General features: G+C 35.7%; 1 protein-coding gene across 3 annotated transcripts; it reads left to right on the forward strand.

The window, feature by feature from the left end:
• Positions 1-34,614: 34,614 nt before the first annotated feature.
• Positions 34,615-52,641, forward strand: LOC110462630 (nuclear receptor subfamily 2 group F member 1-A-like). Of its 3 annotated transcripts, XM_021516684.1 has the most exons (5): positions 34,615-35,405; positions 36,761-37,288; positions 38,033-38,083; positions 48,558-48,602; positions 50,566-52,641. In XM_021516684.1, the coding sequence occupies exons 1-5, from the start codon at positions 34,949-34,951 to the stop codon at positions 50,838-50,840; spliced, it is 1,356 nt and encodes a 451-aa protein (XP_021372359.1). In that variant the 5' UTR covers positions 34,615-34,948; the 3' UTR covers positions 50,841-52,641. The 3 variants fall into 3 exon arrangements, with proteins under 3 accessions (XP_021372359.1, XP_021372361.1, XP_021372360.1); XM_021516685.1 differs by lacking the exon at positions 48,558-48,602 and having other exon boundaries at positions 34,618-35,405; XM_021516686.1 differs by lacking the exons at positions 38,033-38,083; positions 48,558-48,602.
• The last annotated feature ends 19,448 nt before the right edge of the window (positions 52,642-72,089 follow it).

Here is a 72,089-nt window from a genome sequence, read left to right on the forward strand (position 1 = left end):
CAGATTGTCAGTATAACTTCGGATTGTAAGAGGCCAGATTGTCAGAGTCGGATAAGCTATCCTCCAATATGTTGTTGTTTTTATTGAATAAGTCTGATGCAGATTCTTGGTTTGAAGGATATTTCAAGAAGTGTTTCTTATTCTCAAAAACATAACAGGCTTGTTTAAGACTCGAAAAACGTTTTTGTGACATTCTTCATGTGGCTTTTTTAGGTATTTCCAAATTGTGTTCGCGTAGTGCATGTCTACAGTCGATTAGTCTGCATACCGTCTATCGATAGGAGGGTTTCGTCAATTCACCATCGTATGTATTTCATGTTACCAACAGTTTTTACAGGAGGTGTGAAATGTTTACACATGATTAAATCTACTTGATAGTAGTCTCCTACCCGATACGAACACAGAAACATACTATCGGTGGGAGCGTTTGATCTCAGTTCTACGTCGAGGTACTGTAAACAAACATTGCGTCATCAACGAAAAGTGAAGCGGCAAAGACATACATTGTCAATTACAAGATGTGTTTTCTTCCTATTTTTAGACCAAGCGACAGGTAATCGGTGATGTCATTGTTGGTATCAGGTAACCGTAGATGGAGTGTCCATCACTAATCAATTGCGCTATCATACGACCTTAAGGGCCATGTTGAAACAATCAGCTTCCATATGGCAGTGTTGCTCGGGTGCTACATGTATCATATCACCGTACTTTTTATTGTTACTCTGGGCGCCTGGTGGTTTTGTAGAAAGTCTTTTTAATTGAAAACAGATAAGGCGATGTATCGGGTTATATACGTGATGTGGCCCGAATCTGTTAGGTGTCTGTAAGAGTTCCTGTGTCACGACCTGACCCCTGACCTAAAGTGACCCCACATGGCCCCGCGGTGAGGAGATAACTAGCGAACAGACAGGTAGATATGCACTGAACCGTCACTGGAGCACGATAGGTGTTGTACCTAAGTGATAAGAGCGGACAATAGGAGAAAAAACAGATAACTTGTTGAACTTAACAGGTCTAGTTCACATGGAATCTGACAGAAACCTGACCTCAGCCTCTCTATCTACAGTCAACCAATCCGCCATGTAATAGGACGGATAAGATAGTTCACCACGCCTGGTCTCGTCTCCTCCTCCCCCCTTTGCCCCCTGCTACCCTTCCCGCCCGAGGTCACTTCTCCCCCTCCCCGAACATAAATCAGTGTTATTCCCCTCCCACTTCCACCACTTCATTATCTAAGCCCAATTATCTCAACCCCCCCGCCCCAACATACATGCGGAAAAACCAGNTATATACACACAATGATACTTACGTAACTAATTATATACTCTTACAGTATTAGTTCAATTTCACTTATCTAAAAAAACAACTAGAATGACAACATATCTGCAAATGATTTATTGAAACAAGTGGTTGTCTGGAAAATTTGTTAACTTCTTTCTCATCGTTGTTGGATAACTTTAAATGTATTTCTTTGCAGATCAAGGATTGGTGAGAAAGTAGCGACATCGCTCCTGGCGGGATATTGTATCCTGTTGTCTTTCACGTACATTGTTGGGGCCTCCGCACCACCTGACCGAGGACCCCAGGTAATTGCGTTAAAAACAATAAGCAAGTGTGCATTTTTGAAATACATCAAAATACTTCAAGCATTGCTCCCATATTAGTGCATCGTGGTAACAAATAGAATACATGTTTTATAGACCGCATTACTCGTCGTCTATATATACTGTCAAGGTCATCCTTCAATGCCATCAGTTGTAATTACTTGCTTCATAGTTGTTGTAAAATCAATATAGTTTATATTTCAAGGTCACTCTACAACGTCATTGTACAAGTTATCGGACTCGGTCATCATGCAAGGCCATTTTGCAAGGTCATAATTCATGGTCATTTTACAATGTCGTCGTATAAAAGCCTTTGTATAAGGTCAGTATGATATAATTTGTTGTATTTACAGACGATGTCAAAAAACGCTATTATTAATAACTTTTTCCAGTTTGATTGTTTTATTTCAGCTATCCTCAGATTGTTGTGAAATGGTTTTAAGATGTTTATTATATGTTGAGATTGAGAATTTGGTGAGTAATATTTGAGGAGTAATTTTATGGAGAACTTTTCTATCAATCGTTGGTCTGATAATAATGTTCTTCCTCCAAGAATCGCAGAAACGTTTTAAGCATTATATCATACTCTATGATAAGCTTTTTTGGATGTGAAAAATCAATAGGCTATTACCGTATCGGGTTAATGACTACATTTAATTCACTGAACAGACAATTGTGAAAACTAATCCAGTAACAGCTGTTTATCTCGTTTGATAGGTCCACAGCACGAGTACTGGTGTAGTGGACAAACCACCTGTACCTTCGAACACGGAAATAGATGCCTGTACTAAGCTCGTATTGTCTAAGTACACTGTCTGTCGTCGATGGGTCTGATGCTTCATTAAGGGACGAGGTTATCTGTCTAAATTTTGAATATAAACACACGAGCGAAATTTAATATATTGAACATATGTATACTTTATTATCATAATTTTCCTTCTTATCATATAGAGAAGTGCCATCAAGATTTTTTTGTTTTTGTTTTTAAGCGTGAAATATTCACGAGGGTATAGCTAACAATGACTGAACATAGCTTTAACAAATAAATTGACTGTCTACGTTTATAACAATAATCGCACAATGAAATCCGTGTATAACTCAATACAATTGAGATAGGACTACGCAGTTTCAACATTTTATCATAATGAAAATAAAAAGCATTATTCAACAGAGTTATAAATAAGGTTTTACATTCTGCTGTTCATCGAATATATTAACAAAATTATAGTTACATTTAGTTTGTATAATTTATGTTTACGATGTCATTTACATTATATACAGGAATTATAGCATCCTTTCGTATGTATAAACATTAATTTCCTAATCTAAAAATAAATAGCAACATCCACTCTAGATCCTCGCTTTCGGGCTTACTCCTCATCATCCCGAAAGCTTGGATCAAAAGTGACTGTTGGTATTGTTCATATTATTGTCGTATATCATATCAGGAAATATGATATTACTTCCTCGCATTTGATATGTTATGTTTAGGAAGTGATAGCACCCCTCGTACCTATTTAAATTATATTTATTAAAGATATCTGACCCCAATCCATTTACATGTAATACTTGTATATTTTTTCCAGAAACTGGAAATACTCCCCTTGTATGAAATATTATTTTCAGGAATTGTTATATGACACCCTCGTTCGTATTATATTACAGTGTATTTTCAAGAACTGAGGTAATTGCCCCCTCGTATGATGTTTTATTTTTAAGAACTTTGACAACAATACCCTTTCATATGAACTATACTTGTTGTCATGAGTTTGATACTATTCCCTTTTATATATTCTTTCCAGGAGCCGTGCCAGTACTGCTTGGATACAATATGTATTATTTTCAGGACCAGTGATACAGTAGACAATCTTATGTAACTACCTATTGTCCAGTGTTGATGACAGTTGTTTCTTTATTCAAAGAATACATTGTTGATGTATATTGATATTTTTCATATTGAAATATGTTTTTTTTTGTATTTGCTTTCTGATAATTGAAATACGTTTCTGTTATAAATAGATATCTCGATTAAGAATATAGCAATTTTGCCTAAGATCGATATTTTCTGTTATAATTTATTCTAAGGTTTCAGTACAAACTGCACGCCTGTGAGTAATACTTTGGGTACAAGGTTGGGGATATAACCGAAATCCAGGTGTTTATTACCGCTATCTACAATAGCAGATATTGATATTGGTCGATAGCAGGTCCGGATAGATATAATACATCAGTAGCGTTAACCACCTGTCTGTACGAACACCGCAGTCGTATTGTGTGTAATATCAGCGTAGGCGGCGTGTTTGTCTGTGAGAAATACAATGTACTCTCTAGTAATTTCCTTTTCTATTGTTTAGGTCAGCCACTGGAAATTATTGTTCTGATTTTTCGTTTTCAAGTGGAAAAAACAATTGCAATTTGGAGGAAATGACAGCGATCGAACGACTAGGGCTTGCGAGTTTGCCCGGAAATCATGACATATTGAACGGAAGCTCCCTTTTCTCCCCGACAAAATATTCAGCTGATTTTTCGACGAATTAAGCAATGCGAGATAACTATGATGTAAATAGCATTAATTTGTACCCCGCATGCTTTGTGAAGGGACTCGGAGTTAGGCGTTGGACCTGTTAAGTCCTCCACCTCTAATTGGTGTAGATAGATCGATATCGTCGTCGTTAGTTAGGGCAGAGCTTTGTTCTGTGTAGACACGGCATCTCACAGAAAACCACAACCAAACAAAAGATCGCCAGCTTCAAAACCACCCCAAAACCAGCATGAAGAACCGCACTGACTTCTCCGTTGTGTCCTTCTCTTCATCAACATTACCACCATCTAAAACCTCTGACACAAACAACAAGGATACAGTGACGCTGCTCATTCCATACCCGGTGCGCGGTAAGTACCATTTTATATATGTCTGCTTCTGTCTCCATTTATGGACTGTATTCCCCTATTTTCCCCTGCTACACCTCGCACTGAGAACATATCGAACCCGCGCTCCACACGCGAGTTTGAACCGTAAACCTCTAGGAACCGATAGTTGCGATTGGAAGGATGTGGCCAATTGGCGACCTATGATCTCGCTACTATTCGCGCATGCGACAAGGGGCATGTCATCTCGGCCTAATTATGGGATGTTGCCGTCCAATGTGTGTCGGTAGTAATGATTGTGGAGGCATTCGTGCTGGTATAACATCACTACCTCGCGTTAGTTTTATACACCATCATAATAAACAGAGTTATACAATATGTAATCTTGTGTCCTTTATAAATTGAGGTTTTGTAGTATTTTTTACCGACTTCAAATATTTTATTTCAATAACCAAAATGGCTACTGCATAGTGTGCTGGTTAAGAAAATACGTTAAGCATCACATCCATTTACCATCACGTATCGGCAAACCTTTATCGGCTAAATATAGCCAGAAAACAACAATTATACCTTATATATCTTATAACACTCATATTATGTTGACAAAAAACCCCAATACATTACTGCTGTATATGCTATTTCTTTATGAGCTATGGGTATATAGTAATGTGGTGTGCTATATACATTTATGAGTACGTGATGATGTACAGCCACTTCACCGGTATAATACATGGCTACACTGCCGTTCCTTAACTTCACCGGTATGAAACATGGCTACACTGCCGTTCCTTAACTTCGCCGGTATGATACATGGCTACACTGTCGTTCCTTAACTTCGCCGGTATGATACATGGCTACACTGTCGTTCCTTAACTTCGCCGGTATGATACATGGCTACACTGTCGTTCCTTAACTTCGCCGGTATGATACATGGCTACACTGTCGTTCCTTAACTTCGCCGGTATGATACATGGCTACACTGCCGTTCCTTAACTTCACCGGTATAATACATGGCTACACTGTCGTTCCTTAACTTCGCGGGTATGATACATTGCTACACTGCCGTTCCTTAACTTCGCCGGTATGATACATGGCTCCACTGCCGTTTCTTAACTTCGCCGGTATGATACATGGCCACACTGCCGTTTCTTAACTTCGCCGGTCTGATACATGGCTACACTGCCGTTTCTTAACTTCGCTGGTATGATACATTGCTACACTGCCGTTCCTTAACTTCGCCGGTATGATACATTGCTACACTGCCGTTCCTTAACTTCGCCGGTATGAAACATGGCTATACTGCCGTTCCTTAACTTCGCCGGTATGATACATGGCTACACTGCCGTCCCTTAACTTAACCGGTATGAAACATGGCTACACTGCCGTTTCTTAACTTCGCCCGTATGATACATTGCTACACTGCCGTTCCTTAACTTCGCCGGTATGATACATGGCTACACTGCCGTTTCTTAACTTCGCCTGTATTTAACATTGCTACACTGTCGTTCCTTAACTTCGCCGGTATGATACATAGCTACACTGCCGTTCCTTAACTTAACCGGTATGAAACATGGTTACACTGCCGTTCCTTAACTTCGCCGTTATGAAACATGGCTACACTGCCGTTTCTTTACTTCGCCGGTATGTTACATGGCTACACTGCCGTTCCTTAACCTCGCCGGTATAAAACATGGCTACACTGCCGTTTCTTTACTTCGCCGGTATGGAACATGGCTACACTGCCGTTCCTTAACTTCACCGGTATTATACATGGCTACACTGCCGGTTCTTAACTTCGCCAGTATGAAACATTGCTACACTGTCGTGCCTTAACTTCGCCGGTATAATACATGGCTACACTGTCGTTCCTTAACTTCCCCGGTATAATACATGGCTACACTTCCGTTTCTTTACTTCGCCGGTATGGTACATGGCTACACTGCCGTTCCTGAACTTCGCCGGTATGATACATGGCTACACCGCCGTTCCTTAACTTCGCCGGTATAAAACATGGCTCCACTGCCGTTTCTTAACTTCGCCGGTATGGTACATGGCTACACTGCCGTTCCTTAGCTGCGCCGGTATGATACATGGCTACACTGTCGTTCCTTAACTTCCCCGGTATAATACATGGCTACACTGCCGTTCCTTAACTTCGCCGGTATAAAACATGGCTACACTGCCGTTTCTTAACTTCGCCGGTATGAAACATGGCTACACTGTCGTTCCTTAACTTCACCGGTATAATACATGGCTACACTGCCGTTTCTTTACTTCGCCGGTATGGTACATGGCTACACTGCCGTTCCTTAACTTCGCCGGTATGATACATGGCAACACTGCCGGTTCTTAACTTCGCCGGCATGAAACATGGCTACACTGCCGTTCCTTAACTTCACCGGTATGTTACATGGCTACACTGCCGTTTCTTAACTTCGCGGGTATGATACATGGCTACACTGCCGTTTCTTAACTTCGCCGGTATGATACATGGCTACACTGCCGTTTCTTAACTTCGCCTGAATGAAACATGGCTACACTGCCGTTCCTTAACTTCGCGGGTATGATACATGGCTACACTGCCGTTTCTTAACTTTGCCGGTATGAAACATTGCTACACTGCCGTTCCTTAACTTCACCGGTATGATACATGGCTACACTGCCGTTTCTTAACTTCGCGGGTATGATACATGGCTACACTGCCGTTCCTTACCCTGTTGTTACCACATGTTTCCCAGCTTGTGATTTTTACTGATATAATTCAATTTTATCCCCACGACATGCTTCCTACCATCACAATCTGAGAACGAGGCTAACGACATGGACTTTCACGGTATATATCTCTCCCTTCTGATTTTGAAGGTAGTTAACGGCAGAATTTAAGGCAAGATTGTCGACTGAATAACGACATCACAGTATAGTTTGATTCTAAGTACCGGTAGTGACAAAGTGAATGTCAACTTAATTGTCGTTTTGGACTTTGTAAAACGGTTGGCTAGTGTCTCCGGTCGACCTTTCCTTTCCCGTTGTAACTATCCTTTTCAAACGTAACCTTATTTCTCAAACAGTAATTGAAGAAATAAAGCTAAGGATTAGAATTCTCGTTTAATCTCGTTTAAAAAATAATTGCTTGCCCTTTTAAATTCTGACATTAACAGAAATGTGTCTGGGAATACATTCTTTTAGGTTGTATTATCAAATTACCGTAGTAACTATGGTGACGGCGGGGTTATGTGTTGATGTCAGGTCCGGAGAGCTTCATATTTCATAAAACACAACAGAGAACGGTATTGTGGCTTGTATCAGCCACGTGTAAATAAAAAAGTCTCATAACCAAAACAGGAGGTACTTCTTTTTGCGTACGAAGGTTGATGGCAACAAGTCATTTTCTAACAGAGGTCAAAGGTGAAACTGTATGTAGAGTAAATATTACATGTAATACCTTTATTTAGATGGCAAAGTCGGATCCTTTATGTAGAATAAAAAATAAAATCTTTTTATAGAGACCAAAGGTGGAGCCTTTATGCAGAATAAAAAATAAAATCTTTTTATAGAGACCAAAGGTGGAGCCTTTCAGCAAATGTCACAGGTGAAACGATTTTATCGAGACATTTCTTTAAATACCGAGAATTTAACACTGTGTAGAAGTCAAACGTGGAACATTTATGTAGATACTAAACGCGGAGCTTGAATAGAGTAAAGCGTGGCACATTTATGTAGTAATGGGTGACACATTTAAACAGACGCTTTTTATTAAATAAAAGTTTAATTATTTGAGTAGCGACAAAAGAGGGAGCTTCATTTATGTAACGCTATAAAAATGTTATAGATGAATAAACCTTCATTAAGATGACGGAAAATGTTATAGATAAATAAACCTTCATTAAGATGACGGAAAGTTAGTTATTATCTTACAACTCAAAAGGATGTTTATTAACGATGAACCTAATCAACGTTGAGGCTATACAGTTTAAAACAGTAAAAAAAAAAAAAAAATGTATTACAGGAGAGCAAATATCTCAGGAAGACAATCAAAAATCCTTCGAGAAAAAATATATACTTATAATGATGATACAAAAAGTTGCACAGTTAAATTACAAACGATGTAACGCATCTATATTATAAAAAGCAAAAAGTTTTTTTGTGTCAATGTTGAAGCGTCAAACAGTGAAGTTGGTATCATTAAAAGGGTATTATTAAAACACCAGACTCCTCTTGGTCAGCAACATCGTACAGTAACCAGTAAAACATTTCAAACAAAGGAACGGACTTGGATTTCACGACAGTAAACCTTTCTTTGTGAGAATTGTTAACATACTGGTCTCCCTATTGACGTACGCGATTAATTCCAAATATAATTATGGTTGCAATCGAATGCTCATCCGCATAGCAAAAACAATATCGAAATAATATTTGTAGTTATAGTTTAAGCTTATATATTGATTCATAAACTAAAGGAAATATATATTGACATCGGATTAGGTCCTCGCTCAATATTTTTTTTCTTAATAATTAATCCCAATATCGACCTCAGAAAAAGGCTATAATTGTATATTACGCGTTCACTTCTGTTACGTCTTTTAGTAACTATGAATGCGCCTTTTATCCGTGATATTATGAGTTTACTCTCTGTTATGGTATGGGCTAACTATCTCTTAATATTGGTTTTTAGTATCTGTCATTATATCATCACCACAGAGGGTGAGGTAAAGGTATCAGCTGGGACTCTTGTCTGACGTGTTAAGTGGATTTTATTATATGAATATTGAATTATCATAGTCTGAATCTCAGAAATATCATAACTTCGCAATAATAAATAATCAACAAGGAAAACATTTAACCGAGGGAATTATTTCTTGAACAAAGATGACACACATATATACCTGTTTTGCGAGCTGAAAACGAAGAAGCACAAAGAGTAACTAGTTACTGAAATGCTCGTGCTAGTATTTAGTATTACATTAGCAGGTGATGGGAATACCTCATTAGCGGAGCAGACAATTCAAGTCACTTATAGAAAGAGTAGGTCTTATCCAATGATTTTATTGTTAGATAATGGAAATCCTTTTAAAGGATGACAGATGTAACAAATAACAGGAAGACATTTCTTCTAATACTGTAGGAATATGTGTGTGTGCTTTTCTCTTCATATCAATAGAGATACAGAAAAAAAAAAAAAAAAAAAAAAATCNCTCTTAGCCTCCACCTCACCGTTCTCCTTAATAACCTCTGGAGAGATGGAAGGCTAAAAGACAAACGGTATTACTACAGAGGGACTTAACCTTTAAGTCTAAGGTGTTATGTGTAGGATATAGATCTATTTTATGATTTTGTTGAGATATCGAGGGATCGACATATTATCTCGAACACTCGATATGATATATCAAGTACTCGACTTTACATTTTTTGCACTAAAGATGTGGAGATTATGTGTGTCATGCACGTGTAGGTGAAATAGATAACTAATAATCTAGAATGTAAATGTACGTATTAGATATATGTTTTAACCGTTCATGCCATTATTTACTTAAATAAGTTATACATCTATATTTAACATGATTGCCTAGCGGGCATTGCATACTATCTAGTTAAATCATGTTAAATATAGATTAATAGTTATTGATGAATTAAATTCAAATATTCCTTAATTTTTGCGGCGTTGAAAATTTTGTAACGTAAATGATAACGACTTTCCTGGATAGTTAAGGTCAGAAAAAATGTTTGTTTCCTATAATATTCTCACGTTAGGCGAGACAGGCGAGAAGCGTCAACATTGCACTGATCCTACTGCGTTCATTACCTAATGAATGTCATTTCTTCTGGAAGTGATCATACTGGGATTTGCAACTGAAATGTAAACATATAGATGACAAAAGTGTTCGTCAGAAATCTATTTGAACAAAACAATTTCACATAATCAATATGTTATTCAAACTATGCTTACTATTATACTATCTACATGCTTTTAAGAACGGAACGTCATTAATTTTATATGTTGTGCACTATGGTCGTGGCAACAATGACGTGCGTTTTCTATGACGTCATAGTGGATTACAACTACCAAAAGGAAAACTGAGCTTAAGGATGAAAGCAGGATTTGAGCTACCATTACAGAAAAAGTTAAATTCTGGAAGTTGGCCTATTATTAATTTGCTTTTTGAAAGTTGTTAGGCGACTGACATGTGGTCAGTCATGACACTTTGAATTTGTTTTTCGAGCATCTGCATGTATGATACAAGTTCGATATTACCACACGGAGCATATACCTACGAAATGTTATAATGCTCTTTCCAATCAACCATTAATTTTCGATACTTTGTCGAAAATATAGGATATAGTAAAAACGAATTTGCTATTAACCATTTACAAGCTTCAGTACTTGTCGGAGGGGTATATCATCAAGGGATATTGTTATAATCATCGCCTCTCATCCTTTTACCAAACTTATGAGCAATACTAAATAGGTATGTGAATTAGATGGGTTTGTCTCGCTTAATGCCTTTTGGAGAAACAAGTCACAGCCTGTTTCAACAGCAGGTTATATTGATAAAATCTGTGATTTCAACCTTCTTAATTTGTTTGGCAATCATCTATACACATCAAACACCGGTTACTTGTTTTAAACCGTGGAAAGCTATATCATAATAGCTTGAAGTTTAAAAACATTCATTAAAATATTTAATGAGCAGAGCACCTGGATACAAGTCTCGATTTACAACTGTGCAGCAGAATATCAAGCCGTTGTTTCATGATGTTAATGAGACCTACACAACCAGCACATCCTAAATTAGAACTGACATTTTAGAAAGTCATTGTTTGACTCGGAAAAAAGGCTGATTTTTACACGATTTTTATAGGGTCTCTATAGCTAGAACCTGACCGAGTAATGGCTGGCCCCGACACGACTCTACCGTGCTGGAGACGCCATCATAACTGTGCGAGCCATGTCGAGTTTGGCAATATCCTTGCGTTTGATCACGGATCATGAAAACGTTCATATTTTCTTTAAATATTTATTGAAAAATGATACACGAGTTCAAATCAATAAAATAACTACCAGGGGAGGTTGTGCCCTATCCAACCTTGTTAATAATGAAAATGATTAGATTTTAGATCCGGTTATGTTTCGCTAAAAGGTTGCTATTTGGGTAGGTTTTAAATTTTTTATCAAGTTACTATTAAACGTGTCCCTCTCATCGGGGGAACAAACAGATAGTTGATTCCTCTTGTAATTTAGTGTGCTTTTACAGTTTTTGATGAAAATAATGTGAATAATTTATCAATATCGACGTGACATTCTTGTCACACTACTCGACGGTAAGTCTGTCGGCAGTTTGAACCATGATAATTCACATACGTCTACTACCATGATCACACTGGGGCGTCTTGTTTGGCATTTATGGTACTCTGCCTTTTAAAATATCGTAGAATTATAAAGTGTTTTAGCCGGGTGTCTCTTCTGATATAACTGGTATTTTACTTTGTAAAATAGCATGATTTGGCCTACGTTTCTAGCCTGATATGTAGGTTTAAGGGCGTTTTGTCTGGTACATCTTGTTTATAACCTTCATATACTACATTCTACTACCAGGATTACGCCAGAGCATCTCGATCTGTATTTCTGGTACTCTACCTATACAACGTCGTCTACTACCAGGATTTAGCCAGGGCATCTCGATCTGTATTTCTGGTACTCTACCTATACAACGTCGTCTACTACCAGGATTTAGCCAGGACATCTCGCCGGGTAGTTTTGGTATTCTACCTGTATATAACATATTCTACTACCAGGATTTAGCCAGAGCATCTCGATCTGTATTTCTGGTACTCTACCTATACAACGTCGTCTACTGCCAGGATTTAGCCAGGACATCTCGCCGGGTAGTTTTGGTATTCTACCTGTATATAACATATTCTACTACCAGGATTTAGCCAGAGCATCTCGATCTGTATTTCTGGTACTCTACCTATACAACGTCGTCTACTGCCAGGATTTAGCCAGGACATCTCGCCGGGTAGTTTTGGTATTCTACCTGTATATAACATATTCTACTACCATGATAACGCCGGAGCGTCTCGCCAGATATTTCTGGTACTCTACCTTTAATATCACACTACGTATACGTCAGGCAAACTTCATTAGGCGTGCTTCATTATAAACGAACGACAATTAATGGCATTATATTTGCGACCCGACCAGCATCTGTGGACCAAAGTGATCTAACTCCACGGCGATACGTATATATATACTAAAGCTCCCGTTCTCTGTTAATTTAATTTTCATTTATATTGTATAAAATGTAGATGGTTATGTTTAATGTCCACATTTCGATGTAATTTTCCTGTATAAACATAGACCAAATTGTAACTCATGTGTACGAAACAATGGAACAGTTCCTTGTATTGTGTTAGGGACAAAATAAAATAGTTTAGTGTTTTAGTTAAAGTCTGTTGTTCAATTGTATTTTCAAATATTATCAAGATGTATGCTACTTTACTGTGTTGTGAATTTCAGATATTATAGGTTTTTTTATGCTTTATACTTTCACGTAAAAATATATAACGGTAACGATTTATAGCTAAAAACCATAACCTGCATGTGTAGAACAGTTTCTTTAAAGAAATAGCCAGCTATCATCAGATGGTAGACTGTTGAAATCGCTTCCTTCCGCTTTCCGGCGACCGTCCGTCAGTCACGCATTTGTAAACAATGTTCGTATCACTATTTCTCAGAACTTTTCAGGAATCTTGATGAATCTTGATATGCACAATCACTTCGGTCGATAATACTGCATGCTACAATATGAGATAGCTCGGGGAAAAAACCAAAATGGCCGCCACAAGGCAATCCCCTTTAAGTATGTGTGTCAAGAACTCTTTCTCAAGAATTACATAAGGGAGCATGGCGCAACACGGTTACATGGTCCGCTTAGTCAACAGTGTGCCTGCTTCAAATTCTACCGATTCGGAAAAACAAATGGCCAACACGATATCAAGGATAATTCATGTTAAAATTCTTGCCGCTATTTCTCCGAAAAGATTGTCAAAGGGGTCATGGTGAATTTTGATATAAATGATCCCCTTTACATGTTGTTTATGCTCCATTTTGAAAAAGAATAAAAAAGGAAAAAAAGAAATGGTCCCTAGGCCGACATTTTTGAGTTTGCATGTCCAATTTATTATACCCCTAGTTTTGCAGAAAATACATTACGAAACATTCCAGGAACTATTTAAAGGTTCATGACGAATCATGATACGTTATCACAAAGGTCCCAAGTTGTGCCCACTTCTAAATCAGACAAATAATCAACATAGAAAACCTACCAGAACATCTCGGATTTGGTATATGTAATCTCACGAACAGTTGGTTTAGTCTGATTCTTGAAAATTACTATATAGGTAATGATGGAATCGATAATGGATGGCCCCCTTAGTCACATACTCACTATACAGTCTTGTCTTTTATTACTGCGTCTTATATATCATATATAGTTTTTGTATTGACAATTCCTCTATCATATTTGATGTTTTTCTAATGAAGTTTCTGTATCACATATTATTATATGACTGGTGCTAATTCCCAGCCCTGGTTGGAGGAGTGACGTCATGTGACGAGTCTGTAAATAGGTTACAGACCTCGTTCTATGAATAGAAAAGTGTTACAGACCGGTACTAAAAATAGGCCTAGATAATTTCAAAGCCAGTCTGTATTCTGTTACCAATCACACCACTGAATTCAACTAAAAATCAATTATCTCATCGAATTCTGAACTATGTGAATATTAATGATGTCGATCGTGCCATATTGTGTAATTTCCCTTATAAAGTTTTATGTTATAGTTCTGTGTAATAGTTTCCTTTAAAACAGTGTTATATTGTATAGCGTCCTATGTTATAGTTCTGTGTTATAGTTTCCTTTATAACAGTTATATATTGTATAGCGTCCTACGTTATTGTTCTGTGTAATAGTTTCCTTTAAAACAATGTTATATTGTATAGCGTCCTATGTTGTAGTTCTGTGTAATAGTTTCCTTTTTAACAATATTATATTGTATAGCGTCCTATGTTGTAGTTCTGTGTAATAGTTTCCTTTTTAACAATATTATATTGTATAGCGTCCTATGTTGTAGTTCTGTGTAATAGTTTCCTTTTTAACAATATTATATTGTATAGCGTCCTATGTTGTAGTTCTGTGTAATAGTTTCCTTTTTAACAATATTATATTGTATAGCGTCCTATGTTATCGTTCTGTGTAATAGTTTTCTTTATAACAATGTTATATTGTATAGCGTCCTATGTTATCGTTCTGTGTAATAGTTTTCTTTATAACAGTTATATATTGTATAGCGACCTATGTTATAGTTCTGTGTAATAGTTTTCTTTATAACAATGTTATATTGTATAGCGTCCTATGTTATTGTTCTGTGTAATAGGTTTCTTTATAACAGTGTTATATTTTATAGCGTCCTATGTTATAGTTCTGTGTTATAGTTTCCTTTATAACAGTTATATACTGTGTAGCATCCTATGTTATAGGTCTGTGTAATAGTTTTCTTTATAACAATGTTATATTGTATAGCGTCCTATGTTGTAGTTCTGTGTAATAGTTTCCTTTTTAACAATATTATATTGTATAGCGTCCTATGTTATAGTTCTGTGTAATAGTTTCCTTTATAACAGTTATATACTGTGTAGCATCCTATGTTATAGTTCTGTGTAATAGTTTCCTTTATAACAATATTATATTGTATAGCGTCCTATGTTATAGTTCTGTGTAATAGTTTCCTTTATAACAATATTATATTGTATAGCGTCCTATGTTATAGTTCTGTGTAAAAGTTTCCTTTATAACAGTTATATACTGTGTAGCATCCTATGTTATAGTTCTGTGTAATAGTTTCCTTTATAACAATAATGTATTGTATAACGACCTATGTTATAGTTTTGTGTAATAGTTTCCTTTATAACAGTGTTATATTGTATAGCGTCCTATGTTATAGTTCTGTGTCATAGTTTCCTTTATAACAGTTATATATTGTATAGCGTCCTATGTTATAGTCTGTGTAATGGTTTCCTTTATAACAGTTATATACTGTGTAGCATCCTATGTTATACAATGTTGTTCCTTTATACGGGTTTCCTTTATAACCGTGTTATAGTGTATAGCGTCGTATGTTATACAATGTTGTTCCTTTATACGGGTTTCCTTTATAACAGTGTTATATTGTATAGCGTCCTATGTTATACAATGTTGTTCCTTTATACGGGTTTCCTCTATAACAGTGTTATAGTGTATAGCGTCCTATGTTATCCTATGTTATAGTTCTGTGTAATAGTTTCCTTTATAACAGTGTTATATTGTATAGCGTCCTATGTTATACAATGTTGTTCCTTTATACGGGTTTCCTCTATAACAGTGTTATAGTGTATAGCGTCCTATGTTATATAATGTAGGTCCTTTATACGGGTTTCCTTTATAACAGTGTTATAGTGTATAGCTTCCTATGTTATAGTTCTGTGTAATGGTTTCCTCTATAACAGTGTTATATTGTATAGCGTCCTATGTTATACAATGTTGTTCCTTTATACGGGTTTCCTTTATAACAGTGTTATAGTGTATAGCGGCCTATGTTATACAATGTTGTTCCTTTATACGGGTTTCCTTTATAACAGTGTTATATTGTATAGCGTCCTATGTTATAGTTTTGTGTAATAGTTTCCTTTATAACAGTGTTATATTGCATAGCGGCCTATGTTATACAATGTTGTTCCTTTATACGGGTTTCCTCTATAACAGTGTTATAGGGTATAGCGTCCTATGTTATACAATGTAGGTCCTTTATACGGGTTTCCTTTATAACAGCTTCGTTTTTAAGTTCTGAACTACTGTTTTCGTTCAAGCTACCTATTTTTCAATATTCTGTTAAATTTTCTGCATTACTGCTTCCCTTATACAAGGTTCCTTTACAACAAGTTTGAGTATCACGTTTTCCAGAACAATCTATTTTTGTATTACCCCTATCTGTATCATTGATGTCCCATTTTACAAAGTATTGAATATTCCTATCTATCAGTATTCTCCATGTTATTTCCCTGTATAGCATGATAAATTGTAGATGTTTCTGTACGATTATTGTCGTATACTTTTTCATTATAACTTTCTGTACTCTTTTCCTTTATAACAGTGTTATATTGTATAGCGTCCTATGTTATAGTTTTGTGTAATAGTTTCCTTTATAACAGTGTTATATTGTATAGCGTCCTATGTTATAGTTCTGTGTCATAGTTTCCTTTATAACAGTTATATATTGTATAGCGTCCTATGTTATATTTCTGTGTAATAGTTTTCTTTATAACAGTGTTATATTGTATAGCGTCCTATGTTATACAATGTTGTTCCTTTATACGGGTTTCCTTTATAACCGTGTTATAGTGTATAGCGTCGTATGTTATACAATGTTGTTCCTTTATACGGGTTTCCTCTATAACAGTGTTATAGTGTATAGCGTCCTATGTTATAGTTCTGTGTAATAGTTTCCTTTATAACAGTTATATATTGTATAGCGTCCTATGTTATAGTCTGTGTAATGGTTTCCTTTATAACAGTTATATACTGTGTAGCAGCCTATGTTATACAATGTTGTTCCTTTATACGGGTTTCCTTTATAACAGTGTTATAGTGTATAGCTTCCTATGTTATAGTTCTGTGTAATGGTTTCCTCTATAACAGTGTTATAGTGTATAGCGTCCTATGTTATCCTATGTTATAGTTCTGTGTAATAGTTTCCTTTATAACAGTATTATAGTGTATAGCGTCCTATGTTATAGTTCTGGGTAATGGTTTCCTTTATAACAGTGTTATAGTGTATAGCGGCCTATGTTATACAATGTTGTTCCTTTATACGGGTTTCCTTTATAACCGTGTTATAGTGTATAGCGTCGTATGTTATACAATGTTGTTCCTTTATACGGGTTTCCTCTATAACAGTGTTATAGTGTATAGCGTCCTATGTTATCCTATGTTATAGTTCTGTGTAATAGTTTCCTTTATAACAGTATTATAGTGTATAGCGTCCTATGTTATAGTTCTGTGTAATAGTTTCCTTTATAACAGTATTATAGTGTATAGCGTCCTATGTTATAGTTCTGGGTAATGGTTTCCTTTATAACAGTGTTATAGTGTATAGCGTCCTATGTTATCCTATGTTATAGTTCTGTGTAATAGTTTCCTTTATAACAGTGTTATAGCGTATAGCGTCCTATGTTATAGTTCTGTGTAATGGTTTCCTCTATAACAGTGTTATAGTGTATAGCGTCCTATGTTATCCTATGTTATAGTTCTGTGTAATAGTTTCCTTTATAACAGTGTTATATTGCATAGCGGCCTATGTTATACAATGTTGTTCCTTTATACGGGTTTCCTCTATAACAGTGTTATAGTGTATAGCGTCCTATGTTATACAATGTAGGTCCTTTATACGGGTTTCCTTTATAACAGCTTTGTTTTTAAGTTCTGAACTACTGTTTTCGTTCAAGCTACCTATTTTTCAATATTCTGTTAAATTTTCTGCATTACTGCTTCCCTTATACAAGGTTCCTTTACAACAAGTTTGAGTATCATGTTTTCCAGAACAATCTATTTTTGTATTACCCCTATCTGTATCATTGATGTCCCATTTTACAAAGTATTGAATATTCCTATCTATCAGTATTCTCCATGTTAGTTCCCTGTATAGCATGATAAATTGTAGATGTTTCTGTACGATTATTGTCGTATACTTTTTCATTATAACTTTCTGTACTCTATTTTCACCCATTTAGTTGTTCCATCTCTCAGTTTTCTGTTTTGTTGTTAACTTTTGTAAATTCAGTTGAATAATTGTTTCCATATCTAATAATTATTTGTGTTACGGTTTCCTCTATATTATAGTTTCACATAAAACATTTGTCGGTATTCTTGTTGTTTTTTGATACCCGTATGGCATTTTAGTATTGACGATTCTTATGTATTATCCTATTATGTTTTTGCTGTATTGAAGTTTTATTGTCATTTTCTGTCTTTAAGTTTCATATACATGAGTTACATTTTTCTATATATTTCATATGTGACAGTTTCTTGGGCTTAGGTTTAACCATAACAGTTTTCTGTATTGAATAATAATTGTAAAGCTACCGTTTCGTTTGATGATCTATTCTACATTTACTTGTATGTCTGGTATACGATGAGATTATCTGCGGTGTTGATACAGCGAGTTAGATAATAGTTTTTCTTGTATACGATGCGATGGTACAGCGAGTTAGATAATAGTTTTTTTTGTATAAGATGCGATGGGACAGCGAGATAGATAATAGTTTTTCTCGTATAAGATGCGATTGTACAGCGAGTTAGAAAATAGTTTTTCTTGTCTAAGATGCGATGGTACCGCGAGTTAGATAATAGATTTTCTTGTATAAGAGGCGACTGTACAGCGATTTAATAGTATGTCTTGTTTAAGATGCGATGGTACCGCGAGTTAGATAATAGTTTGTCTTGTATAAGATGCATCATATTTGATGTTTTTCTAATGAAGTTTCTGTATCACATATTATTATATGACTGGTGCTAATTCCCAACCAGGGCTGGGAATTAGCACCAGTCATATAATAATGAAGTTTCTGTATCACATATTATTATATGACTGGTGCTAATTCCCAGCCCTGGTTGGGAATTAGCACCAGTCATATAATAATATGTGATACAGAAACTTCATTATTATATGACTGGTGCTAATTCCCAGCCCTGGTTGGGAATTAGCACCAGTCATATAATAATGAAGTTTCTGTATCACATATTATTATATGACTGGTGCTAATTCCCAGCCCTGGTTGGGAATTAGCACCAGTCATATAATAATGAAGTTTCTGTATCACATATTATTATATGACTGGTGCTAATTCCCAACCAGGGCTGGGAATTAGCACCAGTCATATAATAATATGTGATACAGAAACTTCATTAGAAAAACATCAAATATGATGCATCTTATACAAGACAAACTATTATCTAACACGCTGTACCATCGCATCTTAGACAAGAAAAACTATTTTCTAACTCGCTGTACCATAGCATCTTATACAAGAAAAACTCTTATCTAACTCGCTGTACTATCGGATCTTATACAAGAAAAACTATTATCTATCGCGCTGTACCATCGCATCTAATACAAGACATACTATTATCTAACTCACTGTACCATCGCATCTCATACAAGACAGACTATTATCTAACTCTCTGTACCATCGCATCGTATACAAGAAAAACTATTATATAACTCGCTGTACCATAGCATCTTATACAAGACAAACTATTATCTAACACGCTGTACCATCGCATCGGATACAAGAAAAACTAATATCTAACTCGCTGTACCATAGCATCTTATACAAGACATACTATAATCTAACTCGCTGTACCGTCGCATCTTATACACGAAAAACTATTATCTAGCTCGCTGTACCATCGCATCGTATACAAGAAAAACTATCATCTAACTCGCTGTACCGTCGCATCTTATACAAGCCATACTATTAACTCGCTGTACAGCGAGTTAGATAATAGTTTTTCTTGTATACGATGCGATGGTATGCGGTGTTGGTGGGAGTGTCTACATTACCCAATCTGAGGAGTACAGGGGTCTTACACACAGAAATAAATCAATTCCTAGACGTTATCACCTATGACTATTTTAGTATCTTTTCACGAATCTCCTAAATATTTTCCCGTTTTTAATTTCCTGTTCGTTTGAAATTAAACCCTTCGTATTGTCTTAATACATTTATCTGATAACATTGTTCACCTTTGCTGTGATTTCGCCCGTCGATACCCAAACAAATGCGCTAGTTTGTGTTACGAGTCAGAACATTCCAGGAAAAGCTTGTCATCTATTTCAATTACAACACTGAGAAGGTGTAGAGCGAGCACACCACATATTACCATTTGGCAAGAATAGTCCCTAACTGATTAGTTGATGACATTCTTGCTCACTTGTAATCCACTCTTGTTCTATTATATACACTCTTCTCGAACAAAATTGATATGAATTTGATTCCATTTTCTTTCCTGGCAAAATCATTTTGTCGATTTAAAATCATTCAACGGAAATATTACACGAATAAAAGAAATTTTGTAAAATTAAAATCCGATAATGAAAATAGATTAAAGATTAAGAAAACTGCAACAGACGGTCCTTTCAGTGTGCGTCGAGTTCTTATCGACAGTACCACCGGGAGTATCAACCTTTATCAAATTCAAACACAAAGTGATGGATATGTTGTTCAAATTATAAAATTATAGTCCTGGTATTAATAGGAGAGAATTACTCATGTGCCGAATGTTACTTTACACATTATGTTAAAAGATAGATGTACTTCCTGCTGTTACAAAATTATGAAAGCAGAACATTTGTTTGGAAATAGCAGCAATTTGTTGTATGGTATTTATGCTCTAAAAAATAAAGAAATGTTTCATTTGCGGTGGCATAATATCATCTACGATCAATACTTTGTCATTTTACTAAAGGTTTGGAATGTATAAATATTTACAAAACACCATTCAATAAACGCTCTGATCTGATAGGGATGACAAGACAGTACATACTGTAGTCGGCAATCCTGCTTTAATTAGCCGTTTTTGTGTACGTCTGGGTTATTCAGGTAAACCGGGAGTGTGAGCAACATCGACAACAACACGGCAGTAAAGAGCGTGTCGTTACATCACCACATGTCGAGGCAGCAGCTAACGACGAAACACCAATCTGTAAATACCATTAGTTAATGACTACTACCATTTGCGAAACAACTTTGATTTCACAAATGTGTATTTGTATTGTAAGGTGGAAACTTTATGTACTGGGGACTCATTGCCCGTTGTCCCGCCGAGGTCCGGATGATTATGGACATGGCAATGGGGTGAGTATGGAGCGTCCCAATCACAGGACCTCATCTGTATACAGCAATATCCCCTCGCTTTTATTTGTTTAAAATTTATGACATTTTCATCTACCGGGTTATTCTTCCCCAGATATTACTCGCGTTACCAATTCCATTTCGCTCTTCTCGATTGTGGCAAGACCACGGAAACGCATTCCCATAATTCATGTCGGCATGAAAGGCAATATGCAAATGAGGATATTGAATATAAGTGCACAGGCCCCTAATGGCTAATAAATCCTGCTGCCTTTTCGCGATGAATTCCGATTTAGTGGTGAATTCAGTCAGACAGGCACGAGACGAAGACAAGTAAAGTGTTCGCCAGCACCTTGTTTTCCCGGGGAAGATATTAAAATTTCCGATGTCGAAATGGACGGGTGAAATGATGGAAATATGGAAGAGGATGTGAATTATTTTTGAATCATATTTGTGGACCTCGTATCATGATATTGGTCAGAGGCACGACAGGCCGATGACGTTGGGCGGCTATAAACCCTTAAAACGTTACAAAGGATGTTGCTTCCGGAAAACGCGAGACGCATGAGCATTGTCAAAAGGAACATAAACACGGAGTGAAGATTTGGAGGGGAGGGGACAAGGCTAACATTACATGTGATGGGGGATGTTCGCCGCGTGCTGGGGCTGGGATACCGACCGCGCAATTATAACTTGATTTACACGTTAATGGGCTCTTCTGACATTAGTCCTTTTATTACTGCCGGATATATACCGGAGAGTCAGACCACCAAACTTATCGGTTTCGCAAAGAATTTTACCGCTCATAATTCATCACCTAAGACAGGTTTGTCTGTAACTTCATTTTAAGAAGTTGTAACACACTCAGTGTTGTTTGGCAAACTTTAAAATTAGTTTGACATGTGTGGTCTAATATTTCTGCACTCCTGTGATTGACACGTGGCCTGAACATTTAGTTTCATATACTCACAACTCTAAAATTTTCGAAATCTGTTCGCTAAATTCCGAAAATGATGAAAATTTCGTCTTTTAGGACATGTACTACATCTGTTCTAACGATGTGTTACTCGTACGATGAAGGCGAGGCCTGCGATATAATTCTGCTACATTTATTATGTAATCACATATCATTGAATCCACAAATAGACCATCAATATTGACAACATTCATAGTTGTCGATTTATTAAAAACATATGTGACGCACGAATTTTCCGTTTTCTAAATTTAAAAAAATAAAACAGGATTAATGTGGTCATTATAAGACTGAATTCATTTTTGCAGTAGTCGTTTTTTAACCATTAACAAAACCTATTTCATTCTCTTTTCCGCTCAATCATGTTTCTATCAGAGTGTCTGGGGCCGGTAGTAAATCAAATTATGGTGGTAATATCTGATGTTTATTGGGTTTTGACCACTATGGCCCACATGCCACTTCCTGATGACTGTGGCTACCCTGACTGGACCCACCTTCACCTCGAATCGATGGCGATAAAAACTGACCCCGCTTCAGATAGGCAAGGCATTATTAGATTTGTTTTTAATACTCAGAGATAACACTGCGGCATCTGCTCTCTGTGTTATGTGAATAATAATGAAGTTCATTTTCTCGAAGAGGCCCTCCTCATAATAGCGGGGATTTTTTGTCTTTCTATATATAAATCATTTCTGCTTGTCATCATCAGCAATGCCGACTGGGGCAGGCTGTTTTATTTAGGGCCTTACGTAATCGCCTACATTACGTAGACTGTGTCGCCAACAACGGTTAAATTAATTCACCACAATTGTCAAAATAAACCATGCAAGACTACACTTTACTATGAAATATCGCAATTTTAAACAGGTTCTTTATGAAAATTCATAAGAAAACAAAATTGAAATAATAGAACAGGATGATCCCTCGATATTTCATAAATAGGCGTCATTTTAAGGGATTAGTTTTGTTGTCTAGGCGTAGGCTCCCACTGGAGACCCCCGTCCCTATTTAGGGACTTATGACAGCTAGGCCTGGCTGTATCTACACGGCCAATCTACAAATTCCATCACAAAATGTCGTCTGTCCAATAAATTCATAGCCTGCTTGCATTTTATAGATTCATTATATTGTATTTAGAATATAAATCTGTGTGGTCTTTGACCTAGGCAGTGGAATAGGTCCTGACCAGTGTATGGTTGTATTATAATAATAAGACTGGTATTAGCCTGCTTGGTTCGTTTTGACCTGCAGCAAAACACCGATTTGCTCACTATATTAACCTACGCAAGTCTCTATTTCTAAAGTCAATCTCCCCATGTCTCTCTACGGTAACCCCACATGGCTCATGTGTGTGCATGTAAATGTCATGGTTTGTTCTGGTAGATATTGGTGTGATGCAGATATAGCAATGTCTAGTCTATAGTGATAAGTTACATTTATTTACTCAATCGATAATATGTGACATTGATTTATCAAAAGGGAACGTATCAATCGAGATATAGGTTGATGTCTAATGTACGTTTTTTTATTTTCCTCCAAAAAATATTACACTTTTATATTTTAAGAAAATCGATAGCTAAAACTTCAATATGTAATAGTTGTAAGATGAAATAAAAAATGTGTGTATTTTAAAGCGATGCAGATATGACAAGTTATGCGTTGTTGAGATTGATACAGAAATTCCAACCCCATGTCGCCTTCCTCTAATCCTACTCAATACTCTTGAATGCACGAACAAACCACATCTGGACAATACCTCTGTAATGGCAATAACTGTGTGGCAAATGTCAAGTAATATTACCTCCTGTTTTTGCTACGAACGTAATGGTAGACCTTCTGATATATATTACATTCATAGTGATAAATTAGGATGGTAATGGTATGTCAAAATTATATATGAATCAAGCTCAGCTTACTGTAAAAATCAATGCCTCGGTGAATTTTTAATTTTCAATCCTCCGTATTGTCCTATACTATTGTGTTTCGTGCCAATATCATTTTTTTTTTGTATTTCTCATGTTTTCACAACATCTGGAAGGAACTCTAAAATGAAGTAAGCTGTATTATTTTGATTAAAAAAAGATAAGCAAATGCCTAAAATAGCAGATATTTAACTATTTGTTTGCGAACAAGAAAACGTTATAAGTATACATGTATAGACGAGACTCTGAATAACAGGTACAACTCACCTTTCAAATGACACTTTAGAGACTAATATAAATGAAGCAGACAGGAAGATAAATATGCAAAAAGACGCGTATCGTACATGAGAAAGTGTGGCTCAGGCCCCTTGTAATTATGATTACACTTTAACTGTCTTGTGTGTGGGTAATGTTACCATGTAAGTGTCTTGTGTGTGGGTAATGTTACACTGTAAGTGTCTTGTGTGTGGGTACTGTTACAGTGTTAGTGTCTTGTGTGTGGGTAATGTTACAATGTAAGTGTCTTGTGTGTGGGTAATGTTACAATGTAAGTGTCTTGTTTGTGGGTAATGTTACAATGTTAGTGTCTTGTTTGTGGGTAATGTTACAATGTAAGAGTCTTGTTTGTGGATAATGTTACAATGTAAGTGTCTTGTGTGTGGGTAATGTTACAATGTAAGTGTCTTGTTTGTGGATAATGTTACAATGTTAGTGTCTTGTGTGTGGTTAATGTTACAATGTTAGTGTCTTGTGTTGGGGTAATGTTACAATGTAAGTGTCTTGTTTGTGGGGAATGTTACAATGTAAGTGTCTTGTTTGTGGATAATGTTACAATGTTAGTGTCTTGTGTTGGGGTAATGTTACAATGTAAGTGTCTTGTTTGTGGATAATGTTACAATGTAAGTGTCTTGTGAGTGGGTAATGTTACAATGTAAGTGTCTTGTTTGTGGGTAATGTTACAATGTAAGTGTCTTGTTTGTGGGTTATGTTACAATGTAAGTGTCTTGTGTGTCGGTAATGTTACAATGTAAGTGTCTTGTTTGTGGGTAATGTTACAATGTTAGTGTCTTGTTTGTGGTTAATGTTACAATGTAAGTGTCTTGTTTGTGGGTTATGTTACAATGTAAGTGTCTTGTGTGCGGGTAATGTTACAATGTAAGTGTCTTTTTTGTGGGTAATGTTACAATGTAAGTGTGTTGTTTGTGGGTAATGTTACAATGTTAGTGTCTTGGGTGTGGGTAATGTTACAATGTAAGTGTGTTGTTTGTGGGTAATGTTACAATGTTAGTGTCTTGGGTGTGGGTAATGTTACAATGTAAGTGTCCTGTGTGTGGGTAATGTTACAATGTAAGGGTCTTGTGTGTGGGTAATGTTACAATGTAAGGGTCTTGTGTGTGGGTAATGTTACAATGTTAGTGTCTTGGGTGTGGGTAATGTTACAATGTAAGTGTCTTGTGGGTGGGTAATGTTACAATGTAAGTGTCCTGTGTGTGGGTAATGTTACAATGTAAGTGTCTTTTTTGTGGGTAATGTTACAATGTAAGGGTCTTGTGTGTGGGTAATGTTACAATGTTAGTGTCTTGTGTTGGGGTAATGTTACAATGTAAGTGTCTTGTTTGTGGGTAATGTTACAATGTTAGTGTCTTGGGTGTGGGTAATGTTACAATGTAAGTGTCCTGTGTGTGGGTAATGTTACAATGTATGTGTCTTGTGTGTGGGTAATGTTACAATGTTAGTGTCTTGGGTGTGGGTAATGTTACAATGTAAGTGTGTTGTTTGTGGGTAATGTTACAATGTTAGTGTCTTGGGTGTGGGTAATGTTACAATGTAAGTGTGTTGTTTGTGGGTAATGTTACAATGTTAGTGTCTTGTGTGTGGTTAATGTTACAATGTTAGTGTCTTGTATGTGGGTAATGTTACAATGTAAGTGTCTTGTTTGTGGGGATTGTTACAATGTAAGTGTCTTGTTTGTGGGGATTGTTACAATGTAAGTGTCTTGTTTGTGGGGATTGTTACAATGTAAGTGTCTTGTTTGTGGGTAATGTTACAATGTAAGTGTCTTGTGTGTGGGTAATGTTACACTGTAAGTGTATTGCATATGGTTAATGTTACATTGATAGTGTCTTGTGTATGGTTATTGTTACACATTGTAGCTTTACCTGTGTGTCTTGTGTATAGTTCATGTAAGACTGTGGGACTTTACCTGTGTGTCTTGTGTATGGATAATGTTAGACTGTGGGATTTTACCTGTGTGTCTTGTGGATGGGTAATGTTAGACTGTGGGATTTTACCTGTGTGTCTTGTGTAATGCTAATGTTGGACTGTGGGGCTTTACCTGGGTGTCTTGTGTATTGCTCATGTTGGACTGTGGGGCTTTCCCTGTGTGTCTTGTGTATAGCTCATGATTGACTGTGGGGCTTTACCTCTGTGTCTTGTGTATAGTTGATGTTGGACTGTGGGGCTTTATCTGTGTGTCTTGTGTATAGCTCATGTTGGACTGTGGGGCTTTACCTGTGTGTCTTGTGTAATGCTCATGTTGGACTGTGGGGCTTTACCTGTGTGTCTTGTGTATAGCTCATGTTGGACTTTGGGACTTTACCGATGTGTCTTGTGTATAGCTCATGTTGGACTGTGGGGCTTTACCTGTGTGTCTTGTGTGTAGCTCATGTTGGAATGTGGGGCTTTACCTGTGCGCCTTGTGTTTTTTTGTTTTTTTTCAAGTCAAGTTCTTTATTCACTAAAAGTCTTAAGACTTATAGGTACAAAGTAATCATGATATATTGTACATGTATATATGTTATAGGAGAGTGACTATAAGCATACAAGTGCAAACTAAACAAAGAACATAATACAAAAGCACAAAAATTATAAATACGTGTAGCTAATTAATCAATTTCGCCGCTTAGTGGCTAGATATAAATATTTACCTAGATTTGACAACTCTTTGACATTATTTACAGATAAAAGTTGGACAAGTTTGTAAACAGAGGGACTCTTATAATAATACTTCTTTATATACTTTAACCTCAAATCATTATAAAAAGGACACACAAAAATGAAATGAAATTCGTCCTCGACGTCTCCCAAATCACATTTGCTACAGTTTCTATTTCTGCGAATGATATTATTGTGTCTACCCTTTTCGATATTCAGTTGATGAGACGACGTTCTAAATTTAGTTAACATATATTTGTATTTTGTTTCATTATGTTTACGGAGATAAAACTGAATACTATGACTGTCTATAAGATATTGATATAGTCTACCTTTTGATGAAGCTGCTATCTTTGCCAACATATTTTGCTTAGTAACATCTTTCAATCTGCGTTGAATAATTTCAAAAGTGTTTACCAATGGTAGATTCGATTCAAAAATATAACCAAGACCTAGGGCAGTTAATTCATTCTTAATGTTACAAATCCAAGGATCATTAACGTTGACACATTCATCATAACAAGTTTTTAATATCAAATTATCAGATTTCGTCAACTTCAACCAATATTTGAATACTTTTAGCTTTCTTGTAACAATTAATGGTAGTCTACCCAATTCACAATAAACTAAATCATTGAATGTAGATTTACATACTCTATAGTTAATGTTACACTCATAGTGTCTTGTGTATGGTTATTGTTACACTTTGTAGCTTTACCTGTGTGTCTTGTGTATAGTTATTGTTACACTTTGTATCTTTACCTGTGTGTCTTGTGTATGGTTATTGTTACACTTTGTAGCTTTACCTGTGTGTCTTGTGTATAGTTATTGTTACACTTTGTAGCTTTACCTGTGTGTCTTGTGTATGGTTCATGTTACACTGAGATGGTATATCTGTGTGTCTATTGATTTCCTGAATCTGGCTTTTGTTCCTTAGATAATAAACAATTGTGCAATTTCGTAAACTCTCAATATCGCAACAGATACAGCTAACACACACAAAGATTGACGAGGTTCTTTCTATTATTTCAAAACAATTTTGATATTTCAGCTAGTTTATATGATGAACCATAATTATATTTTGATTTAAAGATATTTTTTTTTTCTTCCTGATGAAAGTCAACGAAATTAAGCTTTCTGACAAATAATTACATGAGAGAACGTTTTAATTACAATACATTATATATTATTCTTATAAGAAACCCGGTTTATTATCTATAACAAAAGCAGACATGTACCGGGTGTTATTTTAATGAAATAATACTCAAATCAATTACAAAAACAAACAAGAAAGTAGAAAAAAAATACATAAAATGTATTCATTGGAATGCATATACCTAACTAATTCCTTTTCGCCCTTGTCAATATATTTTTGACAATAATTCATTGTTGGTTTTCCTTTTTGTGTGAAAAATACTCGCAACTGAATGATAAATAACATAGAAGGTAATTAAAACATTTTCATTTTCGGTTTTGTGAAATTGGACTTTTTCAAGAGTATAATTAAAATGTTTTGTTAAAAACAGTTTTACTGGAGAAATAGAAAGGTTTTGTCATTTAAATTACGTTTTGTTCGATGTGGTCACATGAATTACAAACCGGAAAGATAGTGGGGATGATTTCAGGGCAATTATAACGGAAGCTCTGTGATAACTTGTATTACATTAAAGAAACCTTTTAATTTTTATAAACGGAATAATCGGTGATCTTTATGATCTGGCCGCCAAACCATGGAACCTCAGTAAGCCCCCCAATCACGGAGTACAGAGGTTTTGGTTTCGCCTGACAGATATTGATCACTGCACAGTGGTGCACGGCGGTCGAGACTCAACCCTGAACGATGTTCCACACTCAACTGGCTACTCATTGTGTGCTGGCTCTGTCCGTGTCTCTTTATAGAATGTGCTTTAGATTCTAAACAGGGAGACGATAGTCACAGACGTTTAAAACAACATGTAACATGTAAATATATCTCCGTATAATCTGTAATATACCCAACAAATACAGCGTACCGCTTACTTCCCCTTCTCCAGCGGGTATACTAGGTATTTAACACATAGCTAATGTTGTTTAGTCGTTAACTATCTTATGTTCGATTCCATGATTGTAAATGCCATAATAATACGATCTACTTTTAAAATGTCCAACATTTGATTTACAATTCATTGTTTCATAAAAAATAATATAATGTAAAATTAATCCATTGTTTAAACATTGGTTTTGTCATATATTTAATTAACTTTGATTACAACTATTTTATGTTATATGATTTGTAAAGCCTAGTTTAAGGGTTGTCATTGACTGCACTGTTTAGTTAAGTTACCAAGACGTCCAACTAACCACTTACGTATTGGTTATTCAGCTTTTCACTGTTTTTAATTCCCTTACAACATACTTTTTTGTATATTGGATATAAATCACGTCGGTTTTAGCATTCGTTACAGTAGCTATTCTCGCTCAATTAAACACTATCACCGTATACGAGCTACACAAAAGCATTGTTTAATAAGCTAGCAGATTGAATTCAAAGTGCACACTTTCTACCGTGCCTTTGGCCAAGTGAGGGTTATGGTCCCCGGGAGAACCCTATTGAAATATCGATGGCCAGTCGACAACCCCTTTTGCGGTAATTACACGCAAACATCCCCTCGTAATGACCAAGGCGGTGTGATAATCAGCCTGGCCAATGGTCAGCTTAAACCAATCGACTTCATTAACTATACTACACACAATCGTCGCTACCGGAAAGCTGGCGCAATTGAAGTAATTGATAAGTTTCCTACTGGTCAGTTCTCGAGTTGTGTGTTATGAAGCAGTTGGACCTCTTCTGACCACTGGCCTCCAAGTGTCCAGTGAATTGATTCTGTCTGTAACTGACCACTGGGCGTGTTTATATATCAGTTATGATATTGATCACGCTTGATTCTTGACACGTTTTGTGAGAAGTTAGTATGTGAAAAATTAGCCGTCACTTTACAAGCATGCTTTCTGTCTGAGATACATTTCCTTTCCTTCAGCTATGCATAACGTCATATCACAATCACTAAAATACTCCGTCTGAAAATATTGTTATCTCAGAAAGGTAACATATTCAAAAGTATGTTTATCAATCAGATAACATTGATAGTTCGAACAAAATAAGAATAAGAATTTCTTCAATACCAAACAGAAGGAATATTTGTCTTCAATACTGAAACACAACATCTCCTTGTTATGAACTATGTACTATTCTATCTATAATTTCATAAAAAAAAAAACACAGCATTTATTTCAAATAATACAGATAGCTTTATATATATAAATGTTTTATTACTAAAATTCATATCCCAATGTAACGTTGTACTTGCTATTGATAACAACCCTTTGCGGGATTAGGATTATTGTCTATTAGGATTAGGACAAAGTGTGTGATTAGCTATGGAGTCCCCGGTCTACTTGTTCTCGTAATAGATGCATTCACTTAGCTAACATAATTTAAGAAGAATTTAAACCAAGCGTGTGGAACATATATAGTGTTTTTATAGGCCCAATTTGTGTTTTAGTGAAAGAGTAAATTAACAGTAGTAGTTGTTTTATTATAGGTGTTGTCATTAGTGTGATCGTGCTATTGTACTCCAGACCGACACTGTGTTTTTATCATTAGTGTGATCGTGCTATTGTACTCCAGACCGGCACTGTGTTGTTTAACGGAAACATCCAATCGCCTCCAGTGTACAGTAGATATTTCTAGGTGTTTTGTATAATTGCGTTCACTATGGGGATAATTGAATTAGAATACAATTTTACCATTTAAGTAGCGTGTTAAACCCAATGATTGATGACTTGGGTTAGTACTAGCTGTCATTAATTGCTATGCAAATTAATTGAATAAGTCGTAATGATTTGCTGAAGAAGTCGGTTGAGTACTTGACACATTCATACATTATAGAAAATAGGTTACATGTATAACACACAATCTCTTATGTAGTTGGCACCGGATAATAACAGTTATAATATAGTAGCTTACAAATAGCATTTTATATTTTTTAATAGTAATATTGGAGAAATATATATATTGTTAATCATGCATTTGTTTAATATACAAACTATCCCTCTTATTTATGTTTTATAAAGTAGATTTCAAATCAATTGTTTAGATAATTTATCAATATTTTTCTAGCTTACTCATAAAAAATAATTTCTTAAAAATCTTTCCATTGATGTAACAGACTTTCAAAGTTATTTGTTCGAAATTCAGGTTATTTTTCTTATATGAATAGCAACCATACAAAGTAAAAACACTAACCTCCATCTTCACTTACTTAGTCCTTACCTCAAACGACTTTCAACTTATTTAGTCAAGGACAGTAGTAAACTCTATATAAACTGACTTAGTCATTAAACTCAGTGAAACATCTATAGTAAATCAATAAGGCATTAAACCTAAAAAAATCTGTATTTAGGTACTTGGTCATTAAACTCAGTACAACCTCCATATTTAAGTAACTCAGACATTAAACTAATCAATACTTGGACTGTATATAACTTCTTGTCACCTCCCTAGTCATACATTTTATACTGTTACTCTCTAGTTGTATTTAAGAGGGCATCTAGATGGAAATGAAGTGAACAATATCTAACCTGACATTCTTTTAAAGGATTTGAAAATATGCAAAAAAAACCCAAGACATACCTTATGTTTAAGATAGCTGACTATTTACTGATTTTAAATGATATCACGTAGCGAACATGTTTAGCTTTTTGCATGAAGTATTTACCAAGACGGGGATGACTGATCGTTAATGTCATAGACAAAATTAGAATCAACAACAGATTTGTATTAGACAGTGTATACAGATTGCTAAAGTAAGTCATTACCGACCATCCGTGTAGTCGGTGATTGACAGGATGAATTAGCATAGATAAATAATTAATTATAATAGGACAATAAATATCTTTTATACTTTTCAGCATGCTCTTTTCACATTACGTTACAGCTAGTTGATTTGAATTTGAATGTCACGCCATGGTTAAACACAACTACAATACCAATGGTCTGCTGTCATCTTAATAAAAGCCTGCTTATCAACCAGACGCTAATTCCAAATAAGCTTAAGTTATGATAGAGGATTTTATTGACAAACAAAGGTTGAACCTAGGGAAAATAATGGAGGAAAATCACATGTTTATTATCTAAGTCCTGTTGTTTTAATTTAATCTTATTAGATTTTGATAATTAGTTTTGATTTACACAAAATGATATAAAGATGTTTAAATATTTAATTGGCTAGGTTTTCTTACTTTTTAAAAAAGTAAAAAATGTGCTTAATGAGGTTATTTATTATGTTATGTTGTAAATAGAGAAACGATACCTCTATTACCTATACATAGATTTATCCGTCGTGTACTGTGTTATTTTCTGTTCACGTAAATACCACCCGTCAACAGATGAGCTATGTCGTATGTAGATTTGAATTCCTGTCATGTGTTCTGATATTCTGATCAGGTGTGGGACCAGTGTGCCACTAGCAGATTACTTTATAGCGTCCCTTGGCACACGCAGAAATCTTGTCAAGTACTCACAATAACGTTTGGCTATGTTATTTGTGTCTCAATACAACTTGCGTAATATCTTGTAGAATTATGTGTCAGATATGGATATAATGCCGTTGCTTTTTCTTGTTAGTTTAGGCCGCATGCAAATCCAGTGGTGTTGGCCGTTTGTGATGGTAATGATATATAAAAAGAGCAACAAGACTTGGGAATAGGTTTTGTGGAAGGTTGCCGTGTGCGATTGTCTAGCACCAGCCAACCGTGTTGACACGTCGTGTATTTTTATTACTTGAGATTGTGAAAATGTTTTGTGTTCTGTCAATGATGCTTGTAAAAGTTGACGCTAGATGTGTGTATGCATGCAACTTATTCAGGTCCTGTGACCAAGGGTAATACTATATAGCATACAGACAGATAACACGAAATCGGGGTTATATCATTGTTACCCCGCTCGCTGACAAAACACCCCGCTCCCTATATATTCTGTATAGATAGCTTCTCAGGGGTCGCCGCAGGGGGATCGGGGTCTTGACATTTTGACTTGATTTGAAGGTGTGAATTTTTATTAAAGTTTGTATTTGTCCTAAAGTGAGGAAGTCGGAGATATCATTATTCATACATGACACATTAGTCATTTCTTAAAAGAATATTGTTTGAAAAGTGACAGAAGAAATAACGATTTCATCATTAAATAAAAATCACCTTTTTATATCATTATTCGTTTAGACAGCTTTCATCATTTGTAAGTTTTTTTCAGCAAATAGATAATGTTTAGTATATGATATTTTCAATTTTTAAATAGCGAGAAAACGAGACAGACCAGATTTCATTTCAAATGTATTTAGCAGGAAGTGATGAATGTAACCTATGTCAGCATATCAGTGTTATTTATCTTAAAGACAATCTATTTATACATATACACTGGTATACAGAACAGTTGACAGGTTGCTCCACGTGTGTATCACCGCTACACAAGCCAGGGGCAGATTTTATTTGAAACAGTTTAATACACCTCCGCCAGACTAACTTTGTCCCTACAAACCCGATGTAATGCGGCGTGCCCTCTCGCCGCGGTTCGCTCAGGTCATGCCCGTATTTCAGATAAGATTGCGCAAGGGTTGTGATGGTGTCTAACTTCTAACTTATAATAAAGTACACACGGATGACCTCAGTTTAAGGTCACACACTATGTGTACAATATATACGTATACAAAGCATTGTATAATGTCTGTTTATTTTTAATAGAAAAAGCGATCACCAAGTCTTGTAAAATGATCGTGTCCCATGGTGGGTCAGTCACCCAGAGTGTATCACCACCCTAAACAAAGCGAGACAGAGTTTGTAAAGCCACATTTCTCTTTATATAAGGGTATTTATTATGCGGTAATCGTTACGCCGAGAAGCAGACGATTTTCCCCGAACAGACGTGAACACTTCATTCTGAAAGCCGAGTTCAATATGTAGACTAACCTCCCTCCTACTTGACACGTAAGGGTTGGATATTTCCCCTCCTCCTAAACTCGTGCCGATTGGACCAGAAACATACATGACCCAGGGCAGATTATGAGCGGCTGCAAGTGTGCGCAGGAATACGAGATTGATTATTGACAGACGTACGGCGTATAATAAATGGCGCTCTCAGCCAATGGGATCGCCTGCCCGTGTGCAGCGGCTATGCCCCCGATGGTTGGGGGCTATGACCAAGCGACAGCAATTGTCACTCACTAATACACTTCTTGAACCTAAATGACATCGCTTTCCTTATATGGAAGAGTGCCATAGAAACTCAACAGTTTTAATACTAGTGTCAGAGTTCAAAACATACAGAGTGCTACTCTAGGCCACCCACTCCTCGCATGGTAGAGATCGCGATTACTCCGCGCACAAGTCTCTCGCTGTTTCATATCTCGACTCTTTTAGAATATGATTATATTTACGATCCGACACATGGTTAAAGGTTGCCTCGTGGAGTGCTCCGTGGAGCAATGATCATCTACGTGAACAATGTTAGGTTGTGCTTCCTAGGAGAGTGGTAGACAGTCGTCGACACACAACGGCAGATGACAGCAAGTTGACTTGATCGGTTAGACCACGAACTTACCCGGTTGGTTACTTGACCCTTACTTACTATATAGACAGACACCAGTGTATGTACACTCTGCCACAATAATATGGCGATGACTGCATCACAGGGTAACCCTGTTACTGTGACTTCCTGGCCACGGGACCCCACGGAGGACTTGGGTACTACTCCACCTTTAGCGGTGCAGCCCCCCGCCCAGCCTCCACCGGTCACACCCACGGCCGTGACCCCGACACAGCCGCCACCCCAGACACAACCTGCCAATGTTCCAAATGGCACCGCTACGACACCTAATGGCACGTCCAGTTCTCCAGAGGCTAAACAACAACATATAGAATGTGTGGTGTGTGGGGACAAAAGCTCCGGAAAGCATTATGGTCAATTTACATGTGAAGGGTGTAAAAGTTTTTTCAAAAGGTCTGTGCGGAGAAATTTAACTTACACGTGCCGAGGAAATAGAACTTGTCCGATAGATCAGCACCATCGAAATCAGTGCCAATACTGTCGTCTCAAAAAGTGTCTGAAAATGGGGATGAGACGGGAAGGTAGGTCGCGCACTTGTCAGTCTGGTGGTTTCAACTCTCTTCTTTACCCCTCGGCTTCTTCAGATCCGCTGGCCCTACCCCATAACTCCGCCATCGGGAAGATGCAAGATCAATGTGCAGGTTAAAACCTTTACAAAAATAATTATTCATTTTCAGAATAAATTTCTGATGCATGAAATAGCTATACGAATAATCACAAATCTAAATTGAATACTTTGCTCTGTATTTGTTAAAAATTAGCTTTAAACTAATTATTATCACCCCCCGGAGGTCATGTTACGTACATTTAGTGCATTTATCTATATAATTAAGCGGAGTAATTTCGTTATCATCCATAACTTTATTGACAATAACATGCCATTTAACACGTGGAAGATTTGTTCACTGATAAATTATCTTTCTCCGGTTCGGGTAAATGATCAGGCTGTGGTTGCTGCTACTTTCGTTTTAACTACAATGAATTCTGTTCATTCATGCGACAAATTATAAGCCGATCAGCTAAAAAGAAACCATCATCACCGATAGTTCGTCGATAACCCGAAACAGGTTTAATATTAAAAAGAAATTCGACATAAATGAAATAACTAAAAACTAAAAACTTTACAGGATATTTTAAATTCAAATCATAAAAAAGATAAAAATAGAAAATAATGTATAAAGTGTGTATATGTTATATATAGTGATAAACACACACAAGTTTATACTGGTTATGTAATACAACTGTCTATATTTCGCCTACGCCATGATCCCGTCAAATGTCGTATAAACATGACCTTTACTAGCAGGGCTGATTCCCGGTAAACGCAGGTGTCTGGCTGCGAGCCTTGTGCAGCGTCGTGCACCATGACTCCCGTGTCAGACCTTTGCCCTTTCCCCTTGTAGTGTGATCCCAGAACCCTTCGTATTACACCCCAGACCCATTTACCCAAAAGTATTTTAACACATCTCTCTTCATAAAATTATCTGGATATTTATTTTAGTAACAGTTCCCTTTTACCTTAAAATATAGAAAAGTGGATTTTTAGTTTGTGATTAAAAGCATTTCTTACCTGCATCTTTTCAAACCGAAAACATTATTTGAGATGGACATTTTTATCACTTATTTTCAATTTTATTTACCTGCAAACATTGATCATTATTTTCTGACTTTGGCCCTTTATGGAAATCAACTTAATGTTTAAAATAACACCTTTGTTCTTCAGTGCCTTCACTGTCTTCCACTTGAAGGATTTTCATGTGGTTTTATTAAATTTTGAGCATTAAATCAAAATGTTCACTCAAACAAACGGAAATTTAATAATTATATAAAATTAGATATCAACAATTTTATGACATAATTTTCGTTTTCTTTCCAGCCGTACAGCGAGGCCGAATACCGCCCACCCAGCATCCCTTCCCTGGCCAAATGGCCTTCGGCACTGGTGACCCGTTAAATGGCCATACGTACCTGTCCAGCTTTATTTCCATGCTCCTAAGGGCCGAACCCTACCCTACTTCCCGATACGGACAATGTATGCAGACAAATAATATAATGGGCATAGAAAATATTTGTGAACTTGCAGCAAGGCTATTGTTTAGTGCTGTAGAATGGGCAAGAAATATTCCATTTTTTCCTGATCTTCAAGTTACGGACCAAGTGGCCCTCTTGCGACTAAGTTGGAGCGAGTTGTTTGTTTTGAATGCCGCTCAATGTTCCATGCCACTTCATGTGGCCCCTTTGTTAGCGGCCGCAGGTCTCCACGCCAGCCCCATGGCTGCGGACAGGGTTGTGGCTTTTATGGACCATATAAGAATATTCCAGGAACAAGTGGAAAAGCTCAAGGCCCTGCATGTGGATTCAGCGGAATACAGTTGTCTGAAAGCCATCGTTTTGTTTAGTTCAGGTCTGTATCTAAAACATTAGTCATCTTTTTATGTTTATACAATTTCACAAAATGTGTATTTATTAAAACATTTGATCTAAAATAAAGTTGTCATTTAGATCAAGTGTTTGTATATTGATAGTTGAGGAGGAAGTTGAAGAAAAAAACGACGTCTTATATTATTTTGTATTTTATTGAAGTCTGTCTAACTAGTTTATCAGTTCTAAATTGAAAATACAAATATTGCTTGCGGTCACAGTTGAAACAATTTTTGATTAAACATTTCGCAAACGTATAAACGTATGAAGCTCTATAACGACCCTGATAAGAACCGACCCATTGTAACAGTGAATGATTTTTGAATGCTCAGCTTTGTAATACAGTCACAATAGTTCACGCTCTAGTGCACAGCATGGTGGGATTCTCTCTACATAATGCCTTCAAAGCTCGCATAACTCTATTTCATTTAATATGGTTCACATTAATTTTTTTGTCTAATTCTGCTGAACTGTCTGTAGTTTTTGTCTCATTTTATTAAAAAGCAAAGGCGACAATTATCGAAACTATTGTCAGGCCAATTAAACCTATTAGACCCGAATAACATACCCGATAAACTGTTCAATGAGCGTAATTATTTCTACCCTTACAAAGTTGGAGGGATAGGGAGATTATTTGATGTTGTCATTAAACTGGTACACGAGGAATGTACACGGTGACAATGTCGTGACTTGAGCCGAGTGATGCTCACCTACTGTTTTCTTTTAGATCGCAAACCAGAGCCAGTTCCGTCACAAAGACCCACCATGAACGGTTACAGTAAGTACATCTCCCTTCCTCTATCTACCTTCTCTTAAATCTTTAAATTCTTTTCATTGAAGTTTTCCTTCAATCAAAGATTTCCTTTTTCATAAAACATACCAAACACTTAATTTCCTATCTTAAGATGAAAATGTCCAATAGTTGGTTCTGGCTTTTGGACACACGGAACTGGTCTGGGAAACGAATTGTACCATCGTTTTGTGTAACATTCACTGTTTAAATGTTATCTTCACCTCAAATATTATACTGTATTAGATATTTATATCTTTCTCGTATGTCTTAGCAAGAAATAAACAGTTAAGTGTCTTGTTGTCACTCATGGCAGATTATTGTATCGGTTTCTTTGTGCGTAAATCTTTTTCAGATAATGTGAAATTAAGTGTGTTAGAAAGCTAAAATGCAAGTTACAACCAGAAATATGAAGAATTAATGCCAAACAATAGAATTCTGTATTTACTGATAAAATGACAAGATTTGATACGTACTATAATTATATATACATTTACTATATCTTCATTCAACCTACAATCTATATAGTAAAAAATAACATGATAAAAATAAACAAAACAATATGTAATATATTGCTAAGGACAAAAGACATACTTTAATATATTGATATGTACATATCAGTGCCAGTTTATAATGAATTGATATATCCACATATAAGTCAAAACGTAACATAATTCAATATATATATATACATACACGAATTTATGTCATATATTGATTAATGTACACATAAAACATAATGTGATTAACCTAAAATATATCCACAAACGCGACTTTATGTCATATATTGATAAATGTACATATAAAACATAATGTGATACACGTTAATTATATCCACAAACACGACTTTATGTCATATATATATACCAAAATAAGTTTGCTATATGATATATAAAAACCAATTTATAATACAGCAAATACAAATTGAATCAAAGTCACGTATGGGTATAAACATCGTTGGCATTTAATACTTTACAAGAATTGTGTTATCAAAACATGCTTTGAGATGCCTGAAATAAATAATTTCACCAATGTCTTGGAATTATTAACACGCTATACACAGAAAAGAAATATATACCTATATAGGAAGTCTTTGTTTTCAAGACAGTGACTATTGTTTCATGTTAACTCGTCTATAACAGTATACACAACAGCTATATTATGTTTCCCATTCCACATGTTAGATAACGATATTCCTGATTAAACAGTAACATCACAACTAAAATTTCGTCTTTCAGAATAAGTTCTAAAATCACAAAGACATTTTTTTCTAACAGAAATCATTTTTCTTATTTGAAAAATTAAATGATAGTTTTTATATTATTTCCAGAATTTAGACTTTTCTTGTTCATCAATTTCAATTTTACACACACAGTAGTATTTCAACGGTAAAAATAAATTTTGACATGTATAATACCTTTAATTGTATTTTCTATTCTTACAAAGTTCAACAATCCTCGCCTTAAAAATAGAACATAACTTTCTATCTTTTGATGTGAACATATTTCACGATTTTTTCCTCTGTCTGATAAATGCCCCGTTTTATACGAGTGTGTTGTTGACTTTGCCGTCTGTAGTGGTGCTGACAGACAGGCCAGGAGGACACCCCTGTGACTTAACACAATGTCCTCAGACAGTATAATTCAACCGGTATTACCTCACCTACTATGTACCAGAGCACAGCTGGCAAGAAATCAATGTCCTTTAAACAGTGCATCCTGGTTACCGATATACACTTCGAGATCCTTATGTTACACAATGTAAATAGATAAACCCATAAACGAAGTAAAAACGCCATATCGCTCCTACACCTAGAGAGGCATAATGCTTGTTTCGTTAAAACAAAACCATTATGAATGACTATGTAATAAGGTTCCACCAATAAGCTACATATTGTGTTCCTCTGTATATTATCATATCATTTTTGTATAACAGGTCTTTGGCAACATGTTAAAAGAACATTATCGCAACTATTTATTATATATATCCTTCAGGAAGGTTAAGTTATCAATCTTATTTTTAACTTTTTTACATTTTATTTAATTATAGATATTCTACTGCCATGTACGTTAGTTTTTTTATTTACATAAGTTATACAGACCTAAGCTGCTAGGACTGATAATTCAGACTCCCTACTAGGCCTTTGCTGCACTTCTTTAAACCTGATATATTTACACTTTAGTGTGTGGGACAAATTGGCAGTGTGCTGTGATAGGGGGTTGATGAAACTGGTTTGGGGGAATCTTTACTTTCCCACGCACTCTCCGTCTGGACTTTCATCGGTGGATCCATGGTCACCTGTGTCCAATCAAAATTATCTTCCCCCTAAAATAAACACGCGTATCAATTAGTGTAAACATAGTAACCTAATATTCTCAAAGTTCAATTTGGTAAGCCGTTAGGCAAAACGAATTCACAATGTGTTACAGTATCGCGGAGGGCAAACGTCTTTAAATTTAACTCGTATGTATATATGTATTGAAAGATGCGTCTGGAAAGCAAATCAATGTAAAATTCTAAAGACGAAAGATTAAAGTAAAATTGTTTCTTCATCATCATCCACTCATTGAGTGCTTTCATCCATTAAAACATTACACAGAGTTACTGGATCTGAACGTTAAATGGGACCTCCCAACCTGGCTACTCCATACCAAATGCCCCCTAACAGATACACTCAGTAGAGTGGAACGTTTTAGGGTTTTGTTTGACACCTTAGGGTTCTGGTAAATGTTCTTTTTCTAGGGGTTACAGTACAACAACTTTTGATTTGTTCCGAATACGACACATGTTGTAACTGATTTATAAAGCAAGCAAAATTCTGTGAATCAAAAGTGAAACTTTAGCAGTGTATATGACATACTATGTAATTTGGTTGGACTTTCCCCAGTACAGTTTACAGTGCTACATGTACATAATAAACTGGCGAGGAACACCATTACTCAGGTATCTTAACATGTAAATGATCGATGGCGCTGAGGTGATACCGGGAACTTCACTCTTAATTCAGTTTGGAGATGGTCACGCATTTCGAAATTGAAACTTGGCACGGTAGTAGATTAATTACAGGAGTTATCGCTCAGCAAACGTAATGGGGCGTTATTTTAAGTATTGGTAATTTCATTATCTAAAAGGTGATATATACATGAGCGTTAAGGTCATTAAAATCGCCACACAAACTGTCACATATGACGGTAAATGGCAACTACCGCGTATATATAATAGTGTAGGGGCAGAGGCGACATCATAAATGTCCACTCTCGTTCTATCAGTTGAAAATGAATAAATAATAGCGAGTCGTCCATTCGATCACGGTTTTAGCTTGTTTAGTTCCTTGATAACCGAACCTTCCTTGTAAGTAATGGAGACAGACCCTTTTCACCATATAGTAGTTTAGTGGTCCCACTGTTATTTAAACCTAACATGCATTTTGTTATGATATTTAAATATTATTTTTATATCTTTTACTACGGATATCAGATTCTTCTATAATCTTGCTTGCAACAGAACAAGTCGATTCAAGCCCGTGCGACTTGGCCGGGCTCCAGACTTTTGCACAAATTCGCCGATTTGTTTGGCGGTTACGTGAGGCGGATTATGTCAGAGTTGAGCAACTGACAAGAAAGATATGCAGTACTAACGACCTACTGTGGGTCACAGGCCGCCCCTCTCTGTGTGCAAGAAAGCAAGTTTGCAGTAGATAAAACGTTGCTTCTGGCTACGTAGGGCCTGTCGTCTGTGAACACTTAACAATTTCACTACACGTGCTTGCATGTGAATATTCGTTACCTAAACATCCTGTATATTTTCATATCAGGAAACTCTTATCGTTAAATTACGTATGTGCTAGAACGAAAAACCAATAAAATACCTATTGCCTTTTCGACAGAACAATATCCGCCAGTGATATAGAGCAACGGAAAAGTTTAGGTAAACATTAAGTACGGAGTGTTAGTAAAGTATTATGCAATACACGTATATGCAGGTGATGGTCTACATGGCGGCCATGCTCTTTTAAAAATATACAAAAACTTCGTCTGCTATTCATGGCCAGTTCACGCTGTATATACAGTCAAACAAGCACTGATTTAATTCCCGTCGTCGTCCAAGAACTGACAGTTTGAAATATTTCATGTTTCCCAAACTGTCAAGCTCATGAGGCAGGAATTTGGTATATTTATTTGACTAGATGACAGCGGCCTGCCTCGCCAGGTCTGGGCCAGATTGTCACGGTCTGGCGACCCCCATACATACACACTGACTGTTGTGTCTACTGCTCTACACATGGCCTGACTAATCCTTACATTTAAACATTTAAATGTACGAAATTGTCTTATTTATTTGCATCACGTTAACTTACGTGGTAAGAAACTAAGATGCGTTAGTGTTAGCTCATGACTTTAGATAACTCCTCCGCGAGGTTTGGTATTAAGCGATTGTAGTTTATACACCCCCAAACACTCATCATAACTTGTGTTTTCCTCGGCGTTATTGATAGCATACTCGCGAGTCAATTTTAATGTGTTAACTAGGTCAAGATTTTAAGTATAGATACATGTGCGTGTCTCGTTCTAGAGGTCACACTACAAGCCCGACGTGTGCCATCTGTTTCTACATGTTGTTAAACGTAGTTTGCGATTCATATCAGTGTATGTGGATTTTAATTCGACCAGATCAATACCACTGTATGTTCATAACTTGTGTAATTATACACAGTAACCGTAACTGTTTCAGTGCGACACCCGATCGTATAAAGTGCACGTTCAGCTGCTGTAGCTTATGTGACACTGACAACGATACGTAAAGTCTACTTCGGTTTACACTGTTTCCTCGATAGTTATATACATATGATGGAAGATTATATGTTGTGTCCCATAAGTAATTATGTTAACGTGTTTGAGGATACAATGACAAAACATGTTTTATGCAATATATGTAAATATTCAGCATAGATGAATAACCAGTAGCCAATACAATAGTGTGACTGATTCGTAAAAACTAGTACTGTATGTGTGTATGGTCACCAATCTACTATAGCAACTATATATACACGTGTATATATAGTTGTTTGTATATTTGTATATTTGTATATTCATAATCACTTACGTGATAACTATCGATGCAGACAAAATTATTTTTTCAGTTACCTGTCCCTATTTCTATACAGTATAAGTACTGTATATCTAACTGTACTTGAAGCTTGATGTTTTGCAAAATTCCTAAATTTCCTTTTCAATATCATGTATATCCAAATTTTGGTTAAAAAACTCGCGTGTGTCTGAACATTTCATACACTTGAATATAAAATAAAATACTTTCATAAACAATGAAACGTATAAATTCTAGGGAGGGATAATTGAACAATATGTTTATAAAAAACAACCATCCATTTTCACTGACTGACCGATCCCCTTAAGGGTTTTACAAAAGAGACAAAACGCCAATCAACGAGCAAAGTTCATGTTTTCAAACATTTCATCAAAAAATAACCAAAATATCTAGTTTATATAAACTGACATAGAACTTAAATACTAGAAGTATGTTGTCACGCAGGGTTGATTAAATCAAACATTAATTTATTTCTTATATACAAATTTTAATTCTTTATTGTACGTTATATATTAATTAAAATAGAACGCTGAGTAATTATATGCATGACCGACTCATAAATGATGACAGTAATACAAACCACCGTTGTTTCTAGATAAGAATAACTCGCACTTTTATTCTTATAAGTTAATAGAACATTACTTATAATAGATGCAGTCTAATATGCAGCATTAAGTTGCTTTAACAGCTAACGTTTTGGTCTTTTAATGAGAATATCAATGATCAGCTTTATATAAGAAGTAAATAAGAGTTTAACACGGAAAAAAATAATATATTTTGATTAATTTATAAACATATCTTGTAGAATGGGATATTTTCTAAATTGTAAATGAAGAGAAAATATATCAAAGTGGTTACATAACATTCATTTAAATATTTCGTCTTTATCACAAAAAAACCCACATTTTTAATATGTGACAGATGGTTTGGCATAATGGGAAATTCTTAATTGCCTTAAATGTTAATTTTGAGAAACCTAACATATTCCCTTTTGATATTACAATGAGTGTAGTTTTGGGGTTAAACTAACACCTTATCAGTCCCTTGTATGGATATCACCCTGTTTCTACCTAATACATGTTTCAAAAATGTTCCAAAACTTTATAACTTAAGTAAAATTAATAATCTTCTCGTGAAGTGTTTGGTGTTAAATTGACGGAGTGGTTTGAAGTTTAAGAGTAACTCGGTTTTTACTGCAGTATCCTTTAAGGAAATGTTGGAAGACCTTGACATTTGTGTTATAACACTTTAACGCGTTTGCTCTGCTGCATGATAATATGCAGAGTGAGGTAGTGTGGTAAAACTCCCGCCCGGCTAATGACAAAGCCAAACCAGAGCCATTACTCGCTAGCTATCGTTTTGTTGTGTTGAGAAGTAATTTTTCCTGACATGACCGCAATTGTTAATTTCTCAACACAACGCACCAGAAGTCTGTTTTAATAAAAACCAAAAATCAATATCACAGATAAATCCCTTACAGATCTCATCGGAGGGCTGGTTTTTGGACCGCTGTCTTTGGAGTTTTCTTTCAAATTATGCAATTCATATTCTCTGTCATAATTTGGCTATGTATGGATTTCAACAATGCAGGGATTTAGATGTAATATCTTTCCTTTTACAAAAAGTGTAACGTAACATTTACGTATGCGTTCTGTGTCGTTCTATCTCGCGGTGATACCCCGCGTGGTGCTGAAATCATTATACAGCGGTGAAAGGCGCGAACCTGACGTTTTAAAGAATGGGGTCACGTGAGGGTGACCGCTTATGACATTGCTGAAAGAGACACCCTTCATTAATCCACGGCAAGCCAATACTAGCCCCCTGTATGTGTTAGGCATGCCAGTGCACTCATGCATCTGTGAGGCATATTCCCCGAATAAAAAGTCAAAAGACAACGTTCAAGTTCTGGCTGAAGTGCCACATGTTAATTGTATATGACAGAGAAGGGAAGGACCACCGTAGAACCCTGAGGTTAGGCATTTTCAAGTACTGCATTTTAAAGCTAATAGAAGTTTTGTTGCCGCTAAACTCATTGTTTAGGACTAGCAGAGTGACAATTGGTTTTCATATTCTTTTCATTTTCTGGTGAAAGAACCATAAAATAATTATTCCAGTGAAATAAGGAGGTGATTGAAACAAGGCTATGTTTTCTCTCATGTGTAAATATTTGAAGGAACTAAATATTCTTTTATATTAAAAAGGAAAACAAATATACGTTAGCTACCAAATACAAATTTATTTAGTTTTGTAAATGAAGAATAAATGGAATAGATTTTAAAAGTTGTTTTAACGAGAATTGTAGTAAGATTATAATGATTTTCCTCGTATATCACAATTTTCTCTGTATCTATTCTCTATCAGAAAACAAGCCAGCGCCTGTGATAATGTATCATTTTACAATTTTATAATTGTTTGATGTTTCACTTTGCTTAGATCATATCAAATAAAACAGATATTATCACGATGAAAATATAAAAAGGTTATTTTGTTAATAAAGCATCGAGATTGATCTCTAAATAGAATCATGTAACATTTATTTGCCTCATAATAGATTAACATGGATTTTATTTAACAAATTTAGACAGATTTGTTAGTCATTGAAGCATGATAAATGCTTCGGCCTTGCTTGGTTGGCCTTCCATTGTTAAAATTTTATACAGTTACGCCTACTTTCTCCCTCTCTATCAAGTCATCAATTCTTGTTGATAAAACACACGGAATAAACCGTTACAAATCTCATTGAGGGATACAACCGTAAACGTAGCTCAATATGAAATCAGCTGAAAGATTATACCACTGCAGCGGCAAGTGAACAGTGACAAATGAGAATATATAAATACTAATTTGTTCGGTCAGGTGTGCCAACCTTGCTCGCCAGGATCTCGGGCTATCAATCAATATCCGCGGATCAAACTCGACACTAATCAACTCGAGTCCATTTAATGCTGAAACTTAATAATTTCCCTACAAACATGATCACCACTTAAAGATTTGTTCTTGTCAATTGACAATGTTAACTACAAAATCATCAAGGTGGTGATTCGCAATCGGATTTATTTATTGAAATTTTATCATGCCATTTGTATTTTATGGTGCCATTTCTGATTTGACTATTTGTCAATACATTTGATGCATCTGGTCGTGATGTAGAACGGTTAGGGAAATCTAGTTATTAAAAACCATCACAGCATGTTTACACAAAACATTTGTGCACATAAATTGACATGGTATCGAACACACACAATCTGATACAAACAAATCATCCGTTACGGTTGGTTTGTTCAATTCACAGGTAGCGATATACATTTGATTATACAAAGTTTTATTTACCCGCGTGCGACTAAACACATTTTCATTTACTAAGGATAAGGAAATGCGAGTTGGCACTGAACAAATAATTGTACTTAACAAATCATCAAATGTAATCGAAGAGCATTTATTTATTCAATTTAGCAATATCAATAAGAAACAATACGTTTAAGTAATTCAAATTGAAAAGACATTGATACACCATAGCAACTAAGATGATATACTGATAAACTCAGAAATAATATTTACATTCAGTGACATCGAGAAATTAAATGTACTTACTGTCATTATTGTTATTTTCTTAAACAATATTTACACTCACTGATATCGAGAAATTAAATATGATAACATTCATAGTTATCGTTTTGTGTTTTACCGGATATTTTTTTTTATATTCTTATCCTCAATATGTTAGTGTCGTTTAAATAATATTCCCAATAAAAACGACAGCCATTTAAATACTAATATAGACATTGCAAACAGAAATGAAATTTTAAATTTAGTATGAGCAGAAACAAACCAAAGGGCGTACATTTGTATAGTAATGATCTAGATTAGCAACAGACACAACAAAATACCAAAGTGTTATATAAATAGTCTAACCGCCATAGAGACATTATAAAATGCAGCGGTGAAGTGGAGTGGTATGGCGGTGTACATACGTATGAGCTATTCGTCCCGTCTACAGGGGTATAGCTGTGCAATATTCTGCAGTGTTATCAGCCAGCTCTAGACACTGTATAACTATTACCACACCACCAGATTAGTCCTACCTAGACACTCACACACATATGTACTGTACATATATATTTGCTAACATGTTCAACTACAGCATGCATTTGCCATACTTGAATTATTTAAATATATATATATACCTTGCACCATAAACCCGGCCTTGTCCTCTTCCTTAAACTTCATACTTATCGCTGTATTTGACATCAAGGTAATGAGAGAAAAAAAATCCTATTAAATCTAACGTTTGATAATTACTGCATTCCTCAAAATCGTAAAACAAATTGTTTTCATGGGCGAAGCGGTACAATAGCAATATTATTTTTCGACATCAGGGTCGCTTGTTGTAAACTTGTGTTGATTGAAATGTTATCTTATGTGTCTGTGTGTTGTATATTTATAATGATAATGGAATACTAATATGATAACAGATCTAAGCTTTTCATTTGAATTCGCAAGATTTTTCCAATTCCTCTTGTATATGTTTATATTATAATTCATATTTATATCTAACAAAGGATCTTATGGAGTCATACGGATAACAATTTTATGTTATCTTGATTAGATAACACAAACGTTCTCACGCTTGTAGCATCTATAGTTAGCTTGTAAATACAGCTGATAATATTGATGACGTACCCTAAAATTGGGTTAATGATAAACCCACGTGTTAAGTTATAAAATATGTTTCTATAACAAGTACAAATTATATTTAAAACAACACACTTATTTGCTTTTCTTCCCTATTATTTTAAGACACTTTCTACTAAAGTATATATTCAATGTTTAATATCAATACATACATGCTGATATTTTTATTGTTATTAATCGAGACAATGAAAACAAATTCATTTGCATTGTTGTATAGTTAATTGTTGTACTCAGAATTTGAAATAGATTGGACGTACTTAGCTGCATGGACTTACATTTTTATGTATAGTTTTAAACATTTTTTCATATTAAATTCCAAATATTAAGTAAACATTATTTTTACCGACCCATAAAATTAATCATTCCTATGAAATGTTTGAAAACGCTTGTATGAAAACTTATAATACTAATTTCATGTTTTACCACGAATTAATATTAACCTACATAAAGGGTAAAAATAGTGAAATTAATATTATAAAAAAGATATACAATGGATCGTTCTATAAACATACCCTATGAATGATTTGAAATAAATACATGCGAAATTTGAAAATTCATTGTAGTTATAAATTGTATTCACCAACAAATTGTCAAAATATTCTATCAAATTATTATAGCATTTATCCTTGGTTTTTCCCAACATGAACTGGTATCTGTTCCTTAGGCTGGCCTCAATACCAAGTCTACGCCACACGGGTATTGAATAGCGGTATGTTCTTTTTTCTGCGAAATGTTTCTAGCTCGTTAACTCCCAAGTAATGTAACGCCTCCTGGGGTCAGATCTAATCTCTATACACCTTCTATGCCAGGCACGTCACGGGTCAGCCGATCACAATTGCTAACTAGCGCAAGGTGTGTACAAAGGCCTATCTCGCCATCTTAATTAGTCTGCGAGAGCAGAAGAACTTTGGAAATATACTTTTTTGATTATTCTCTATATGATTTGTCCGCTGGAATTATACCCAATTTTTACTGACTATGTGACAGCAAAGTATACGCATATGTCCTCCCTGAATAATTTATGATGGACGTTGTTTAATGTTTTTATTAATAATTAATACATGTCTTAACTACATTGAGTAATTAAAGTAGATAATTGAAACTTTGCAATCTGAATTGGAAATCATCAATGTGGGACGTGTGCATTCTTTGTTATATATAACTGTATACAACCAAGTACTAAAACGACGACATTCTAAACATAGAGTTACAGTCTTAAAAATTGTCAAAATATTTTATCTATACCGACAATTGTTTTTAAAACTTTGAATTTCTACAACTAAATCCTATTTTAAAATTATTTTGTTCACTTAAATTAAATGCAATTATACAATTACAAGATTTAATTAAAATTCAACCTCATTACTAGTGCAAATGTAATTTTATTCTGTCAAATCAACCTGAATGGAGTGGGCCTTATTTTAAGTATTCTGATATATATATATATTTGATTATTTTTTAACAAACACTATACTAAACTGTTTTACAATATCATCTTATAAAATGTCTATAATCTGTTGTGTGATCTAATATCGGGTTAAACAAAACAACTGTATTACATCAAAAGGTTAAGTAGTTTTTATGCTGTTGTCTGTTATCATATTAATTCAGGTTATTGAAAAGCATCGCTACCAGTTCTACCTTGAAGGTTTGCTGTACTTTTGTGCGGTTATTCCACAGCAAATTAAATTACTGGAGCAGTATTGGCATCAATTGTCATCGTTGGTTGATTTACGACACCAATATTTGTTTAACGATCAAGCTATCACTAATATCCCCCGAAAGTGTGCATACATTTTAATGCTGATATATTTATGATAAAGTTTTAGGGGTGCCCTAACGCGTTCGTTGTGAAACTGAGCGTGTCAATTCTTTAATAATGTTAATAATTTCAGCCGTAAAACTCAAATTGAAAATTTATAATCTAAATTCTTTCTGTTAGTCGCCTCTTGTACTTCAAAGTGTGATGAGGAAACAAATTGTGTACTCCGTTCTATTCTAGTGCTACTTTTATTACCAGTATCTTGCGCGTAAAAGTACATTTTATTTATCTCGCCTGACGACAGTAATAAAATCTAGACACGTAATATATTACTTTCCTTATATTTCCATAAAACTTAATTCCAAAAATGTGTCAAATTTCCACAATAGCGGTTAGGGTGGGGCAGTCCTATAGTTCATACCAATAGAGGGCAACGTTTTACAAAAAAAAACAAAAAAAACATTTATGTTCAAAAAACATACTAAAGATATAACAACTTTGTGTCAGAAAATAAAGTGCCATTGTGAGATAATTAAAAAGGAAACTAGCATTAAATCACAATGAGGAATTAATGTAAGAGAAAGGGACTAACTATTAAAAACAATAAATATATAAAAACGAAAATAAAATAACAATAACAGCTTTTCAAAACATATGAAAGGATGTCAACATATACCAACTTATTAGAACCTTTATAATAAATAGAATACCAGGACATATGTTGAGTCGATCCCAAACAGCACATGGTGTTATACGAGGACAAGAGAGGGACGTATCGTGCCCCAGTGCCCTTAATTGTCAATCTGGACCATTGTTTGCTGTGTATTGATTTAACGAAGAACAATCTTTAAGGAGATGTTCCTTATATCGTATAATGTCATTACCATAACACTGTTGTTTGTCACTACAGATGCCTGTGGTCTTACGGATGCTAACCACGTGGAGAGTATTCAGGAGAAGTCGCAGTGCGCTCTGGAGGAGTACGTTCGCAGCCAATACCCGAATCAGCCCACTCGCTTTGGCAAGCTCCTCCTACGACTACCCTCCCTGCGGACCGTCAGCGCCCAAGTCATCGAGCAACTCTTCTTTGTTCGTCTGGTCGGAAAGACACCCATCGAAACTCTTATTCGAGACATGCTGCTCAGCGGGGGGTCCTTCAACTGGCCCTATATGGCTATACAATGACATTTACAGTGAAAAGGCAAAACGAAAGTTCTGCCGCCGAATGCTACCATACTACTCAACACCTAGTCTTTCCAAAAGGTTATTCTTAAAAAAAAATCTTGAAGATTTTGTTACGTTTTGAAACGTGCACTGTCCCCCGTGACGTATAGCCACGTGCACTGTCCCAAGTGACGTGTACCCATCCTGTGCTGCTTGCGGTGAGGAGGTGAGGACAGGTGATGAGGACGTCTGTTAAAGGTTGTTATGTCGCACATACTCTAGGGGTGACGGAATGACACTTCCGAGTCCCGCGTACACACGCTGATGTGATTCCATTTATATTACTCAAGATTGTCTATAAGACAAACGACATTTATCATCCACATCCATTTTCAACCGATTAGGGCAGCGGAGGCTCCAGTGTATCCCCGGTGACAAGTTATTATAAGTCACACAGTGAACGCTGGACATCCGGGGGTCCGGGGCTCACGCACCGCGATATACGCTTCTTCATATCTAGTATTACACAGAGGATACCGGAGATTATCTCCAGTGATGTTGCAGTCGTACAAAGGAACACCTTCCCTGGTCTGCCAAATTACAGAGATTATAGTCAAAGCGTGTTCATACAATACAATTGGAACATTATTATAGGATAAATTAGTAATGCATAGTTACCTAGGATAGCATTGGCCACTCTCGACGTTATAAACGATTTTTTTTTTGAGACGACTAATATGGTCGGGTTATATCTTTCTAGGAAATTATAAAGCATTATTTTTACCCGGATTCCAGGAATGTGCCCTTTGTTCTACTGCAATGAAGAACATCTTTGAAAAAGAGGTTCTAAAATAAACTACTTCCGTGTACGAGGGCAGCTGTGAAAGGATTTTAACATTTATTTGATGCCCTGAAGCTCTAACACTTCATTTCTCAACATATTGACATTTTGGGGCTCAAGAGTTAATAATGGAAATTAGTAGAGACATACTTTATGTTTATATTGTATTGTTTACATGTCCATGGAGGTTCCAAACCTTGTTGTGTGTCACTGTTTATCATATACGTGGAAATACTATCTTTTAAAGTGGTATCTATCCTTTCGTTTGCATCCAAAGATTCAGTATCTGTATGTTTATTTGGATCTTCAGAAATTTCCAGCATATTAAAATGTACATTTTTCTTCACAATCATGTTTATTATGATATTTTGTGCGGCTCAAAGCATAAACACCAAAAGCCGTGTACCTGTTTATTGTGTGTCTATTATGTACTATTTGGTTCAAAACCACTGTTTATAGATTGACAGTTGCAGTTATGTCTTAATTACTAATACATTTTTTTCGGAGGAATGAATTTTTCATTTTTCCAATACTATTCCCTTAAACAGTATATTTAGAACGGATATAGGGTTAGAGTTGCCACCTCTTGTTTCTATTGTTAACGAGTGGTGGCGCAAGTTGAGCTGCTGATGACAGCGCCACCTACTAGACGCAATTTATAAGCTGAAAGCTGACACCAAAGGTTTTTGTCATAAATGAAATATTATGTCATTTATAAAACGTGAGAAAGAGTTGTGAAGAGAAAACGTGCGAGATAGTATGTATATGTAGTGTATGAGAGCGTATAGACGAGTTCCTATATTTCGAATTAGATTCGTACTCTGGGCGTGTGGGAAGGGGCGAAATGTGCCGCTGAGAGAGGTTTTGTGTTCCGCTATAAATCGGCAAATAATGACTCGTATTGTTTTGTGTTGTGCTACCGGTGTCCGAGACACTCGATCTACCTACTGCTTATACTTGATTAAAGTGTTGTAAACTCCCGTCATTGTTGTCCTCTTTTTATCTGTCTTCCACGACTCATACACATACACTGTTTCTTACTTAACACAGAATGGTGTCATCGATACTACTTTGGGAATAAATATTTTGAAGATTTTAACATTCATCTTTATAAACGTAATTGACAAATTTCAGGGTTGCTTTTTTCTATAATTTCCAAAGTTGATTCGTTTTCTTCACTTTTACTTAAATAGGATAAATTTGTCAAAAAATGTAGTTATTTCATAGCGATGAATGTAGTTGGTTATATCATTTCTCCTTTTAACAGAAACCTGTTAAACTGATATTAATGTAATTGTTGTGTTAACACTTATGATATTAGTAATAATTTACATACTAAATTACAATTTACACCTTATCAACATTTAGCTTGTGACCACTTTAGATTTCCTACTCCTGAAGCAGTATAGTTGCAAAGAATAAGTAAGCCTTTCATGTCATCCACATGTGGATACAAAACTTGGATGTGATTTCATTGGTCAATGTTCTTATCATGACGTCGTATGATACGTCATATACTATGCGCCAATACCTTCCATGCTAACGTCATGATTCAAGCATTCCTCCGGTCGTAAAGGAAGAAAGATGGCGTGAAATTAGGAGGAAGCTTTGGGAGGAAAAGATCCCCCTCCCAACTTATGATGATTAGCAGTGTATGGTACTCTCGTTAGAAAATTATCATATAGTTAAAAATGAGATCATTTTCTAAACATTGTGTCTTTAGCAGTTTAATGATTTAAACAAGTTAGATAAACATGACAACCAATCGATCGAGAATATGCATGTGGCCTGCAAACAAACTTGTATGTTATTCAGCACGCATAATTATATAAAAAAAAACAAAATTGTAAGTAGAAAAAAGTAAAAAAATGCAATTTCGTAAGATTGTGTTTCATTTTGACTTGATGTGCATCTTTTTTGCCATGATGCATTTCTATGCATGAAACAGAATAAATACATGTTTATACATAGCGTCTTCTATACATACTCACACAAATAGATACCGTAGGCGAATGTATAAACTGTATGAAAAGCTAAAATACCAAGGAGTGGTAACATTTTCATAAAATTTCAAAATTATTTCAATTGGCAGTCTTCTATTCAAACTCATACACAGGGTGAATGAAATGTAATTTCTTGTGCAACATGTCAGTGTGTAGCACCTCAATAGCGGCACCATTGGTCTAGTACAGACAAAACTAGTCCAATCTACGCCAGTCTGCTCTACTGTGTTATTTATTAAATACAACAGTGTTACATTATTAATGCAACTGGAATTCAACTCCCGTCATTTTAAGTCCGGAAACCACAACTACCCAGCCTCCTGACATAACATTGAATTAGCTCGGCAGACGGCAGGGCGGCCTGTCCATTACAATGGACATTTGTAGTCGCTATCTCTCACGAAATTACCACTGATTAAAACACCACGGTGACCTATGAAATCGTAGTTAATAGTAAAAACAAACTCGATACAAACCAGATTCAGTTTCGGCCACTTGTAACTTGGACGAATGTAGAATTTGGCGAGCACAAATGATCAGCTGGAGTGTACAATGATGAACCAGGTACAAACCAGTGGTACAGATAGCAGGCTGATTTATTAGGAAGACTATTGACGAAAAAAAGCACCATACTTGATCGGTAAATCTTTGAAATATCTGTAAAATTGAACAATAACAAGACGAGAAAAATAATCTCCGTACCATCTCGTCTCGGCGAGGATCTCAGGGACAACTGATTTATGGCAGAACAAGAAGAAATACAACACAGAAATATCGGACGTCAGACAATGGGAGTCACTCGATACCAAGTCCCCAGAGGACGCGTAATAATGTCCCCACAAGTTTGTACGTATAATTGGGAATATGATGTAGCTTAGTTCTGATGAGGTATGGGAGGCACCATCCCACTCCATATAAACCCCGGGTAATTTCTCTACAGGTGTGCAGTTTAAAAACCCAGGGAGGGGTGCGTATTACAGCCCCGATGGGCTGAAGTCAGTAGTGTACAGCCTTTTGTCGGTTGTGTATCTCTAACGTGACCTTATCGGGGCGGGCACACTCAAAAGGCATGGTGGTATCTGCTGGCTTCAGACTAACACTTATCAGTAGATCGCTACACCATTTCCTATTCAGTGACATCACGCTCCACTTGTGGGGGTATCAAGTGGGGTTAAGAGAATCGCTGATCATATCACATAGCGTACACAACTGGATAAATACAAGTACAGCACATAGGGTCAAAGTTTTGTTAATATGATAATAATTACTGCAAGAAATAAATAAAAAATTGTATCAGTTTTATACAATACAAGCGGTATGTATTTTATAAATAATCATGAATTGATTGCATTGTCTTCACAATTATGTCTATATCATTGTTTCGCCCTAGGTAGTACCGTGTACTATGTTTCCCCCTAGGTAGTACCGTGTAATATGTTTCCTTAAGTAGTATTGTATTGTGTTTGAAGTAATGTTTCTTTTTTCTATCTTTTAATGGTATAACATCAAGTTTTCTCCTTGAGCTCTAGTATACTGTTTTCTCAAAGTAGCATTAGTGTTGTTTTTTCCTAGATAATATGATTTTTTTTTTCATCAATTAGAATTACATGTTCACTGCTTTCTCTTAAAAAGTATCATATTATGTGGGTTTTCATAAAAATTATGAAGTTTTATATTTTTTTCTCCTTAGATATTGTACATTTTTCCTGAAGTGGTATTATATTATTTTTCCTGAAGTGTTATTATATTATTTTTCCTGAAGTGGTATTATATTATTTTTCCTGAAGTGATAGTATATTATTTTGTCTTCATGTAGTATTATACTGAATTCTGTTTTCCCCTTAAATAGCATTTAAGTTCCTCTTTAGGAAGTATCATAAATGTTTGTTAATTAAATAAAGTATACGTCGGAACAATTTAAAAAAATAAACACTAATATTTATAAATGCTTTTAAAGTGCAAATCCTTGTAACATCAATCCAGACAACTCAGCAAGGTAAAGAAATCTCGATTTTTTGCAATAATAAATAATCACTAAAATGACTGAACAAATCAAGAACTGAATAATTCGGAGTTTTGAGCGTTTCTATTGTAAAAGGAAAATTCATTCACTTCTACTTCCGAAAAAACCCAATTAAAAACATAATATAGTATGTTACATGGCAGGAGAGACCATACCTTAATATAAGGAAAAGTAACAAAACATTCTAAAAATTACATTATATCACCTCCATTAATAAACGGAAATACAAAATTATAAATGGGGGAACGTTAATATTTATTTATCATACACAAGCCTGCACGACCACTGGTGATATTACAGTTAAAATTAACGCCCTTTTGTGTCCGAGGTGGGATGTTTTATTTGTGTATAGCACACTTATATCTATAGTACATGTTCTAACATTGTATATGAATTGCTGTATGAAACACTGAAGGAAATGACTTTCATGTGCTGCAACCGGTGTATGATGACTTTCTTCACGGAAACAGACCGGAAGTACGACTTATATCGTTTATTCCTACATACTCCACGAGTGATTGAATCGGAGGATGAGGAAGTAACACACAAGAGCACAATCTGACAAGAATACGTCTACATTTGATTCTGTCGGTATGGAGACTACAAACTCAATCACAGACGAGATGGCAAGTATGACAGAGACCCTTACCGACCGGAAACACAAACATACATTGTGTTGTCGGAACAAGGACGCTGGGGATCCAGGTCACCGCCTTTCTTAAGGACACGCACGTTAGTAGGGTTAAGATTCATTAACCAAATAAGTTATCTGACATACAGTAAGCAACATATATGTTGTCATAAATAGTTAATTATAGTGACTCACCAAACATATTGTTATAATTCTAGGAAATTCAACTGTGTAAAACTGTTTTCTTATAAAACGGTCATTTATTGCAGATTACGTACATTTATATATGCCTAACATAATCCAGGTGTTCAGCAATGCATCTTAAAAAGTTAGCGTCTCGAACGAAGCCAGACATTGGTATCAGCATGCCTTGCACGTGTATATGTCATAGCTGGATAGCTTATTTTCACATCAATGATTGCATGTCCGATAAAGGCCTGGTTCATCGTTGGATACGATATGCATTGACCTACTTTACAACTGCGTCTAGCTGCCAAATCTCATATAGACCACAGTTTTATTGCAGTCTGACTATGTTGGAAACAAATTCACCACAACCTGTAAAGAACCTACATTTTATACGAATACTTTTACGTATACTTGGGTGAATAATGCATATCAGGAGAAAATATAGTCAAACGGTTTTGTCTGGAACTTGTGTATGACATAGAGTTGTGTCGTATTTATTTCATAAACTCTCAGATATTTTTGTGTAAGCTGAATGCTTATTACTTAACATTGTACATACTTATTGTTCATCATTGCACGTTGTACTTATTGTATTGTTCATAGTTCTACATGGTTAGCATATATTTATTAATCCCATTTCCACGTGGTACATACTTATTGTTTATTATTGCACGTGGTACATAATAATTGTTCATACTTCCATGATGTACATACTTATTGTTTCCCTTCCCATGTAGAACATACTTATAGTTCATAATTACATATGGGACATGCACATAGTTTATTATTGCACGTGGTTATAAGTTGGTGTTCATGATAGCGCGTGGCGCATGTTTTTTGTACAGTATTACAAATGGTACAGACTACACGTAAATGTTAATTGCTACATCTTGTAACTACTGATTGTTCAATATACATGCCCATTGCTTCATATTATTACAGGTGGGTCATGCTTACTGTCTTCATAACAACGCTGTACTGTCATCGGTTGTACGAACGAAATAGCGTCACTAAGATTTTTTATGAAGTAAATTGCTCCATATCGACAGCACTGCTTTCTTAAGGATCAATATTGAGATAAGTTATGGAACGTTGGTGAAACTTCAATATGACCACAGGTTAATGGAATAGAACAGATCAAACCGCATGCTAAGTGATATCTGAATTCCATATTAACATTGATTTACAAAATAAAGAGAAAATATTACACTTGCACATATTTGATAATAAGAAATACACGAGTAACTGCAGAGCTATTATTTAGAGTACACATTATGCTAAGTGATATTCCTTATTAACATTGACTAAAATGATAAAAAGAAAATCAAACAATTAAACATATTTGATAATCAAAAATACATGAGTTACTTCAAAAATATTATTTAGAGTACACACTAGGCCAACTATCACAACTATGATACCACTGCATTTTGTTTTTTGTTTAAGTAATCGGAATCATTTACAATGTTTACCAAGGTATTGAGTTTATGAAATCATCTTGAGGAATGTTAAGTAGAATGATTTTGAAGAGCACACTCATTAACAGTGGCATGTTTGCCTGGATCCTCTATCAGTAAGCGTGTCAATGTAGTGATGAGCAAGGACATGACAATATACAGGGCAGTAGGAAACCAGACTACAATGATAAACTCGAGACGGGGTGTCAATCAATGTTGTTTTAGATAAAGCGATGTTCCGGGGTGATGAGAGGAAAAGTACAACTATTATGAGATTTCCCAAAATGACGACGTATATATCCTGACAAATTCGAAGTGATGATGGGCAGTGGTAAAGAGGAGGTGTCACTCGGCGTCATACAGGTGGTATCTTTATATAATAGGGAAACAATTATAGGGATTATGAGTAATAATCGTCAGACGGGGAGCGATGTATACTGGGCATGGCGTCAGGAACATAGAAGGTGAAAGTCGTTAAGTGACAGAGGCGCATGTCATGTCCCCCAACTTAATGGGAGGGATTTATCTCGTTAAGGTGCATGACGACTCAAGAAACAGGTAATAACCCAGGTATCTACATCACATAGAGTTCTAACTATTAAAATGTTACCTTTTTCAATATGTTGTTATAAATCAAGTATACCTCACATAGAGTTCTAACTATTAACATATTACCTTTCTCAATCTGTTGTTATAAAGTAGGTATACATCACCTATAGTTCTAATTATTAAAATATTATCTTTCTCAATCTGTTGTTATAAAGCAGGTATCTACATCACATGGAGTTCTAACTATTAAAATATTGCCTTTCTCAGTCTGTTGTTATAAACGTTTAACGTTGATTAGTCTCTAGTGTATCCTTTAAATATATTCTAAATATTCAGGACACACTTTTAACGTGATTGTTATTGTAAGAAGACATTTGCAAGAATTCAAAAGTGCTATGTTTGCTTAATATTTCGACTATTGGACACACAGCTCTAATAATACGAATGGAAACGTGTGCAGTAATACATTGCATTGATGAGCATACTTTTTCATTTTAGGAATTATACTCGATTGTATAAAACATCATTTTAGCAGATTCGTGATACTTATCAGTCATTTCAGATTTTAATTATGACTTTTCTTGGGTGTTAACGCGATTTATTATTTTAGCGTTTCTATAAACCTTGCAAGTCTTTGTTTCAAATCTCAATGGAAATATTTAAAATGCTACCATTGCTATTATTTTAACATTGGAAACAAAAATCCAAAGAATATGTACAAAATATGACATAATGCTATTTTTATATCATAAATGTTTTACATTATAATTTCAATTGCGTAATCAACAGTCAAGTGAAAGTAAATAACGTGATATGTCATTATATCATATCGATATCACGTGACAAATCGCCTATGGCAAACGCTGATATATAATGTTTTGTCTTTTTTTGAAAGAAGTTCAATTTAGTTCTTGTAACATTTTGCGAAATGTTGTGACACTGTTTGGTTCCTGGGTTAATACATATGTAAAATATCAAAATAATGTGAATTTGTATGGTACATGTGTTTACTCATGTAAGATACTACAATAATGTGATATATAAAAAAGGACTACAATAACCTAACATATATATTAAGTTCCGCAGTGATATGACAATGTTGAAATTGTTGTCGATTTTAAAGAATTTGAGAAAGTATGCAAAGAGACAACAATCGTTGAAGCTACTTATGGAGGAAACAGAAAGAAAAAGGAAAAACTCCCCGGACAACTGACACAGACAATAGTTATTGTAGATACTGATACGAAAACATTACTCAAAGAACTGAAGCGACTCCTGCAAAATCAAAAGATGTAATGATCTCCCAAACAGCTTATGTACTATTGCTTCAAAGAGCGTATGTCTGTATCCACAATGTAAGGTATACAACACCGGGCACGTGACAGGACATGTGATACAGATGTCCGTTCCTTAATCAGGGTCCAAATTTCTGTGCATGCTATATAGGGTTCAGGTGTCTTTACCAATATTGCACTTTAAACAGTGGATAAAACGGCAATTTCTTTCTTGTTCAATAGTAAGTATTAAGACTCGACTTTCACAAAGACTTCAGCAGAACAACTTTTTTCAATAGAGGTGAAAATGATTTTGTTAAGCATCATACTACTAGCACGAGCAAAGATAATAGGATAAAATTTTTCCTAAAGATCACTTTTTTGATGAGAAAAGTTGCCAAATTTTGTTACAGATTTTTTCAACCTTCTATCCTCGTTTAAAGCTGCCTTTATTGGTTATTTCGGATAGGAGATATGTGACATTCTGGAACCGCTTATTTGAAATTGATGCTGTTTTGTCTTTGAATAACAAGGATTTCTAGAACTTAATTACAGATACAAGAGAACCATATCAAAATAAACGCTACATCATATGATATAACTCATTTATATATGACTGTTAACTAATGGAATACATTAATTGTTACTTCACATTCCAACAGGTTGACATAACCTACCCTATGATACTAGGATATGCTGAATAAATAAGTCCTAGTGGAATGATGTACTTCTCAGTCATGGTTGTCGACCGGAGACGATCTAATCAACGGTCATTCTTATAACCCTGCCCATTATTAGTAAAAAGTTGCTTATTGTGACTTCTTCAGCCCATGGTTCTGTCTCCGGTATTTACGGACGATAAATGATGTTTTAATTCTAAAGATATTTCCTTCAATCTCATCTATTGTAATCTTAAATCGAATTCACGAAGATTTTGTCTCCTGGTATTGACAATACATGTATATAGGGCATTTTTTTCTATTACAATATGACAAACATTTTGATTTGACCGATACGCCAACCAGTTCTGGTTTCTATGAACAATTGATTTCTTCTTATAGTCGGAGGTGTCAGTAATTTCTGCTGAAATAACCTTTTTCCGATCCTATTTTAGAAATTTACAAATCGATCGCGAAACGTTCGATTTTTTTGTTCGTTTGATATCAGATTGTCTATCACAAATCACAAATATTTTTACCATACAAGTAGCGAAAAGAAGACCATTCTACTTTTAAATCGTCTACCCTTTTTAATAGAACTTGCCTTAAACACAGCACGCTTCGTACAATTGATTATATATGTATCTAGTTTTGGATGTATTCAACATACTGCCATGAATATAAAAAATGCAGCCTATTTCGCGTCATTATACATGGAAATAAGACAAAATTTCCTTACAAAGTAGAGTCATCATTTCCAGAAGTAAACTCGTGTTACCAATATGTCATCCACGTGCAACATGCACTTATCAAACGTGAGAATCAACCGTTATAAAAACTCTATCCTCAACACAACATAGCAATAAAAGGTAGGTTACTTAATAACGATGCTGGAAAATAATAACATAACACATTTAAATATATCAGTTTTTAATCACCCTTGATCATAAAACATGTATCTTTCCTAGAATTCCATTGCTATATCTGTTAAAATCTATTGGTTTGTGGATACATGCTTTGGCTCTGCTCGATAGGATGCTGGCAAATCCTCGCCTTATAATTTGAGAACGTGGTCTTTATTTGGTTTTGGTGTTTAGTAAGTAAAGGTCACTGTAACAATAGGGTGTCGGGGAGCTCACGGAATTAGCCGTGCCCTGCGGTGTGATGCATATCCCCACACCTCCAGTAAGTGAGGAATTACCGCCACCTTCGGTACCTGAGCTGCCAGCAATATTCAGCCAAAACCCTCGCTATTCTTTTCAGTGGTATAGTTGGTGCCAAGTTCTACGAGTAATGTCAGAAAGAAAAAAAAACATTTTAAAAATATCTCCACGTGGACATGTAGCGACGACTTTTCCAAGTCTTCAGTCAGCCGGTCGACATGCTACATTTGTTTACACCGGAATACCCTGGTGTCAATACCACGTGACTAGTTGCGTTTGCAGCGTGCGTTTTTCGCGCATGCTTGAAAGCCTCCCCCGATCGCGCGAGCTTTGAGGAGATTAAGTGCAGATTTAGTTTGACATGCGGTACTCGCCTCGCAGCCGGAAGCGGCTATAAAGCATGCATAGGGGTTTCGCGCCACCATGTAATGAATGAAAACAGATCATTGACTGCTAACGGTGCAATAGCCCGCTGACGATCACTCAGTACGCCTGTCTTAAAAAACTAGGTCCGCCCTGATCAAACCGCAAGTCTAATACAAGCAGAATTAGGATAATAACAGGAATGCTAATATCAATTTGTGCAATACGACTCGAGTTGGAACCACAAGAAAATAGTGCAGCATGCTATCGATAGGAAGTAATGGGGGAGCACGGCAGCATTTCCTCCATTGTAATAGTTAGTCAAGTTCTTGCGGTTAAAAAAATGCATTTGCTTCATATTTGATGAACAATTTGCATTGAACGGAAGAGGAAGATCACGTTAGTGGCTCGGTCAAGAAAGGTTCTAAAAGCATAATATTTACAAGTGATACGACAACTATAAAGCCTTCGGTACGGCCATAAATAACTTACGTCTGAAAGTGTTTGGATTAGTTGTCGTTCTTTGATTGACTGTAACTGTAATTAACTATCAAATTGAATCTTTTAGAGTTTCCAGAACTTGAAACGTGAACAAATGTCAGTCGTACGATTAACGTTTGAGGAGTCTTATCGTCCGTCAAATAATGTTAATATCACGTGTTTGTTTTCAGATAAATATTTTCTTGGTATATACAACAAAGGTTAATAATGCAGATTGTTACAACTTCGGTTCAATATGTCGTACCCAGAGAATGAACTAGTTAACCCTGAGCTTGTGTTACAAGGCCAGCCGATGCATGTAATGGTGATTGCTGTGTTGTATTGACATTGTTTAAGTAAGCTAACATCCGGGACCTCCGTTTTACTCACCAGCGAGGGGAAGTTGTAATAATCGAATGGGTTATTATGTATGGAAACATGTTAGACGAGAAGAATCGAAGCGTTTTCACATCTTTAACAAAAACTCCCAATGCAGTCATCGTATGAATGGGACAAAACAATACAGAAGACAACCTCAGAGGTAGATAGGAGGATTCAAAATCAATTAGTTGCCCTTGATATTGTAGTATGCATCTATGAAGCATTTTAAACTTCCGCTTTACCAGTTGTCTACCCCAAAGGTGACCATGTCATTGTGTGATCTTAAATCATGACTCGGAAGCATGAAAGTAACTGCTCTTGGTTTCCTTTTTTAATCGTTATGGTTGAACAGCATTATAAGTCTTACAAAGAGTTTTTTCCTTATTCTGATTATGAATCGTCGTCACCGTGATGTCACAGTGGACTTCTGGTCAAATCCGCAGTCGATCAGTTTTGTGTATGATGATATTAACATGATAGATAAAAGATATATTATATCCAGTGCAAAATAACCCACAATCCAACGATTTCCGATATCAAGTTATTAGTGCCATCTTTAGAGGTTTCGGATATTTATTGATAATTATTTATCTTATACATATGATTTCCGCCTTTATTTATACTAAAATAACGCGTCCTCTTTAATAATCACTATGTTTATTATATATAGAAGAACGGCATATCCTTTATAAATGAGGACGACATCTGATGGGATGAAGAGGGTTGCATCTCGTTGGATGACGAAACAACATTCCATGCACATATGGAAAACTGCATTTCATTGGCTAAGGATAGCGATGTTGCATTGTCTGGAGATAACGTCAGCTCATTGACTAAGGATAACGACATTTCATTAGGAAGGGGTGTTGACAATTTTTATTAGTATACGTGGGGTATCCATAAAAAGTTGTTTTTTGATATTAACTTCCTACAGCGTACATGTTCGCTTATCGAGTTGTATATTCAACTCAAAGCTAGAACAAACTAATTATAAGCCATTTAGAACAAGTATAAAGCTCCTTTTTTAGGGTAGAGTTAAACACGCACCGCATCGCCAATCCATATGCTACGAAAGGACAGCAACGGGAATCGTGGAGACAACAAAACAAAAAGAAAGCAACTTGTACCCAACAAATATCAGCAGAATCTAGCAGAAAGTACAATATTTGTCCCTGGACAAATTACCATTATTCCTGTCACTTTGAGAAAAAGTCTTTATGTTAAAAAACATGTAATTATAATAATGTATGATTTCATCTTGAACATTCGTTATTTTTCTCTGAGTGACTATCCATTATGCCTCATTTATTTCCCTTTCATCATTATAATGCATAACGATATATGGGATTTGTGGGAACACAATTCGAGCGCGTGGTTAGGGCGCGTGCGGGAGAGAAATCGTGTCCGGTCGCGGTATCCCGGCTGTGGTTTTTGGGGACAGCGGAAGACATTGGGAAGAATATAACTACATAGGACATCTCGACGCCCTGCTATTAAAGGCAGTCACCAATATGGATTCATGAACGGCAACATTTGGATGTATAATTTGATATCAGAAAAAAGCTATACAAGCGTGGTGAAATCCAGTCACCACACATTATCTCCTCGAGTCCCACCCAATAATTGGACAGTAAAATTAGACGTAACAAGCCAGTGCTGGATGCATTATGCAGTGATTACGTATCCGACTCCGGCCAAGCCTGCCTTTCCTACAGCCGTAATGATGCAGAGCCCAAGTGGTGTCCGTTATTAGAGCGAAAATCGAGGGGACTATTACATTGAATAAAGGCTTTCAGGACAATTAATCATTCCTATATTTCTATAATATGGGTAATTATGGAAACAAATAAGCACTGAGATACCAATCTGCAACCCCTGGTCATAAGGTGGTAGGATTACAGCGGTTCAGTATGGGTCGTGTTTCACTCCGTCTAGACGTAATCACAAAACTGCAGTGCAAGAAATGTACATCGCATAGGCGCAGAATATTTGGGGCATTTTAAAGGTCGGTCGTAAAATACACGGACTTTTTTAATGGCCGTCTTCTATTGCCATGTTGACTGACAATTATTATGACACAAAATGCTACGATGCAAAATAAATGCGACAAAAACTGGTATTTTGTATCAACATCTGCAAAACTTCCTCGCGCCCTTTTTATATCTATTGTACCACCCCCTCCTCCGTCACATGTTTAAATACCATACGTATTTCTAGCACTGATAATCCCCTTGACGAGAGGACCTGATGTAACATATGTTGCATATTTGAATATAAATACAATGTTACGGTAACTGTTTGAAACAATAAACGCGTTTGTTAAATACATACACAACTTTATACGCATTTAAAGTTACCTTTATATCGCCGAATCATTAGAACTTAAAGCAAAGTCGTTCGCTCCGTTAGTAACTCTACCCATGGTGCTATATTTTTCCGAATTTTAATTTTAATGTGCTAGATATTATCGTTTAAAATATGGACACCAACTGTTTATGTTATTCTATTTAACAGTATACCAACACTGTTATGTGACGGATTGCAAATTCAGCATGCTTCTATTAGATAAATATGGCTGCGATTGCCGATAAAACAGAGAAAGAAATGAAATATTTGACCTTAAACCCAACAGAACCCACTTGTGCATCCCTCTTTCAAAGTAAAACATGAGTCTTTCGTTGATTTAAATGGCTGGTCAAGACCTGTCCTTACTGGAGGAGCATTGTCGTAACATTTGGAACTACAGTAAAACACCGTGACGCGTCGAAAGTCTTAGTGACCTCTTGTTTCAATATTACATATTTTTTAACGATAAAATGACCAAATAATCTAGATTGGTATTTGATATTTTTTTAAAACAGTCATTTATTGAACTAATTAGTAAATTAAACCCATTTACAATCGATCTCCCCTTACTCACTTTCGGTGTAATGACGAACGTCATAGCGTTGCCAAGACGTTGGCATGACATCACCGAACAAATTTAGTGACTTTGGTTGCCAAAAGTGGTGCAGGATACGCTTACCCTTCTGGTACACGTGCTTTCACTTACTTTATCATGTTTTTGCAGTTCACGATGACTACAACGCAATCCAACTCATCGTACGACTCTTAGTTTGATTTCAGAAGTACCAAACAGTAGCATGGAGATAGGTAGTGAAAGCCTTATCATAAACCAAATGACTTTTTCCAGGTCGACTATGTGCTATTAGACTGGCCACCATCTCTAGAATATTAAATAAATTAAGAAAAAACTAACTCTAATAATAATGTCTGATTCTAAGTTCTAAACTAGGGGGAGATAAGCTAGTAGTAAAATGCTTTCGAGAAATTCTTCATAAAACCTTAGGGGCTGGTGGCCAGTCTAATGTGCTATCAGTGGAGCCATTAGGTGGCAGCATGATAAGTTATTACACCTTTAAAAGTATTTAGTTTGAAAGTGTGAGATAAATTACTGAACCGTATGTAATTATGCCTAAGTTCATGGTAATTATCCGTGCTTTGTATTGCCCTATATTATGTATACAATTTTGTCGTTATACTTACAAATTAACAAGTCCTCAGCTTACTAAAGCAAATCATAAACCTATAACATTAACATACTAATGACCTAACTAGCACAGCCCGCTGCCAGAGAGCAAAGGTTCTGCCCTCATGCTGCGTAAAGCGTGTAGGCCGTGCTATGGCCCCAGACATGACCTCGCGATCGTTTCTCCCCAGACCGTAGTCTACTAGTGCTACCATCTGTTGAGGTATTGAGTAATCAAGGTGGCAAACTTATCTTTACCTACACCACAATAAACACAGGGCTTCTGTAGCGTGGGATTGATTTTCCGCGGTACCGCAGTTACTCCCCTCTCCTCGGCTCCTTTTGTCCCGGACTCGTATCAAATATACATACCCTCGTGTTCCATTTTTCTGTGAATTGGCCTGTGAACAGGCATCTTGCATTTTCTACTTGTTATTTTCCCTCAGCATCGAACAGGGAAATAATGCACCGTTATTTTCCCTACCTCACTGTGCCCAAAGCGGTGAAAAAGGGAGAACTTTAAATATTAAACATGTGTGTTTTCATCAGTGAATATGGCGTATATGCTATATCGTTTCTGTATTCTCTGTATTGAACACATTGGCATAAAATCTTGATTTGTTACCGTGTTGACATAGCAGATAAGGACTACTGCGTTTCAGCAATACTTAAATACCTTCTCCATAGTATAGGTATTATAAACATACAAAGGTTACACTCGTGGTGGACTGGCTAATACAATAATCACAAGAACTACGAGGAATCGAAGCACCGAAAGTTTGATGGCACATTTGACCACACCATATCGTCGTTTCGTCCATTTAGCCCTCATCAGTTGAACTAAAGGACCAACGAAATAATAACCCATCACAAAAGTGTTTCAATACATATGTACAATACAGCGAAAGGGGTAAGTCTATTATGATCAACGTATGGAATATTGACGTAACACAACAATAGCGGGCACTTTAATATTATCAAGTAGATTACATTGAATTGACTGTAAACCGTTAATGATTTTCTTTACTTCCTCATACCTTGTCTGTACATAGTCACGAGCCCAACCCTCTAGCATTACCAATATTACCGCCGATAAGGTCATGATGACGACAGCTTCGATATGAGACTGGGCCACTGAAGGGCTAATATAGGGCGCCTTCTTATTGGTATAGAACAATGATAGTTCATTCGATTACATTATTCTGTCAAAGGAAATAGTAAATAAGAAGAAATACAAAGAAACAATAGAGGTCCAAAGTGTTTCAATCCTTGCAGCATATCAATCAATGCTCTGATTGATGTAACCCAAAGACAGGAGTAAACCAACGCTTCTGCAGGAGGCCACACATTAATCGCCCCATTCCATCATGCATTGGTACACACCATACCATCAATTTTCGCCCAAATCTGTAAGGACGGGGATATAGCATTAACCTCGAAAGTGTCCATAAAAAGATACCATTGACAGGACACAGAAGAATGTTGTTGATTGAAGCACAAAAGAAAAAACAATATTGTAAACACTGAATGTTAAAACCCCAACTTAAAGATACAACTAAAGAGACGCCAAAACAAAAGGGAAGACATGATAACATCTTACTAGAAACTATAGGCTACACCAGTAATACAGAAGACAGATCAGTGTTCCCTGCACCCCATTTGGACCCGTGACTCACCAGTTCCTGTTGCTGTCTTATTGTCTCAATGTTGAGTTCTGAGTTTGTCCCTTGTGTGTTGATGATACTTTTGTGTCAACACTGGAATATTTCATTCTATTTTAATAAAGTTTGTTTTATTCTGTTTGGTATATGCTATTATGTTTAATAAAGGTTATTCTATTAACTATATTCTATTCCGTTTGGTATATTACATCCTGTATTTCTTTTTCATTTGTTGATGTGTGAACAAAAAACCCAACCGATTTTCAAAACGCAACTCTTTGTTTTATTCAGCTGAAAGACATAAACATGAAAACACGATTAACATTGTATGTCGTTTACAACCTATTTTAATGAAAGGACGTAGAAGACGTGGATTGCTGTAGAGAACCGCTGACATAGGATGGTCAACGTAATAGATGTTTTGATAGTTTCCATGTGTACCTGTGGGTGTTTTGCAAATGTTTGATTAAATACAATAGCTGGTGATTCTTAGCTTACCGCAGTTCTAAACTAAGGTCAATAGATAAATGATCGGATATAGAACGAATTGCATTAATGATAAGTCTGCCTTTGTAGCTATCGTACAGTTATATACGGTACGTGAACGATTATATAAAAAAGAACTTCCCCTCGTGGGCATAGCCTCAGTCAGGTAAACATAATCGTACATGATAGAACCTTTATCATTTTGATGGCATCGTGGAAATCTGTAATACGTTCATTCCTGTAAAGTAATATTCTGGCGTTTGTGAGTTAATTTGTTTGGCAGAAGACATGGTGCTACATGTGGGACCGGAAACACTGACATGTACCCACACTGGGAGGAGCTGAACGCCTGTCATAAATGGTTCGTGGTTGTACCATTTGTTACGTGTACCCATTGGATGCTGTCGTTTCATTTTAGCATCGGGTCTGGTTGTTCTATTTTCCTGCTTACCTTTTCCTTCTTATTTGTACGATGACATATGCAACAATAGAATTGTATACTTTTAACGATAACGGCAAAATACTCCTACGAATAAGATATATTCTCTAGTTATCTAATCCATGTTTAGGAACTTAATATTATTTACATGTATTAATCAATGTTGGTGACACCTTGTTACGTGACGTCATTGTGACATCAGGTTAAATTAATAAATGAATTCATTTATTTGTATCAAATTTTATAATTCCTGACTACCTGGCCACGTCTTTAGATTGTCTGGGAGGTCATAAAGTCTTTCATATTACTTCGATGGCTCCTCATTTGTTTTTGTTGAAAAATCGAATCGATTTAAGTTCCTATTATACTAGTATCCTAGTATCCTAATGATCTAGTATTCTAGTATCAGAGTACCATATTGTCCTTGTATTCTATTGTCTTATTGTTCTTGTATCCTACTGCGCTAATGCATCCCAGTATCCTACCATCCTAGTGCGCCCGAGTGGCTAAGTGTCATAGGTTATTGTATCCTAGAATGTTAAAACCGTAGTATCTCTTTTATCTACCTTTATTTGTCGTATACCAGGTTGAATGTATCTTGAAATTTATTACTGACATGTTTAGACTATATCCATTGACATGTTATAACTTACCCTCTTCATAGACATTTTAATGCTAACATGGCGTCCAGATACACTAAGTTTTATATTTTACAATAATAAATTAGCATAAATTATTATTTTACTTTTACCTTCTGTTCTTTTAACAGGATATGCCAATAACTATACAAAATGGTTATGTCCATACAATTTCCAACCACAAATGATAGATAATCCAAAGGAACTCATTAGTCTTCCGAACTATTTCCGGTCAGAGATAATGGGTGTGGCTTCACTAAAATTTACCCAATCACGTTACATATAGGCGGGATTCCATAAATAGTCAGTGACCTTTACCTCTTGCTTGCTGTTGTTTTCATGTCTATGGTTTTCGTGCCTTTATAATCTTTTGAATCCTATAAAGGTATGGTTATTTTGGGATATACATTTCCCTCGTGTCATTGTACACCAGGAACATGCTATGTCCCTACATTACAGGTGGAATGTAATTCCTTATTTAATTCTACATCAATATTAAATGAGTGCGAGATAATTTTCAACAGATGTTTGGTAGTATTTCAATTCTAAAAGATCGAAATCTTTGCGGTTTTTATCAATTTTTTGTAAATATATTCAATGATATAAAATTCCAAATATAAGTGGCTGAATGAAAAAAAACCCAGATTTGCACTTCGTTGAAGCCCGCAGGGATTAGCACTTTAGCAGAATATATTTCACCTGTCATGTTATGTATGCCCTCGATTCGATGAACTCAAAGATACGATTTAGTTATTTATATTTTGATGTGTATTAACATGCAATACATTTACACCATGTGTCGTTCTTTCCTATTTCAATTAACTATTTCTGATTGGTTACAAACGTTAAGGTGATATGAATGATAAGAAACCCCCGAGAATCAGCGAGAACCTGTTTAACGTTCATTCATCATACATAGAGTGTTAAGTGTTATCATAACATTGCATACACATAGTATCATCATTGGTATTTATAATGGTATCACCATTATTATAGCTAACCATTATATACTTTATAAAATCAAAAATTGTCAATAATGGTATATTTTAGTAATATAAATCATAAAATATCAAACATGATAATCAACAGTATATCATATGTGTTATAGCTCCTATACATTTTCCTCTTTTTTTTTGGAGGAGGAGTTACTACCTCATCACGCTTGTATGTTACAATATTTCCGAATATCCATTTATGATAAGGATACGGACCTGCCTCGTGTGTATTGGTTTCCGGTAATTCATAAGAATCCTTAACAACAACGTCTTATTTCTGGCCCTTTGAGTTTCTCAATCTATCTATTATCCAAACTTCTTACTGCCGTTCTTAGTACCATTAAATCATGGTCACAGTCGTATTGTGATACTGTTTACTCCGGACGTGGAATTCGTGGAGTGTGAATTTATAGGAATTAAAATGTCATTTTCATCAATCTCGAACATTCTCCTCTCCAAAATGTTACATCTATCAAAACTGTTCCACTTCTAAAACTACCTCATCTTATACCAAACTGAAGAAACGCCTTCTCTTTTTGTATAAGGAGACCTTTCTGTTCCGCGAAAAACCAAACGATGATATAGATATTTGACTGTAAACTATTTAAGAGCATGCTTTGTGAAAATCACATCAATGGCCAAATTTTAAATAATAATGAGGGAAAATTGTGAGAATTATCTAGATCTTGATTAATAATATCTTTGTTGATTTTTGTGGCAAGAGTTTTAGGCGGTTTGTAGGCATTCCTATAGAAACAAACTTTGCTCCCCTTCTGGCCTACTTGTTTTTTTCCAGATGAAGCTGACTTTATTGGCGTGCTTATCAGGAGATGCTACAAAAACTTGCAAAGTCTGCCAATTTTACTTTCAGATATATCGACGATGTGCTGTTTAACAACAAAACAAGAAATCTATTGACCACATCGATCAGCATAGCTTTGTGAACTTGACATCAAGGATACTAAGGACTTCAGACGTTTTTCTCGATCTTTTCCTACAGCTTGTCCGACAGAACTGGATAAGCTGGATGACACACAATTTTCCAATCGCGAAATTTCCCTTTCTTGATAGTAACATACCTGTTCCCGAATCTACGGTGTGTACAGGAACATGTCGTTGTTAATTCAGTATTCAAGATCAATGATTTCCGCGATATTTTGACATGATGCAATATTTTTGCGTTCAGGTTTTTTTGTGTGTGTGTTTTTTTTTTCAATAAGTGCACTTTTACCATTTTTCTTTTTTAAAGTGCGAATTGTAATTATACAACTGATACATCTTTATCTATATACAACTATAAGAGTGTTTCCATACATTTATCTCTAGACGTGTAATTATACGTATATCTTTAGACGTGTAACTATTCTTATATCACTAGACATGTTTGTATACTTACAATTCTAGAAGTGTAACTTTATTTCTATTTCTAGGCGTGTATTAAACTTACATCTCTAGATGTGTAGCATACATCTTTAGACGTGTTACTTTACTTATATCTCTAGATGTGTA

The sequence above is a fragment of the Mizuhopecten yessoensis genome, unplaced genomic scaffold, assembly GCF_002113885.1.
Source record: "Mizuhopecten yessoensis strain PY_sf001 unplaced genomic scaffold, ASM211388v2 scaffold10815, whole genome shotgun sequence".
In the NCBI taxonomy this organism is placed as follows: Eukaryota; Metazoa; Mollusca; class Bivalvia; order Pectinida; family Pectinidae; genus Mizuhopecten; species Mizuhopecten yessoensis.

What these genes read in the sequence shown, in the direction of transcription:
- LOC110462630 (XM_021516684.1), top strand. Translation starts at nt 34,949, where the DNA reads ATGGCGATGACTGCATCACAGGGTAACCCTGTTACTGTGACTTCCTGG. An exon ending in AATGGGGATGAGACGGGAAG is followed by an intron (nt 35,406 to 36,760) that starts GTAGGTCGCGCA and finishes TTTTCTTTCCAG; the next exon opens with CCGTACAGCGAGGCCGAATA. An exon ending in ACCCACCATGAACGGTTACA is followed by an intron (nt 38,084 to 48,557) that starts GTAAGTACATCT and finishes TCTGTTCCTTAG; the next exon opens with GCTGGCCTCAATACCAAGTC.